Source organism: Haliotis asinina, chromosome 3 (assembly GCF_037392515.1).
Source record: "Haliotis asinina isolate JCU_RB_2024 chromosome 3, JCU_Hal_asi_v2, whole genome shotgun sequence".
NCBI lineage: Eukaryota > Metazoa > Mollusca > Gastropoda > Lepetellida > Haliotidae > Haliotis > Haliotis asinina.
Genome location: NC_090282.1, coordinates 65,636,775 through 65,698,022, shown reverse-complemented (window position 1 = coordinate 65,698,022; position 61,248 = coordinate 65,636,775). Strand labels below are relative to the sequence as shown.

The 61,248-nt window shown below is 40.8% G+C and overlaps 2 protein-coding genes across 2 annotated transcripts; both read right to left on the bottom strand.

Moving 5' to 3' along the window:
• Positions 1-3,025: 3,025 nt before the first annotated feature.
• LOC137276988 (uncharacterized) lies at positions 3,026-9,054 on the bottom strand. The gene is made up of 2 exons (XM_067808644.1): positions 8,517-9,054; positions 3,026-4,354 (listed from the first exon to the last, which is right to left on the bottom strand). The coding sequence occupies exons 1-2, from the start codon at positions 8,964-8,966 to the stop codon at positions 4,262-4,264; spliced, it is 543 nt and encodes a 180-aa protein (XP_067664745.1). The 5' UTR covers positions 8,967-9,054; the 3' UTR covers positions 3,026-4,261.
• Positions 9,055-10,712: 1,658 nt separating this feature from the next.
• On the bottom strand, positions 10,713-39,150 carry LOC137278310 (uncharacterized). The gene is made up of 11 exons (XM_067810573.1): positions 38,443-39,150; positions 20,721-20,839; positions 19,662-19,904; positions 18,776-18,987; positions 17,079-17,507; positions 16,230-16,430; positions 15,632-15,733; positions 14,552-14,695; positions 13,968-14,129; positions 13,537-13,677; positions 10,713-12,523 (listed from the first exon to the last, which is right to left on the bottom strand). Exons 1-11 carry the CDS (start codon positions 38,751-38,753, stop codon positions 12,470-12,472), a joined length of 2,118 nt encoding a protein of 705 aa, XP_067666674.1. The 5' UTR covers positions 38,754-39,150; the 3' UTR covers positions 10,713-12,469.
• Positions 39,151-61,248: the final 22,098 nt, after the last annotated feature.

The following is a 61,248-nucleotide window of genomic DNA, read 5'->3' as shown; positions in this document are numbered from 1 at the left end:
TCTGTGATGAGTCAAGTCAGTGAACCCTTGGGCTGTGCGCTTAGAGCACCTTGCGCAATATAAATGAACTATTATTGTTATTATATAGATTAATACTGATATGCAGCAAAGAGGCTTTGGGAGATCCTGGCACAGTCAGGCTGGTAAAGCTCATCATCAGCTCAGGGCCCTCACCCCCTCTACATGCAGCCCAGACAGTGAATGGGACTTCTCCCAGGAAACACTGCCTAGTCGAACCCACCAAGAACTTTCCGGAGGATGTGAAGGCTCCCCAACACTGCGGCCTTCTGCATTGCCCAAATTGTCAGAAGGGCTGTGCTCCCGGGGGAGAACCTGGGCACTCTCCTGATCTGCGCCAAGAAATAAGGAGGTACCAAACCAAGGGCACCGAGAACAATGGGGAGCCTGACAACAGTGTACTTGGGATGCAGGCAAGACATTTCAAAGGCGAGGTCCGCATATTTATCATGCTTTTCCTGAATCTTTTCAATCACATTGCGGTCAAAAGGGACAGAAAATTCAATTATATAAATAATTTCATTTGTTTTATCAAAAAGGGCAAGATCAGGGTTTGTGGACAGGAATTCGTCTTAGGCTGTATATTGGCCTATTCCAGAGAAGTTTGAAAGCATCATTTTCGAGGACACCCTGGACATGTTCAGGGTCATACCATGGATGGTCAAAGTCACAGGCATGGCGGAGATGGTAGTAAAAGCAGCGAGCCATGCCATCATGCCTTTTAAGATATGCTGTCTGTGCCAAGGGAGGGCATCCACTGACAAGGTGTTGGACAGTCTCTGTAAATTAATTGCAAAGACGACATTTCATATTGATATTTTCTTTAAGAATCACGTTCTAGTGATTGCGAGTGGGAAGTGACTGGTCCTGAGCAGCAAAATGGAAGCCCTCAGTTTCACATTTGATACCAGCCGACTTCATCCAGGCGAAGGAGTCAGTTGGATTGCTGTTCTGTTCCAAACACTGCATGTACACACGATGCAATGGCTTCTCAGAAAGCTTCTCCACAAAGGACAGACTCTGAGCAGACTTGGTAAAGGACTAAAGGGTGTACTCCCATTGCTGTACCGTCCAGCAGTACATCGCCATCAACAAAATCAACTTCAAATTTCAGATTGTGTCCAACAACCTTGGCATGCTTGAAAAGCTGTGGAATTCCTTGCTTTCATCATGAGTCTTGCATCACCAGAGGATCATCCGATAAATGAATATGTACAAAAGTACACAATAAAATTCTGAAGAGCTTTCAGAAGAGCTTTCATATTAATCAGGCCCCGACCTCCAGAATTGACTGGCATGTATAAACGATTAAGAGAGGAACGAGGGTGGTGCGCTCTGTTATCAGACATGATCCTTCTGGTCAGGAGGTCAAGACCCTGGGTGTCTTGTTTTGTCCAGTCAACTACAATCAAAGTATTGGTGGCTTTGACCTTGTTTCAAGCATTTAGCTCAGAGCTCCAGATTTTCTTCAAACGAGATTTATACTCGGCCCGAAGTTTATCTTGAATCTGGGCTTTCTGGAGCTTGTCTTGAACTTGCATTCCAAGATAGGTGTAGGCCTGATCTTCCACAAGATGCTCAATAACTCCTCCCCCTGGTAACCTGACCGATCCATCATTGGTTACTTTGCCACGTTTCAAATGAAGAGTATTACATTTGTCTAGTCCAAATGTCATGCCAATATCATTAGAGAAGGACTTGACAAGGAGAACCTGTTCTATCAAATTGGTCTCTCCTTTGGCAAGGAGCTTGATGTCATCCATGCAGAGGAGATGAGTAAGAGGTGTTGGGGATCTGTACTGAGGAGGTCCAGGATGGTAGCCCTCCTCCCTATTGAGCAGAAAACTCAAAGGATTTAGAGACAGACACAAAAGCAAAGGACCAAAGGAGTCCCTCTGGAAAATTCCCCTTCTGATTGGAATAGGTTCTGAAGTGTGCACCTGCCCTTGCGAGTACTTCTCAAGTTGAGTCGACCAGCAACTCATTAAAGACTTGAGTAAATCAAGTAGTCGCTCAGGGAGGTCAATGCACTGAAGAGACTTCAAAATCCATTCGTGAGGGACAGAGTCATATGCCTTTTTGTAGTCAATCCAGCACATGGAGAGGTTGCGGTGATATGTTTTAGCCTCTTCCAAAATCAATTTCTGTACAAGAAGTTCATCCTTGCACCCCCAACATCCCTTTCTCGCCTCCTTCTGCTCTCTGTAAATTATCTCATTGGAAGAGCAGTAAGATGACACGATGTTTGTCAAACACCCTGTGAATAATTTGTATTGAGTATTTAGTCATGTGATAGGGCGGAAGTTTTTGGGATCAGTCAAGTCTCCTTTTTTGGGAAGGAGTATCGTGCAACCTTTGCAGAAGCATGGAGGAACATCACCTGTGTCCACAAGAGAGTTAAAACTGAAGTAATGGTACATATGTCATATTTGGGATTTCACTTTCTCAGTGAAGTACAAATTCTAGTACTTTTTTGGTTGAGTCCCATCCGGGATTCGAACCCGCACCTTCAGAGTCGGGCACCTAATCACCAGCACACAAAGTCAGCTGCCTAACCCGCTCAGCCACTGCGACTTCCACAAAAAATGAAAGTCGGACAACTGGTAGTCTAGACTGCGTACTTTGTGTACCCCTCTGATAAGTGTGAATTGGCACGGATCCCGCATACGAAAGCTATGATTACACAATGCCATTTAGAAAGTGGTCAAATGCAACATAGCTTTCTGGGTGACTGAGTGATGTATGTTTGGTTAAGGGAATATGATATTCCCCTATCTAGGCCCACCACTAAGAGGCGTACATCACCATGATTATCCAGGGTAATTATAATAATGCGTTAGTCCATTCAGCATGACATGTTTGTGGAAACAGGCACATGATAAATACCCAGGAATATCCTCCACATTGCTATAGAATATGTCAGGTAGGTATGAAACAGCACTATACTGGTGAGTTCGGTACATACAATAATCATGATTTATACACATACATGACAAACAAATATACATAAGCTCCAGTTCAGAAATTTATTTTGACTAAATTTTACCAAACATGTAATCCATAAATATCCTAATAACAATACTGTTAAAGGGGTTTAGTTTCCTGTTAGGTGAATACTGATTAATATATATTTTAAGGGACATTTTCAAACATAGTCCAATCTTATTTCACATCAATTGCAAGAATTCATCTTAGTTGTTGATAAAGAGACGAGTCGTTATTTCCCCGACAGCTACCTTGCTCATGTCACGTTGATAGCTTGTACATGTTTATAATTTCAGCACTGTCATGATACTGCTGGAATATTGCTAAAAGTGGGGTAAAACTTAACTCCTTCACTCACTAAAATATCTTTTCAATAAGACATCTAAGCTGTATTCTACTTGTAGAATAATTATGGAACATAAAAGTCATTTAATATTATCTATTTCCAAAAATCGTTGTTGAACACACATACTATAAATCATAATACTGATATCAGTTAGACCATATTGTCATCATTTCTATGCCAAAATTTACATCATGTACAAGGTGAAAAATATTTACATATGTATAATAAATTCAACCTCATTAAAAACTCATATTTTCCTTAAACTCTCCTCTCTTCCAAGACAACCATCCATTTGCTCCATTCAAAACTGCTAGTCTGTTTTTATGTTGGTACACAGACATATGCTGCAGAGTTTTCTCAATCTTCTCACTCTCAGCTTTACCAAGAAGTTAACATTAGTAACATTGCTTGAAGTTTGCTAAAAGCGGCATAGAACCAACTCACTCACTCATGTAATGATATAGAACAAGATGAGTAAATTATGACATTCACATGCTTGTAGAGTCTGCAGTACTGAAGGCAGTGAGTTGGAACGAGTTACAAACAGTCTCGAACATCAGTTTTCAAAAAAAAAAAAAAACAGCATCATGAGACAATTCATAATATACTTAACATAAACAATGAATATGAAATTTTGAAATGAAATCAGGAATCATGCTAATGTCAGATCTATTGACCCGTCTTGCAAGAAGGAAACCTAGGTATCATTTTCACAGGGTTCAATGGCTTTATTTACCATCATACATAAAGACTTGTTTCAGTGCATGCCTAGAACATTGACAAGCACACAGCGAAGGTGGAAAATGTTATAATGCATACCCTTGATGCTTTACAATTCCACACTGACATCCTCCTTACAAGGACTGATGTTATTTTCTATCACAGATGTGCAAGTTCCACAATGTTGGCAATTCAACTGAAGGAGAACCGGTCATCCCAAGCTGGCTTTTCTTTGGCACTTCTACTTGTGGGATGTTTTGGTTTCTTTGATGAATCACCTCTCCTCTGAAAAATAAACCAGAGACATTGTTTTGTTTGTTGTTAAGAGACACACTTGGCAATATTGTAGAAAATTGGTACAAGGTTTTATCCTGCCCCACAGCATTAAGGGTCAAATAACCTCTAAATGCTAATATCTATTTATTTTCTTTTATGAGGGTCTTGTAAAGTCATGAAATAGTGTAGTCTACAGTTTTAATTTCATAACCGTAACGTTTTTTTGTCAAGAATTTTGTAAAACATCCTTTTTGCATGTTTTTGCAAACATGATGCAGATTTCTGTATTGTGAAATCCCGGGTAGCAGCCTTGCACTACACAGTCCAGTGCTCTGTATTATATGAAACAATCCATGTTCTTGGAATATGACACCAGTGAAGATCCACGTTAGATCTGGATTGGTTATTGCAAGAAGTGACACATGGGATTGGGTGGTCTTGCTCACTGACGTTGTTGACATGTCATGGCATCCCAATTACAATGATCAATGTTCATGCCATTGATCACTTATTGCCTGGTCCAGATTGTGTATATGTAATGTAGACTGCTGCCATATAGCTGGAATATTGCTGAGTGGGGAGTTAAACAACAAACCAATCTTTGAGTATGTGATTCCTATCAGTTAACTTCATGATATCAGGTGTTCCCAGCCAATCCATTTAGTCACTTCTGATCACAAGCACTGTTTGCTTGGGATATAATTGACTGTGAAAACCTATTAGAGATTCCTCTGACAGGCATCTGAGATGTAAGTGATGTAAGATGATTCGTATAATTTTCATTAGGAAAGAAATATCTCAAGTTATCAGCTCTTGGCCATTAGATGATGGTTAGGCCCTGAACTGGAAATGGTGAAAGCCATAGTGGTCTAACAGTGTAATGATGTGGTATTTTATCATGACCTAATACACCACAGAGGTTGCCTGAGACATGTTTTCAGAGTATGAAACTCGAAAACATTTCAGCCAGAACACAAGGCCGCTTAGGTGGAAAACATGACAGCCCTGACCAAAAATTTATCTGCAAACAAAAAATACTAATTTACTTAGTAAAAATAGATCAAAACTTGTAAAATGCTGAAAAAATAATGCCAGTGTAAAAAATAGAATTAACTGTTTATTTCAGAAATGTGAGTGAATTAAGAATGATTTATTGTCCTGAAATATGATGAATATTTTCGTATTCATGTCGAAATCCTAAAATGACTGTCAGGTAGGTGAACTTGAGAATCTGGCAGTCCATTTGGAAAATCACTCATCCCAGGCGGTTGAGCAGGTGGGTATTTCAAACACTGATATTTTAAGTCTTAATTTCAGTATTTTGACAACATTTTGAATAGATTTAACAAACACCAACGGTTTTCACTTGTAATATAAACACTTAAAGAGGCATTAAACCACTTTCACAGCATGAATGCATGTACAAAATAATGGTAAAATCAACTTAGAGAATATTAGATGAGTGCTCATGTCATAAACACAGTATGATATGTGCATGAACATAATATTCTATTTATTACTGAAGTTGTGAAATTGAGGAAATAAACCAAAATCTACTTTCAAGCAAGCATTGGCAGGCTACGTGACATCAGGGCAATGTCCATGACGTGATGTCACAATGACAAAGTGATATTTTGCCCTAGGGCATAGTACGAAAAATATGAACCATGATATTTTCACCATTGTAGGTAATAAAGTTCATAATGACTGCGATGAATGTATTGCAAGTTGTTGTGCAATGAAGTGTAGCTGATTAAAAGTAATGATGTGATATTTTTAATTATTACTCGCCCGTTGAAGATACTGCAGTTTAATATTTTCACTTCTGTATTACACTAGTGTAATACCGCTTGACCTATGACGTCAAAATGGTTCAAAATTGTGACGTCACAATGCTAATGTTAATGTCGCGATTTTACTAGACCTTGTTTGACTTGAAAGCTGAGTGTCCTCACACTATAGGCAATTTCGCCGCAGTTTCTGTCAATTTATGTTGGCGAGTAATAAACAGATTACTAAACTCGCTTCCGTGAAATACCATTTTCATATCCTCTATGTGAAACATTTTGGAAGATGCTTTTGACAAGACAACTAACACAATAAAAAAATTATATGACAAATTAATATGACAAACTTTCTGATTGACTTGGTAACAAGGCATTTTCATTTATATTTAATTCAGTAATGTAATGGGAATTTGAAAATGGAGGAATTGTGAATTTCTCACACACCGCCATTTCCTATTGGAACAGCGGGATATCTTAACAAACTCAGACAGACAGACAGACAGACAGACAGACAGACAGACAGACAGACAGAAAGACATTTTATTCAGTAATAGGCCAGTGGCCCAAAATACAAACATAGGTATAATTAGAATTTACATGCGTTTACCTAAATACATCAGAATCTCTTATTTTCCCAACATTATATAAAAATAGGCATACGTTTTTTATAACATCTATATTTTTTGAAGTCATAATGTTTATAAAGCTGTGTTGTGATATAGGGTGTTTCAAGTATTTATCCAGAAACTTTTTTCTTATGTCTAGGTAGGCTTTACAATAAAGTAAAACATGTATTTCATCTTCAATTACATACAAATTCTTTTGATAGCAAAAGTGACAGAATCTTGAATCATAAGGGATATTGTTGTATCTGCCAGTCTCAGAACAAAGTTTATATTTGCCGCATCTAAATTTTGTTAAAGAATTTCTCAAATATGGGGCAATATCTATAGAGAGATAAGATTCGACATTCAAGGTGGACTTAAAGAGTATATAATTAGAACACTTGGTTGTATTATGTAGCGATGAGAACCAGTCTTGTGAAAGATTATCAGATAGTCTTTGTTTAAAAACAGACATGAAGACATCAATATTACCAATATCCTGTGCAATCCAGACAAAGCCAAACCCAAGTCTATATAATATATTCTTGATATGAGATGCCCAAGTCGTTCGTCCAGATTCATCTAGTGACTTTAGCATTAAATAACACTGGTGGGGCAACCTACAACTTGGGAGAGTTAAAAGTCTACACCAATATTTAACTGCCCTTGACATATAAGTAAGCTGAAGAGGGAATCTGCCACATTCACCTAGTGCCATGTTGTTGCAAGTATTTTTACCAACTTTTAAGAAATATTTACATGTTTTTATCTGTATTTGTTCGATGATTTTACAGTGGGTAACACCCCAAATTTCAGAACCGTAGCAGAGAATCGGTTTTACCATAGCATCAAATATTCTAAAAAGATCTGCACATAAACTCAAAGTTTATAAATATGTAATTGGTTGATGAGCTGATTAAATCAATGTGAATGTTCAAATATATGTCAACAAATCTCACACTTCCTCACTAAAGTTTCGGCTTGTCTAGTGCAACTGATTGGCCTCCAAGGAGGCCCATAACTCAGTATATGATCTCTGTGTTTGTGTACATTGATACGCATGCCAGTCACTGGACTCTTGAGTCCCAGCTTGACTATTTAACTAACTGTAAAGTATTAGAATTTATATACATGCAAATGATCAGTTTTGCTATGGAGGTCTTCCACACCACTAGGAGGAGGTCTTCTTTGACAATGGAATCTAGTTACTCTAGTTACCAAACTTTCTGGTTTTACTGTGTGAGGATAAGCACACAGAGCAACTATCTTCACTATATGCAGAGACGATAATGCATCCAAGGAAATTCCAGTCCCATATCATACCACTGAAGCAGACAATTTAACTGAAATATTCGTAGACCCCACTTTTATGGGTCCCTAGAGGTTTACGCTACAGACATACACATTTTTACACTGAAACGATCATGCAGATGCCATTTTTTGTTTACTCTAGCGATTAGGGTTAGGTTGGCAGGGACTAACAAAGTGAAGAAGTCCCAGACCTTGTTCAAAGAATCATTATTAAATAATATTTGCTCAGGGAAAATTTAAATGAAGACACTGGAAATATTTTGTTTTAAATGTTACTAAGGAATAAATTCATTCATAGCCATTATCAAATCGCTATGTGGATGTTAAAATGCATTCTTATGTATGTTTATTTCCATAACCTTTAAATCGTGGATATGACATACTACTTAACATGACCATGCCTTAGGGCAAGCGATCAAATTTAGACAGTAGCTTATAGTGTTACTCACTTCATATGCAGTATCATACCTTAAAATCAGGGATATCATTTGATGAGCTTTTCTTGTGTATAGGTGGGAGGACAGATGGTCCTTGATGTTTTCTTGAGTTTGACGACGCATTACTGTATGCAGATTTCGCGCTTGACAGTCTTTCACGACGTTTTGATTCTTGTCTACGAAGCATCTCTTTCAATTTCATGTTTACTTTGTATGCCTCGTGCAATAGTTCCTCGGTGTCTTCCTCTGTCAAATCAACACTTTCTAACTGCTTTAGCAAGGCATCGGGATCAGTCAAATTAAATGTTGCTTCTTCTTTCCCGTCGTCTGTCGCGGCATCTGTGTGTGTTTGCTTTTTGTTGTCCCCTTCATCAACTCGTTGATTTGTATTTCTGTCGTGTTGTTCAGATTCTGAACAACTGTCACTGTCTCTGCCGTCCTCACCTCCGTTTCCATCGTATTTTGAAGTTCCCGACGCCATCGCTATTTTACGGTTTTCATACCACTTCACATCCGCAACCAAACAATTTGCTTCGAAGATCACTATCGGAATGTTTCACGTCAAGCGTCGTTCGAAACGGAAGTGTTACCTTCAAGAACTATAACTCTGGGATGTATTTCCGGTAGCTCCTTTCAAGTCTAAAAATAGATTCTGTTGTCTTTCCGAGCTGCCACCTAACAAACTCAGTGTTGCAGGGCCATGGCGTGACCAGCCCCTATTCCAGGCTTTACGGAAAAAGCCGAACGGCAGATTACAATACATCCATTGTAAATTGAATTGTGTTTTTATCTCTTTTTAACGTAAAATGAGTTATATGCAAGAGTCGAATCCATTGTTCATGGAAAAATGTTTGAAGACGACATGAATTCAGATATGTGTATTAGACATAATTTTTCGTACGCTTCAGTGACTTAAGAAATAGTGGATTATTATCATCCCTGAAATTTTGTTGAACAATTCATAGGGTATCGTTTTCAGAATTAATTTTAATATTTAATATATGTGTCATATGGTTATGTTCATAGACTCAGCGTCTATTATAGGCATTGTACTATTCTGGACTGTTTAAGGATTCTGTTTCTTTTGTTCCCGAGGATGTTCGAAGGAATGTGATCAAACGATTTCCTGTTAAACTGGCAGGCTGCTCCAAACTATAATGTGCAGCCTTGCCTGAAATGAACTGAACTTGCTGAACTACACAACTAAACTATTTACTCTTTCATAAAAAGACTTTTCGTTTCCAGGGCAAAACGCGGATCTAATTCAAATGTAAATAGATTTGCCTCACACACAACACATAAATGCTTAATCTTTTCCGAGAAAATACTTTGTACAGATGTATCACCCCAGCACATGCAGCAGCCAGTCAGCAGCACTCTTGTTTAAGTTCAAACGCCTAATCTGTCAGTATCTCTGCAACATATATGATCGTTTTAAACGATTAAGTGAGAACTGTGCTGTAATTATCTGTCGGTAGGTCTTATGTTAAAAGTACATGCAAGTTCATTTTGCATTGTCACAACTGCATTTGCACAGATATCAAACGTTCCTTTTCCGTGTACATCCAGCAGTTAAGGTCCCTAATTATAACTGCAAGCATAATTCTAACCTAATGACTTCAACTTATAAACACGAAATATATACACGGGATGGTATTAGAAGTCACTAGAGAGTAAAATTCAGCAAGGAAAGGAATGTATAGGTAACGTTTAATGTTTGCCAAGATGCGTCTAAAGTGATTCCAAGGACCATTATTTACTTGGAAAGTATCCCGCACTCTCTACCCCTTTGGAACCCAGGCTTTAGCTCATTTGAGTCACAATAAGTCCAGTTATATTTCTACATGTTTAAATCGGTCTCAGCAAACAAGAAGAAACTTTCTTGTGCACAGCTGGATTCAAAGGGGCTTTAAGAAAAATGCAGATATTAATCTGTTCTTTACAATTTACCTTACATTATGCACAAGGTTAATTATGCTGCGGAGTTGGAAATATGCATATGCATATATCCGTTAAAACACTATTTGGAGGACTTACGACATCCTCAATCCGGCAGTCAAAAACAGTAAAGTCGTTATGTTATCTTGTGTTGTCTTCTTCTTGACATGCATATACTGAGTAAAAAAAGAGACTTCATATTGTTTCATTGCTACCAACCATGTAGAGGATTCCGTGAGCAGTCTGCTTCCCATGTATCCTGGACCAAGGAACCGACAACAACACTTCATGATGATTTGTCTTTATTTACACGAGCCTCCCAATAAACAATGCCTGCACGGTTCAGTAGGTATGAAACATTCTTTTATATAATAGCCTTTTCAAATGTCAATGTTTTTCTACATAATGCTTGATGTTATAGTGAACATCACCAATAATAATAGGTCATGTACTGATTTGTATGGGTTTTTTTTCCAATTTATCTTGATTTAGAATGCTGGTCCACGCTGTCCTGCAGTGCATAAATTATGATGAAGACAAACAATCCAAATATCTGCAACAGACTTTCCTTGTACGTAGGTGGTCACGATGTCAATCACTTGACTGTTTGGTCCAGATTCGGTAATTTACAGATCGCCGTGTTACAGCCGGAAGAGTGCTGAGAGCGGCACAGTACAACAAACACAATGAGAGTTTTGAAACATGATTCACCCACCACATTAAATCATCAATACATAAGCGAGTGCGTGATTGAATATGGTATCATGGCGCTTGCAGAATTTCTCCATATTATGGCGGCGGACACCGGAAGTATACCCATGTGACATGACAAGCAAAACGTGTTAACAAGGGTACCCCTAGCCCATTCCCCGCTCACACTCACACTCACACTCCCACTCACACTCAAGCTCACATCTCCCACTCCAAGACCTCCACGCCGCCCCATCCCATCCCATCCCCAATCGATGTAATGCTCGAGCCCGCAAGTCCCATCGATTCGAGGTAGTTTAGAAACATTTGGTCCGGAACGAATTGAATTTTAAAGATCAGTGTTTTAGTTGTATGAAGACGTGCAGTAAGAAATCCAGAAGTGGGGTATGTCATGTTACCTTTTCATTCGGCGAATCCAAGACTTACATGGATCTAACAGGTCCGAAAACACGCGTATATAGTCCTGACAAACCAAGGATGTGCATGGTACTGGTAAACTCGGAACCACGCGGATGGCAACTTGGATTGACAAACCCAGAGCTCAGAAGCACGCGGGTGGTTCGTTTTGTAACGGGTCCACATTTTCTACCCGGGCACCCCACTCCTTTTTACCCTACCCTACCCGGGTAAGGATACCCGTTATGATAATTCGTGACATCAAGTTTGGAAAAAATGATAAATTATTTTTCAGTTCTGAGGCTAAAATTTCGAGTTTTGCAATATCTTAACCGTGTGTACATCATATCCAAAAGAAGTGACTGTAGATTAGGTCTGTATCTTCAAAGACGATACAAGCATTTAATTATGAAAGAATAACATGGTACATTGTTTAATCTTAGTCACATAATCATAATGGGTATTGAGACGGGTACCCGTCCCAGCCCTATATGGTACTAAAATACACAGTTGCACAGTATCTTGAAAAGTTATGTGTGATGGTAACAAACCAAGAAGAGCGTGACAGGTGCTGGCAAACACAGGAAAAAGCAAATGGAGCGAAAATGAGATTGAAACCTAACACCAGCTCAAGGTGCGCAACTCTGTACAGCGATGGAAATGGTAGAAGACGCGAAACATAAAGCACCTTGTCCAGTATACAACAAAATCAGAACGAAATGCCACGGCACGTTTCTGGACAGACAGTTTTCACTTAGGAAGCTACAAAAGCACTATACAGCCACGAAGAAAGAAGTCACAGAATGTCACTGTGTTTCAAACCATCCGTTGAAAAATACGTGATCACATGACTGTGCTGGATGGACATGCCGAAGTACTAGAGCTGCCCGCTTGCAGTGAACTAGGCACACGTCTAGCAGGTCGGAGACATGCCCCTGCTTACATTCGTTTTGGCATGTAGTTGAATGGCGGTGGAACTTTCACAAGTGGTGCCTGAAAATAAAAACACATGGATTGGAAGAGGTTCTCAGATAAACAGACTATAAAATTTTGTCTCTGGTATTTGCAAAGCCATATAAGATTAATGTTTATGTTCCTGTCTTGCTCGAAACTAGGAAGATACGGAAAGCCATAGTGCTGACGGCGAGGTCCGAGCTGTATATGCAGATATTACAATGTTTCGCGGTGACGCTAGGGAGGGAAAGCCCCAGAGTCAGTATCGTAATAAAACCGCACACATTCGTAAACTTACTTATACGCTTTTAACGATTCGAAAAAAATCAAAGAAGGTCATTCTGTTAGAAAATGTTTTACACCTTCTGTATTGTGTTAACTCTTTTTTTCTGTATTATCTATCGTTATGCCGTAAAGTATTTTCTTATTGTACGTGAGTGAGTGAGTGAGTTTTAGTTTTACGCCGCACTCAGCAATATTCCAGCTATATGGCGGCGGTCTGTAAATAATCGAGTCTGGACCAGACAATCCAGTGATCAACAACATGAGCATCGATCTGCGTACTTGGGAACCGATGACATGTGTCAACCAAGTCAGCTAGCCTGACCACTCGATCCCTTTAGTCGCCTCTTACGACAAGCTGAGTCGCCTTTAATAGCAAGCATGGGTTGCTGAAGGCCTATTCTACCCCGGAACCTTCACGGGTCTCTTATTGTACGTGTACCAACAGGCTGTAAAACTGAAATAAAGTGCCTCCGAACCGCTTTGTTAGCGTGTACCGAGAATTTAGTAGTCGCCATGCTGACAGCCAGCTCATCAAATCTGACGTGTATTGAAACAGATGTAAGATCTTCACTGAAAGACGAGTGAAAGGCCTGTTATGAACGAGACCAAAATACATATTATGTTTTGATTTATTTTCCAACCACTTTAGGCCATACAGAATTCCCTCTTGTTCTTCATAAGTTACATTACTACGTGCACTATTGAAAGTAGTTTATACCCAGAAGGACAGCGATTGACATCAGCTAGACAAGACTGGAACCACTCACAAGTCCGCCATTCATCATGTCAGTGACAGCTCGCTCCACTCTGCTGCACTGCTTGTCAATTGCACGTTGTTTGAGAGACGTCATAGAATGACTGCATTCCATCATTGCGCACATAGGGTCATTTGGGTTACACTGTTTGAACTGTAATGAAAGAAAATTCACGTCTGAAATGGAACTGATACCACCTCATATGACAATCACGCGATTATCTACCTTAAACGGCTAACATACGGGTTTCTGCAGCATTGCAAGTGGTATTTCCCACAGAAGCTTGTCTCGCTTAGAAACGGCGTTAGGACGACGTATAGGTATATGAAGTGTTCGCTCGTCACGCCGAAGACCCGGGTTCGATTCCCCGCATGGGTAAATGTGTAAAGCCCATTTCGGGTGTCTCTTTCCACTTTCACTCACTCACTCACTCACTCACTCACCTGTTTGTATATATCACCCTGGAAACCGCTCCTCAACAGGAAGATGGCGATGTCCTCGCGTCTCTGGTCCACGCAGTCAAACAACACCGAACTGAACCTCGTCACGTCCCCGTGTTCCTTGAGACCGGTCACCAGCCGTGTGACCATATCGAGGTCAGCTCTCTGTAACAGTAGAGTCAGTGATGGTTATCCATAAATGATCGCAACCCCCTCCCCATAGGAAAGAATACAGAAAAAAATCAAACAAAACAGTGAATGGAAAACAGTGACAATGGAAAAAAACTTGTCTTTATTGTCATTTATAGATGTTCTTTGTCAGATGCGGGCGGTAGGGTAGCCTAGTTGTTAAATCGTTTGCTCGTCACGCCGAAGACTCGGGTTTGTTTCACCACATGGGTACAATATGTGAAGCTCATTTCGATGCTCCCCGCCGTGATATCGCTGAAATATTTTTAAAGCGACGTAAAACTAAACTCACCCATTCTTTCTTTGTCAGATACAAACAAATACTTGACATACTCCGCATACTTGAAAATTACCGATGTGCTAGCATAGACAAATACATGTACTGCAAATATACTCACCGTAATAGCACCTTTTAAGCTTTCCTCAAAGCTAGTTTCGTATATGAAGATTTCCGCGTCGAAGTCCTGGACCTCTTTTTGCAGGATCAGGAACTCCTGGTTGCTGCACATCTTCCTGCTGTAGGCGACAGGACGCCTTCCTCTCTGTGAGATGTAGGGAGTGCATGTGAGCCATGGTTATATAGGTATTTCAGTTGAAAGAAACATGCCACCACACAATGCACAGTATGATCCGTTAGTTCGAAACAGGGACTCAATCCTCCCCTCAAAACAGTATAAAACTTGTGCTGAGCTAACACTGTGTAATCAGTAATACAGCGTATGTTACACGTCACAAGACAGTATGTACATAAGGCACAGGCTACTCGCGGCTGTTGGAGGAACATAATTAATACGTAATCTTTGATGCCAAAACGAAGAGTTTTGAAAAAACACATCGGTGAACAACATTATGTTTTTCAAATTCGTATTTATGTTCTGCTTGTCATATATTCTGGTAAAACCGTGAAAGGTTTAGTTCAAACTGGGATATTTTCTTGCTGCAGACTCTGGAATAGTTCGATTTATAGATGTCTGAAGCCCGTTTCTGGTGTCCCACGCGGCAATATTGCTTAAATATTGATAAAAGTGGCGTAAAATCATACTCACTCACTCCTAGGCAAATATCGGCCTCTGGTGGAAGTAGACGCTCGGTGTGCAACTGTGTCTGTTACACGTTGAATTCAATGTTCAACGCGTCTGTGAGTACGTATGTAATCCCCCCTGCTTGATTTTCAGGCGAGTAGCATATCAATATAAAGCCGGTAGGTTTATATTAAGCTTTATATTTAGATAACATTGAGGGTCCGCCTAACGTTCATAGCTAAAATGTGTAAACTGGGTTTTTCTATAATGGTAGCTACGCTTTTGACTTTTCAAGAGCAAGGATTGTACATGCCTGCGTGTTTCGTTGTCAGGCATGTTACCGGGTCCAAGGTTGTGAATCAGTAATTGTGAGACCGGAATGCAACCATAGAAACGTTCTTTCCCCTCACGTATAGCCTCCTACACATGGTGAGACCGGAAGTGACCTCTACATACCACATCACCTTGATCCGGGTTAGCACCTTGTCTCTCAAGGACATCGATCACCTCTGGGTCATCCATGAACAAGTACGCATAATGGAGCGGATATCGACCAAGCTGAAATTGCAAGACGTGTAAGTCATCCATAAAAATAGATGGAAAACTGAATACATCATGCATATGGTAACATTTGTGGGTCATGTTTTATGACGATTATAAAGATGTGTTTTAAAGCGGAATATATCATTAATACGATAAGGGGATATATGGCCAAAACATCTCCAAGAAGAAAAGACTTGAACGCCGATACGCCTTTTACGCGACACGGTTTACATCCTGAATAAATCTACAACATAATATGATTTGAAAGAAAATCATAGAGTACAATAGTGATTAGAACACAGGATTGCAGTATCCTGGGATGCCAAAGGGACGCAACTCCACAAAGTTAATTGTGGCATCTAGTGTCCACCTATGCCTCTAAACGTGTGAGATTCGTTTGCGCAAGTCACAGTCGTACAACATTATTCCTGTTGTATATCTGTTAAGTTTTTGCTCAATGGTAACTGCATTACGAGTATTGCATTGTGGATGGGCAAGCTGGTCTAGTTACGTTATCCGGTATGTTGACAGAGAAGCTGCAGTCCCGAGCAAGCATCAGAGTGGCGTCTCTGTGACGTAGCAGCATGGCCTTGAGTAATGGTGTCCTGCCGCACTTATCCCTCGCGTTAGCGTATTTCTGGCACGACAACAACTTCTTCAGGTCGTCGAGCGCATCGTCCTCGACGGCAGTAAACACGCGTCTGACATACGTCTGAAAAAACAGAAATTTCCATCCAGTGAGGTATTTCGTAAGAGGGAAAGCAGAACTCGCTAATGCCGATTGATTGTTTTTAAGTGGTTACATATACAATTCTCCATGTCTTCGAGTAACACAACTGTAGCGTTGAAATGCTAATAAAAGCGGTTTAAAATCTTCTCAACGTAACGTTCAAATGTTCATAGTGATGGTTTGGCTAGGTTTAAGGACCCTATCGGTTAAGATAATGTTATCAACTTACCTTCTCGCCTAATGTGTGTTAATAAATTTCCGAAATTAAAAAATAATTACTCCAAATATCAAAATCTCTATCTCTACCGACCACGTGTCACGTATCAATTCAAAGGAATATTTTCTCAAATTTCATAAACTACGTTTAGTACAACTTTAACACCAACGTATTTTCCATGCACACACCCTTCCCCTTCCTCCCCTACCCTCTTTCCTCCCCTCCTCCCCACACTCCAAACACCAATATACCAATAACGTCTTGCACTATTTTAATACAGTACTAAAGTACCCACGAACTTAAGAAAACTAATTAAATTAAAATTCTTTATCTTCAATTTGTTTTCTTTCAAAAATCCCTTACCAATACCTTTTAGTTACAACTTATTTTTGTGTCAGTAACACTTCCTTTACCTGTATTGCATCCACAAGCTTGACGACCTCAAATACCTGTCGCGAGGAATGTTTTTTTGCATATTCTGCTGCTGTCTTTCCAGAACTGTCCTTGATGTCAGTAAATGAGTAGTTCTCAAGAATCAGCTTCTCCACGGCATCAAACTGTTTGTTTTTTATGAGCTTCAGTACCTGTTCATCAATCAGTTTCACATACACAGTTAAGTTCAACGCTTGGGCATAGTCACGTGCTGTTCTCCCGAACTTGTCTCTGGCGGAGATGCTAACTCCAGCTGTCAGGACACTTTTAGCAATGTTCTCTGTCTCTTTGTGTTTGATGACTTCAAATAGGATGGTCTGGCCGTCGGGATTGCGGGCGTAGAGATCGGACCCCTGGAACAACCGCTCTATAACCTTGTCATCGCGTGGACGGAATTGACTCGTTAACACCTGTAATTTCAAATGGAGGTAAGTACAATGGAACTGACTCGTTAACATCTGTAATTTCAAATGGAGGTGCGTACAATGGAACTGACTCGTTAACACCTGTAATTTCAAATGGAGGTAAGTACAATGGAACTGACTATTTAACACCTGTAATTTCCCTTCCCACTCCCCGCCCATCCTCACCCCTTCCACGAAGCGGATGAATTTGGCATGAAATATTTGTAACCCTATTGTCCAGAACTGCTTTACTCCAGTTGTGATATCCATGGCGTGGATATTGTTTATTTTGTGGGTGTATCAACCATTGAAGGTTTGTGAGTAAGCTTTTTGTACTGTCTGTTGATATGTGTAACTTCTTCTCGCTGTCTCTGAATTCAGTATCGTCACATCACAGGTTACATTCTTGCCGCATATTTCAAACGTTCTCTTTTTGTACTTTATCTTATTTTCAACTTCGAGACGTATCAGTATTGACGCGTGTTCGTTTGGATGACTGTCAGTTACATGCCACACTCCATGTATTGGCCAAGGAAATGTTGATTTGCAGTACGCGCAGCGTATTTTCTTTTCCTGAGAGACAAGAAGGTCTTATATGAATTTTCCGTTACCATCATATTTCAATACAGAAATTATCCGTTACCGGTGACAAAGACTCTGTGACATTTATGAAGTATTATTTGACCCAGAAATACATTACGTGATACCATTATACCGGGGTATCTTGCAAGTTATTGAAAATACAAGTTTCATTTTTCTCTTGGTGTGTGCTATTATTTCTGCTGACAGACTCATAATTCTTATAAAAATGACTTTTGTGCTATATATGTTGGCGTGCCCCTGTGAATTACAATTGATTCAGATTACATTATGCGGTGATGTGGAAAATTATAGCCTAAAGTACCAGCAAGTAAAGCTATAGTTACTATTTCGCCTTGTCAAAACTCGTGTCAGTGCAAATACTATGTATCATAATACAAAGAGTCACAAAGACTCTGTCACATGACGCAAAGTTCCCGTCGCAAAAATCACAAAGACTCCACTCTCACTGTGACCAAGTTCCCTACCAGTGGGTATGCAAAGAGAGCTTTTTCACGTAAACGTGTGACACATTCTTCTATAGTGAAGTATTGGCTGTGATTAGATGATGCACTTTGTTTCACAGCATTCCAATCAACCGACTCAACATTTGCTTTTCGTATAACCAAATAACTGATCATCTTGTCGCAATTTGTAAATTTAAGAGGGGTGATCTTTTATGCAAATGCACGTACATGGAAAAACAGCGGTTTAGTTTGTGCAGGATCGGAATACTCATTGAAAAGAACACTTGTGTCAGGTTCTAGTTCCATGATCATTTCCATGGCGTCCAGGCTGTTAGTTTCCCACGTCGCCGCTAGGAGGGGCTGCGGAACTTCCGGGCATTCTGGGTAATGTCTCTGATAGGCGTGATCCCTTGTGTTGACATCATGATTGTTTAAAATACCTGCACGGTCAGGAAAAAACACATCATTCTGTGAGAAAAAAATGTTATGTAGAAGACAAATATTGTCTAAGGTAGAAAGCGGTAGTTTCATGCAAATTATTAATTTCAGAGAAATTATCTGCTTTTGCTTCATTGAATATGCTGTGAGATATGTCCGCTTTGGGTATACATGTATACAGGCATATATATACCAGATGGAATACGACTACAAAACGAAAACGTTTGCAAAACGTTGCAAAACGTTCGGACTGGAAGGACACACCAAATTTACGATACAGTGATGCTTTTCTTCACGGAACTGTCTTATTAACCCATGCACAGAAGACGGTACATGTTTTATTCAAGATTCAAGAATCTTGGTGCTGGTTTGTATATTTCTAATGTTGTCGTTATTCTGAAATAATTTCTATCTTCATGTTAGCGATAGGTTTTATATTACTATACTGTTTATTCAGTTTTGTAATTTAGAGCTACAGCAGCATCGCACGCCATTGATGTCATAGATTGTATCTATGGACCGGATTTTCAAGATCTATTTACACCAGTGAAGCTCTATGCGGTTTTCATCACCAGACCCATAAAGCCGTATATGCAGGTTTGGATGGGGTTGTTTGGTAGGAACAAAGACACGCCATTTCTTAACCCTTTCTATTTGTTATCAGTCACAGTCTCACCTTGTTTCTGCCACATCCGCACAATAAATCCCAAACCGCCAACAAATGCCAGAGCAAGTTCAATAGAGTTTTCATATTTTTCAATCAATTGTAAAAGGTCCGTTTTCTTAACGTCATTCTGAATCAAGGTCTTCATATTCACAATCTTCCCGTTTTTGACTGTTGTCAGACGAGACCACATCAGGAGCAGACGTTCAACTTGCTTCCGGTCTGGCTGGGGCTCCTGCAATATTACCCATAGGCCTGCGAAACATCGAAACATGTTCATTATAACAGCTGTATTATCTAAAAAACGCACTTATAACTTGTTGAATTAAGGAATGAGAATCTCAAAACCAAAACACAATTGACAATTGAAGCACTGGATTTGACGCTGAACCCCAGGTGCCAGACGGAGAGAGACATATACTGAACAGCAAAAGAAAAGCAGACTTCGAAAAAGTGAAATCTCATGAAAGTAAACGTTCATTTATTTTAAAACATGACAAAAAGCAAGAGTTTCTTTTGCTGGTCAGTAATATTCTTCAATTTTTCAATCGAATAAAATTCAAAACGCATGCACGTCATGCACATTGACACACTCCGCAGGCGTGAAATCTGCAGAAATAATTGGTTTTTGGTACTATCAACTGTCGTTTCAGGCAAAATTGTAGTCACGGAATTAGCAAGAACGACGTTGTTTCATGCAGGTTTTGAAATACAAAATCAGACATTTACTCTGAGTACTGAGGTTTAAAAATAACATATTAGTGACCGCTGATGATTGTATTTCACCAAATCACCAATGAGTTAATGAATAAGTTCCGTTTTACTCCGCTTTTAGCAATGTCCCAGTAATATCACAGCAGGGATACCAGCATCACACATTGCGCTAAAGTAGGGAATCAAACCCGGGTCATCTTCGTGCCAACCGAACGCTTCAACCACTTGGCCACCCAACTACAGAAACCCCTGCCTGTCTGTTCTCATGTTAAATGACTCACACTAAGACTACAGTATCGTGCACGGGGCTTGTAGTACCTATCCAGCATTGTATGGGGATCTGTGTCAATAGTGTACCTGGGTGATATTTCTTGTACCAATGCAGTGTCTCCTGCCAGCCGTCGGGCTTCTCGTCCATCAGGATGCCTAACGCCGTCTGATTCTTGTTGTTGGTTATCTGGGTGTCACACCCACACCTGCAAGTCCAGATGTAATACCGAATGTGATCAAGTCCGCTAGTAATCTAGAGCAAGTCCAGATTATCTGATGTGACATACAGTATTATCAAGCCCAGATGTAATAATGTGATCAAGTCTAGGCGTAATATAGAGTATGATAAGGTCCAGAACATATGTAGAATTTGATCAAGCCCAGATTTAACATAGAATATGATTAAGTCCAAAAGTAATACAGAATATGATTAAGTCCAAAAGTAATACAGAATATGATCAAGTCCAAAAGTAATACAGAATGTGAGTTACAAAGACGTTAAATACGTGGACAAACATGGCAGTGATACTGATGCCAGTGTACTGAACGTTTGGTGCGACTTCTCAAGTGCTACATCCCATCAAACAAGTAACCTTGTAACATGAATACAAATACTTTTAACCGAAAGTCCTCACACATATAACAAAAGATATATCCTTATGAACCATTTTTCTAAAAACATAAAGCAGCCCACGAGGAATTGCGGATTTTGCGTTTACATGTACCCATTGAATGAACTGTGTTACTCCCGAGCCTTTGGTGAGACGCTAATAGTGTGTGAATACGGTTTTATGTCGCTTTTAGCGATGTTCCATCAATATCACAACAGAAATATGCTTCACAAAGAGGAGGAATCGAACCTGGATGTTTGGTGTGACTAGCAAACGCTCTAACCACTAGGCTACCAGAATTGTACATTCTCGAGGGACAGATGGTTGGGAGAAAATGCATAAAAATGCATGAAGTGACAACCCTACACAGATACTGCCCCGTCCTGGTCCGTTCAAATGACCTGAAAGGCGGTAAGGATGGCATCATGCTTTCTCGCCAGTTAAACCCTGTGACATAAAATGGCGCCTTTGGACCAAATAGCCCTAAACAACACATGTGCAGACATTCTTACTATCATAATGGGTAACGTGTGATTCTTAGAAAAAATGTGTGCGTGTAATTATGGTCTGTCTGTTTGATTAATAGCGTAACACTTTGTACCTACCTTGTAATAAATGGGCTACACACATTGTACCCATGTAGGGAATCGAACCATGAACGTTTTAACCACTAGGCTACCCCACCGCCCCAATAGGGACAAGGGGCTAAACTGGCAGTCAAAAACATTGCAAACGTTATCAAATGTGACTAAACTGATTTGTTGTGAAATTCCGATATGGTGTAATCAATTTAACGACACCTATATAAAAAAACATTATCATTATTATCATAATCATCATAATCATCATCAAACAACTGTGTCCAGTGTGTTTCAGTTTTGGACACCATCAAACAGTACCGTTTATATGCCCCGACGTCTATTTTATTTACATGAATCGGATATATTTTAAATGCTGAATAAATAGCACGAGGGTTAGTATAATTTCAGTGACTATTCCTAGATAATTTCAAATTTCTAATCAGGATTGTGCCTGAAGAACTCTTCAACTTTTATTTGTCAAGACGTGAAATGAATCTTCACCAGGATCACGTGATCTTATCTCGCGTTTCACAAGCTGCAAGTCATGCAATGTAACGAGGAAGGCCTGACGCGTTTGTTCCCAAGATCCTTTGTATTTACGTATTCATTAAATCTGATTTGTCATTCTTTATATATTTACAGGCCTTCTAAATTCACTTCCACGACTGATTTCTTTACCATGACAACACTTGAGAAGCAATAAAGAGTTTGTTTGTGGCGTAACCCCCTATAAACCGCATACCAAGAGAACCCTGGACATCCAGTCCGTCATGACATCCGGCTGTAAGGTGCATGGGCATTCCGTTTGATACTGAACAACACTGGAATGAGGGTTGTGACTGTCACCAGATTGTGTTGTGTAATAACATACTCACGGGGTTTTTTTCCGTGTAACTCCTTACTTGAATTTTAACTGCATCTGAGAGTTCACAGACTAATGCTTAGTGTCTGAATATATGCTGAACAGCAAAACAAACGCAAGTTTCGAAAAATGAAATCTCATATAAGTAAGCGTTCGTGTTTATTTGATCTATTTCACAACCAGTGTGGCGTTTCTTTTGCTGTTCAGTATATATAATTTTGATCGTAAGAAATAAATTTAATTTGAAAAACGTGCCCCAGCGAGATGGGAGATTCCTGAAACTGAGGAAATCTAGACTTGCTTCATTTAGGGCTTTAGCACTGCAGAGAGAGCTAGACCATAGGAAAAACAAAGTAATTCAGGGACTGTGATACAGACTAAAATGCTCCCAGCGAACTACGATGATACCGTAAAAGGCAATGACTTCTTGGTGTTTGAATCTTTGTAGATACGTCATACACTTGTGTACATGCTTTCCTACTTGGTATTCAGGGTCCTTATTCTCGAAACGCTCGTAGCCCAAAGAATTCTTAACTTTGATCGTATCCAATGCGTTAAGAATGGGCTTAAGAGGTTCGTAGGGCTACCGACGTTTCGAATAGCTAGCGTGTATTTTAATGCTTAATGCTTCAGACGCAAAAGTTATTATGACAACATATTTGAAAATGCATCAAACTCTGTTCAAGTTCAAAAGAAATATTCCTGACCGCAACGTAAAGTAACATTTGATCAAAGCCATGAATAGCTTAAAGCCATGAACAGTTTAGAAGCCGTGAATAGCTTAGAAGCCATGAATGGTTTAGAAGCCATGAATAGCTTAGAAGCCATGAATGGTTTAGAAGCCATGAATAGCTTAGAAGCCATGTACCTGTAAATAAGAAAATAATGGACTGATTTCAAAAACATTAATATAACACCTCAACTCACACACAAAACCCTTCCCTGTGTCGCTCATGACGATCCTCTAGCTCAGTCGTGAGGATGTGTCGGATTTCTTTTTCACAAAGTTTGTTTTGCAATTTGCACCGCCATTGTAAATATTTCACGACGGCGGACATCAGAAATACGACTGAACCATTGTGACCATATGGGACATTGAACCCGAGTTTCCGGTATGACGAAGTAACGGATTAACCACCTAACTATCCACCTCCCCTTCAGCAAAGACTTAAACGAGTTTTCAGACTGTTTGTAAAGACAACTGCAAAACTTTCCACTGGGGTTACGAAATGAAATGTGGGACGCCCGTGTCCCCGTCTCTAACGCATTCTCTCTGATTTCAGTCAGCTGTATAGCTGCAGTCAGAGGCAGCTCATTGTAACTTGATATTAGTGGTGCTGGGTGCAAGACTGAATTCAAACAGGATCTCGTGGAATGAGATATCACGATATATGACAATACACATTGTTAGTGGCAGTCCTTGCCCGGCCTCCCGTGTGAGTGAGTGAGTGAGTGAGTGAGTGAGTGAGTGAGTGAGTGAGGTTTTAGATATTGTAGCCTCACCTGAAATCGAATCCGTCATACACGGATTTTGGCATCAATGCTAAGGAACGCAAGGCCATTGTGGTGCCTTTGACAAATGTGAAACCAGTAACTGGCCATTTTAAGTTTATGAGAAGTGAAAGCGTGGCGGTGTATTGCCACTTTGAATTCTTCTCCATTTAAAGTCCATCTTGCACATTATTGAGACGGAGAATTGCACACATTATTTTCACTCGTTGTCGCGACTTTTTCAGTGGTCATTTAATACACTTTCAGGAGAAGGAGGGGGCTGGGGTGGTTGGAGACCCCTTTTCCCCATCCTCCTCTGGGTCCGCCTATGGTGACCCGCAAAATAGGTCCGAAGTGGAAAACTGAATAATTATTGTTTGGCGTTCCAAGAGATACAGATTTCCGTATGGTTAATGATAACATTAACACGAAACATGCTTCATTAATATTATTGTACATGTTTCACTAAATTTGTTGGGTGGTAGGATCTCGTAAGTCTCCGTGTGTTACCAAAGAAACGAACAGAAGCAACACAAACTCTTGAAGGTGTTCCTCGTTATTGTCTGATGATCGTGTCACTGTATAAACCTACAGCCAGGAGATAACGATCTCTAGCGTTGACATGTTGCCTTTGTATCACACCACACATACAATAATGTGAGATCGACTACAGTGTTTTTCACTTCTTCATGAAAAGCAGCCCTTCTCTTACAAACCGAAACATAGCAATGATCGTCTTACGGTGGGGGCGGTGGGACCCAGTGGTTAAAGCGTTCGCTCGTCATGTCGAACACCCGGGTTCGATTCTCCACATGGATACGATGTGTTAAGCCCATTTCTTCTATCCCCAGCTGGGAACATGCTGGAATATTGCTAAAACCGACGTAAAGCGTAAACTCTCTCATTCAAAAATAAACATATCTCCATGAAAAAGCAACAGTCCTATTTTCCCTATTGAATAACACAATGGGGAGACAGCGGTTTATGTCCTTTGTCTGGATTGTACAGATATCTACAATCTACCATGGCCTCATTCAGGAAACAACCTTCACCTTGACAATATGGTAACAAACCAACAAAACACAGTTTCAAATTACACGATAACATCATGATTAAAGGGAGGTTACTCTTGTAACCTTGACATGGCAGTGGCCTGTGAAGTGATAGGTATCTCCCACAAAGTCAATGGGCATCGTTTTGGCTAGCCTGGTTCACTGGGTCTGTTGCGCATGCGCTACGTAACAACAGACCCAGCGAACCAGGCTGCGTTATGGCAACATTTAAAGCATATCTACCATTGGCAAACACACACAGAGGGGTGCCTGCACAATGAGGATACGGGGAGTGGGTTAGACTGACTGGGTGGGTCAGACTGACTGAAGTGAAAACCTAATATTATAACAGCTGCTGGCAATGACCTAAGGTTAAGTACACAGCCATGAGTGTTAAGCGGCATTGGGGTGTTTCATTGATACATTGCTGCATTGTGTCAGTGAGCCAGATAAAAGAAGCTCAATTTTAAGAGGAAACATTTGTTTCACGTGCCATGAGCTGTTGCTCGTCTCAATAACGCACAAGGAAATGGGGTCAGTGAGATATCCTAGTGGTTAAAGCGGTTACAATATCTGAAGCCTATTTCTGGTGTACCCAGCCGTGATATTGCTCCAGAAGTGGCGTAAAACTACATTCACTCACTCTGAACTGAGGACTATGCTCCTGCTAATAGGCAGCATAGTGAGATGGATTAACATTTTAAGCGCTACTCGTGGTTGATCAGACCGTTCTTCGCCTCCATTTCCCCTTCCAGCTTCCGGTTCAACGGAGTGAAGGAACAGGAGGGTGTTATTCCATATGGAATACTTACAGTTACCTCCCCTGCTTCATTCGCCCATTATGCCAGAAGCGAGGAAAGTACGTTGCCAACCTTTGCTCGCTTCGCTCGCATATATGAAGACTGATCATTTTCGCTATGCTGCACAACCCCATTTGCGCTAGAGTTTGCCTGTGGATGGATCCAAACTGTTCGCAGTCTTTTCTGGCTACTTGCCAAAAGAAGGGGCAGAACCCTTCACAGTAACGCTGTCTACGATCTGGTAAGCTGTATCATGGCCGTGAGATTCATGAGGATCCGGGTAAGAACTGATCTTCAGTAATCCATGCTAGTCGTAAGAGGCGACTAACGGGATCAGGCTGGTCAGGTGGTCAGGCTCGTTGACTTGGTTGACACATGTCATCGTATCCCAGCTGCGTAGATCGACTCTCAAGCTGGTGACCACTGGATTGTCTGGTCCAGACTAGATTCGATTATTTACAAACAACCCCCATATAGCTGGAATACTGGTGTGCAGCGTGAAACTAAATTCACTCACCAATGCCTTGAGTGTTGTCTCAAGCATCATTTAAGCAAGAATCGCACCGCAGTCTTTGTGTACCTCAAACTCATTTTTGTGTAAACGTTTTTCTTGAACTGACGATATGAATCATATTCAGACAGAGACACAGATGCGTCAAGATCTAGGTGCCAGGTCCCGGAGTGCATTCTCCAATTAGCAATAACGTGGGTGGATGATTCATAAGAATACAAACAATCGTACACTGTTATAAACAGACGAACAGGATGTACGAAGCACACAAAGGATAAACTAAAAAAGATTTCCTCATCTACCTTACTTCGATTTAATTTTTGGTCATCCGGTATTTCGAGAACTTCGTGGAGACAAGATTGGAATGTTCTTAAATAAACAACAAGACAGGAAGCTACACCACCACCACCATCATCATCATCATCATCATCATCATCATAATCATCATGAACTGGAGATTAACGTCAGTTTCAGACTGCTGCCTTTGTCGCCGACAGAAGCCAAAATCAGGACTTAGCATACATAATTAGCGGGACTGCTCAAATCAAAAGCAGTGAAATCCTATAACAAATATATTCCGTGATCCCGTGAAATGTAATTGGCTTGTAAAGCCGTATTTTAGGCCATCCCCACAACGAAACTGAAGCCTTCTAACTGGCTGATAATGGCTTAATGGGCGGGATTTGTGCGGCATTTTGGTACTCAATGTTGTTGCTGATTTCGGGGTCTTGTGCACCTGCTTTTGTATGTTTATCATTGCATGAGCAACCCGTGAAGATATTCTTGAAGTGCACGTATTGATGAGAAATGGCATAAATGTTCATTATTGTTTATAGAAGAATTTTCGGATCTGCACAGTCTATACTCCGGATATACTCCATGATCCCTTTCCGGGACATGTCTTTGTAATTATTCCATTGTTCCATACTTACTTTAAACCTAAAACTTACAAAAGGACGTGGTCTAATTTGTGTGCTACATCTGTGGATTTTCAAAAGGACAAATATAAGTTAACGGTACATCTAAGACTTTTATGAAACTAATACGTGCTCGTCATTGAGGAGTAAATCCTCTGTTTGAGACTCGATACCTCCATGTGAGAAATGTTAAAGATCAGTACATCATGCATCACGTGCCATGCACCATCATGAATGTGCTAGCTGACACATGGCACCAAGTGACCAGCGTGAATGAGCCTAGGTAAAACGGACAACGCTTTGATACTAACGCTCCGAACAAGGACGCCATTTCTTATGTAAAGCAACCACATGTACAGTATGGAGACCGACGTTGGCATTGTATCAACTATATCAGGTTGTCCGAACCATAGCGCTATGGTGGCTTTATGAAATGTAGGAAACTGGAAACATATTTTAACTCTGGTCCAGATAGTACTGAACGATTTGGGTTGTAACGTTCGTGTAGAACGTTTTATGGGGATAGGTTTGGGTGGAAAGGTTTAGCTAAAAAGCTTCGCGTAGAAAGGTTCAAGTTCGAAAGTTTTTTACAGAAATGTTTAGACAAAAAGGTTTGGGTAGAAAGGTTTAGCTAGAAAGCTTCGGGTGGGAAGGTTCAAGTCCGAAAGTTTTGACAGAAATGTTTAGACAAAAAGGTTTGGGTGGAAAGGTTTAGCTAGAAAGATCCGGGTGGAAAGGTTCAAGTTCAAAAGTTTTGACAGAAATGTTTAGACAAAAAGGTTTGGGTAGAAAGGTTTAGCTAGAAAGCTTCGGGTGGAAAGGTTCAAGTTCAAAAGTTTTGACAGACATGTTTAGACAAAAAGGTTTGGGTAGAAAGGTTTAGCTAGAAAGCTTCAGACAGAAAGGTTTAAAATCAAAAGTTTTGACAGAAATGTTTAGGCAAAAGGGTTTGGGTATAAAAGTTTAGCTAGAAAGCTTCAGGTAGGAAGGTGTAAGTTCAAAGATTGTGATTGAAAGGAGAAATATATGAGTAGAAGGGTTAAGGGAGAAAGGTGTGAGTAGAAAGCTTTAGGTGGAAAGATTTAAGTAGAAGGGCTACCATGATACGTGATGAGGATTACTGGTTTCCCAGTGATCTAAGGCACTAAGATGTGTGTAAAATCGTGCGCCTTATAAATACCACTGTCCGATTTGCTGGGTTCACATTGACGACAGGTTTTCAGTCTGCAGCAGTTTGGGATTTCCTTACACGCCGTGATACAACCGAAATGGTGTCATGCTCATTTACTTCATCAATGGCACGTCTTGACGCGGGGTGGTAGGGTTAGGCTAATGGCCATGCTTTGGGGCCTGACTCCGAAGAAGCGTGTCCGAATCGTTATTAAAATATGCCAGGATCACTCACTCACCACAACCCCCCAACCCCAACCCCCCCCCCCCCCCCCACCAACCAGAAACAACGACAACAACTTACTCACTCATTCACTCACTCACTAAAACCCTCTCACTCGCCCCCCCCCCCCCCCCCCCCCAAACACACACACCTCCACACACACACTCAATCAATCACTCACTCATTCCGCAATCACCAGGTCGGCCAGACAAGTGTTCTATGTGTGAAACTGCGTCTTTACAAGTAGTTCAAAATCCAGATTGACAAAATGTCTATTGTATATTTCCAAGCCATGAATGATACTTGTCTAGCTGAGACATACATGCAACTTAACAATAACGTGCTGTATTGGGACCCAGCAGGCAGACACCACAACAAATAAACAGGAAATTTTAAACAGTGAGTTAAATGTCTTGTAAAATGCCTGTCTCCTAAGGTCCTCCCTTCCTATCTAAGGCCATCTCTTCATTGTGTCGCCGTACACTGTGTCTTGATATAACAGGATATACTGCCGCGCCCCAAGACACGCATGAATACAACAGAGTTAATATCAACCAAGGCTTAACTTCGGGTGACACACGGTCAATCTTACGGAAATTATAAAACTTATATATAATACAGTGGATAAATAAGATTGCACCACCACCACCACCCCCCACCCCCAAACATTAGCATATCAATTTGTGTTTCATATAAAGAATCATTGTTTAAAGAGGAAATACGTAGGCTTTGTTGCTGTTCAAGGGGAAAAGGTGCGTCTTGAACGACACAAAACAATACACCCTTGCGTTATCACACGAACGAGATCACAGGACATACATGTATGTATTTTAAACAACAGTAGCTGTTTCTGATCAGAGATCTCTGTAAAACTACATTACTTTGTTAGAGGTATTAAAGATATTTTGAGTTTTCATTTAAAGCATGGCCTTGGGAGAGACATTCAGCTCATTGCTATAATTTCGATACTACTATGAAAGATCCTATAATGAGTGAGTGAGTGAGTTTAGCTTTACGCCGCTATTAGCAACATTCCAGCAATATCACGGCGGGGAAAACTAGAAAATGGGTTTCACATATTGTACCCACGTGGGGAATCGAAACCGGGTCTTCCGCGTGACGAGTGAACGTCTTAACCACAAGGTTATCCCTCCGCCCCAAAGATCCAAAAGCTAAATCGGTTTAATATAGTTATCACAGGTATTTTGTACAATCCATGACCTCTATCTGTCAACTTGATTCCTTGCGGGAATCCCGAGGAAAGTATGACCCTAATGCCAACTCTTTCATGAAAAGAAACTGACTTTGAGAGAGTGGATTTAGTTTTACGCAGCACTTAGCTATATTCTAGCTATTTGGCGGCGGTCTGTAAATAATCCAGTCTGGACCAGACAATGCAATGATCAACAGCATCAGCATCGACTTGCGCAATTGGGAACCGATGACATGTGTCAACCAAGTCAGCGAGTCTGACCACTAGATCCCCTTAGTCGCGTCTTACGACATGCATAGTCGCCTTTTGTGGCAAGCATGGGTTGCTGAAGATCTTTTCTACCCCGGATCTTCAAACTGATGTTGAAAGGACTTCCGAGCTTCCAATATGTACAAGGGATGGTGATGGGGTGAAGTCAAAAGGACCGCCTTTCAGTATGTACATGGTATGAAAATGAAATGAATTTATAAATTAAATATGGTACAATTTCTTTTAAAAATGCTTATATTTTCAAATTGCAGTATTCGAACCAACGCATGTCATATTACAAAACCTAGTTGCAGATACGATTAGGTTGATTAGTATTTACACAATTCGTCCCCTCATTCATGTCCCGTCTTCAATTCATCACAATTCATCATATTTTGAAGCTTGCTTGCCAACATGCATATGTTCCACTTAACAAAGACCTTTTCTTACATTTGATGATGAATGATCATATCTTCCAGTGTTTGTCTTCCTCGCTGCAGGCAGATGAGGTCGCCGAAAGGTATTTGAGTCTTCTTTAACAAAGGCTGTTTGTTCCAACAAGCTACACCCTCCCTGCACAAGTGACTCTTTGTTCTCGATATGCTCCAGCCAGATTCACAACTACCACAAACCTCTCGGGTAACTTTAACATTCAGCGTCCAGGACAGGTGACAGTATTTATCGTATACTACGTTACCTCTGTCCTAAAGTCATAAGATGAGCAAACAGACAAATAACATTCATTTTGGAACGTCGCTTACGAATACTGGGTGAACATGCATTATGTTGAGGGGTTTTCAACTGCTCCCTTGAAAAAGCAAAGTTGACAGTTTTTACACTGAGCCGCATGATCGCTGACCCCTTTCTTTCTACCCCGCTGCATAAGGCGATAGAACGTGGAGTCAACTGGGTTCATGTTTCACAATAGCAACTTTGATAAAACGTTTAGCTTCTTTTTGAAATAATTATCCACTGTCGTGCACACCATCTATACCGATATGACTTCACCGTCGACGGAGTTGACACCGTGGCTGCAAGTGGCTACTGAGTAAGTTGCTGTGGCGATGTTGTAACCTATATATGTTTAAACAATATTATCAAGCCACACACCACTGACGGAACCTCACTACAGGATGTGATTTCCCATGACTTAATCAATGAGGTATTGATATTCTGTGTAACTGCCCGTTTATGTAATACATAGAAGGAAATTGTGGTTATATTGAAAGCTTTCCTGTAAGCATTTCACGAAACTAACACTTACCTCTAGACCGAATGTAGAGATAGCATCAAAATCAGGTAATATGATACACCCAGCCTTAACCACCCATACTGCATATCTTGACCATGTTGAACACCAGTGATTGTCACCACCCATTAGACAATGTGATCAATTCTCAAGCAGTTTGTTTATGAACGTGTGGATACTGTTTCAACGGTGGACTGAACCCAGTTAGTTTTTAGAAACCTGATACCTCTTGTAGCTAGTTCCACATCAACAAGAATTTTTGGAGGGTGGGAGGTGTCATACTAATTACTGAATAACACGTCTACTGCTGCTGAGAGATCCTAAAAGATAGGGACTTTTCTAGCATTTGGCCTGGGACTATACTGAGAAGTGTCTGGATAAGTATCAGTTATTGAATCACTGTCATGTCGTTATGACACCGGGTGTTCACGAACCTGGAGCGTATATAGCCCAGGTGGCAGGCTGAACCATAGGGTAAAATAAATAAAGACGAACTCGAGTTTGTTGTTGCTCAAAGCGATTTTATCCCAAAGGTGACCGTAACTCTTAATATAGACTCTCGTACACCAGTCTTAACGCTAAGGGTGTTGTGTATCACCGCACCCGTGCTACCCGTTCCATAAGGTCGTCTCCGTCTGTCATTATCGAAAGTTACATGGTTACAGAGTTACAGTTACAGTTACAGAGTAAAATATGGAAGTTACAATTGTTTGACGGTGAGATCATTTTGTGTCCCTGCGCCCAGATATTTGAATTGTTATTTTTGTAAATGAGACTCGGGCTTTCAAAACAAAACTACTTCGGCCTTGACACTTTGAAACATATTTACAGAGCATTTCCTGACGTAATAAAGCATGTGCAGTTCGTTATTTCATAAATTATTTCGTTACGAATTGTGTTCACTTGGGTAGTTTTCGGGTTTTTTCATCTTTATTATGGCCGAAGTGCGTGTGCGTGTGCGTGTCCGTTTGCGATAATTCAATAAGGAAAGGGAGCAACGCAGTCATGTTTAAAACGTGACCACTAAGATTTGTCATCTGGCGAGCGAACTTTGCTCGTGGAGCTTGATGAGCTTAATCCCAAAATATTAGTTTCATCTTCCACTGAATTATACCGAATTATTCCCAGAATCTTACAACACTAACACAGAAATTTAGTCCCATAATGATGTTATCTTAAAAATAAATGCTAAGATTGTTTTCTACAAAACTAATCCAAATGGGTCAAAGAACTAAATCTTTCAAGACTTAAGTAAGACTCCTTTTTATCAATATATGATAATCTTCGGGGTATGTGGCAGACTATACAAAACTAACAAAGGGCGAAATTGATTTTCTAGCATTAAAAGATGTCAGGCCACTGTGCACGATAATATGTCAATACTTTAAGGGAACATAGGTGTTCATACATTTGTCCACTGTGCATGATATATCTATCAGTGATATATATGAAACTGGCGCATGTATACGTTTGTTTCCGATCCTGCATTTCCAGCGTAAAGTTCCTTTAACTCGCAGTCAAACTACGGACTATGGTTTATCAACCAAGAACGGGCGTTACGACAGGAGAAAGAATAGTTTATCCGCATATATTACAACGTGAAAAGTTCCCAATGTTTCTCATTACAAATGTTTATATGATAACATTCGTTGGAATACACACGACTACATGCAGAATTGCCTGTATTTGTAACGCTCTGTTTATACAGACACCATGGCTTGTTTTTACAGGGGGTAGAGAATTGTGTGGCGTAAGATCACCATTAAATGTCAAACAAAATGTTCTTATAATTCAGAGCACATACGCAACGTACAAAATAAGTACAGTCTCCACTGTAGCAGGTTAACTACTCCTTATATAAATAATTTCTTCACTGTAGCAGATTAACTACTCGCTATATAACTAATGTCTTCACTGTAGCAGGTTAATTACTCGCTATATAACTAATGTATTCACTGTAGCAGGTTAACTACTCGCTATATAAGTAATGTCTTCACTGTAGCAGGTTAACTACTCGCTATATAACTAATGTGTTCACTGTAGCAGGTTAACCACTCGTTATATAACTCATGTATTCGCTGTAGCAGGTTAACTACTCGCTATATAACTAATGTATTCACTGTAGCAGGTTAACTACTCGTTATATAAGTAATGTATTCACTGTAGCAGGTTAACTACTCGTTATATAAGTCATGTATTCACTGTAGCAGGTTAACTACTCGCTATATAAGTCATGTATTCACTGTAGCAGGTTAACTACTCGTTATATAAGTCATGTATTCACTGTAGCAGGTTAACTACTCGTTATATAACTAATGTCTTCACTTTAGCAGGTTAACTACTCGTTATATAAGTCATGTATTCACTGTAGAAGGTTAACTACTCGTTATATAACTAATGTCTTCACTTTAGCAGGTTAACTACTCGCTATATAAGTAATGTATTCATTGTAGCAGGTTAACTACTCGTTATATAACTCATGTATTCGCTGTAGCAGGTTAACTACTCGTTATTTAAATAATGTATTCACTGTAGCAGGTTAACTACTCGCTATATAAGTAATGTATTCACTGTAGCAAGTTAACTACTCGTTATATAACTAATGTATTCACTGTAGCAGGTTAACTACTCGTTATATAACTAATGTCTTCACTTTAGCAGGTTAACTACTCGCTATATAAGTAATGTCTTCACTGTAGCAGGTTAACTACTCGTTATATAACTAATGTATTCACTGTAGCAGGTTAACTACTCGTTATATAACTCATGTATTCACTGTAGCAGGTTAACTACTCGCTATATAAGTAATGTATTCACTGTAGCAGGTTAACTACTCGTTATATAACTAATGTCTTCACTTTAGCAGGTTAACTACTCGCTATATAAGTAATGTATTCACTGTAGCAGGTTGACTACTCGCTATATAAATAATGTATTCACTGTAGCAGGTTAACTACTCGTTATATAAGTAATGTATTCACTGTGGCAGGTTAATTACTCGCTATATAACTAATGTATTCACTGTAGCAGGTTAACTACTCGCTATATAAGTAATGTATTCACTGTAGCAGGTTAACTACTCGCTATATAAGTAATGTATTCACTGTAGCGGGTTAACTACTCGTTATATAAATAATGTCTTCACTGTATCAGGTTAACTACTCGCTATATAACTAATGTATTCACTTTAGCAGGTTGACTACTCGCTATATAAGTAATGTATTCACTGTAGCAGGTTAACTACTCGTTATATAAGTAATGTATTCACTGTAGCAGGTTAATTACTCGCTATATAAGTAATGTATTCACTGTGGCAGGTTAACTACTCGCTATATAAGTAATGTATTCACTGTAGCAGGTTAACTACTCGCTATATAAGTAATGTATTCACTGTAGCATGTTAACTACTCGTTATATAAGTAATGTATTCACTGTAGCAGGTTAACTACTCGTTATATAAATAATGTATTCACTGTATCAGGTTAACTACTCGCTATATAACTAATGTATTCACTGTAGCAGGTTAACTACTCGCTATATAACTAATGTCTTCACTGTAGCAGGTTAACTACTCGTTATTTAAGTCATGCATTCACTGTAGCAGGTTAACTACTCGCTAAATAACTAAATATATCACCACTGGAGTTCCACAGGTGCCGTTATCGTTTGTATATCTCAGATCTCACTGAGAGAAATATTGTAAATATCGAAATATGCGCTATCTTTCAGCGAATGCAAAGTTTTTAAAAATGTATCTTTTGCAATAGACCAATGCACAAAGTGTGGATCAAACTGGGCTAGTCACGAATATAAATACAAGAGGTAAGTAACCGAAATAACGTTAAGGAAGGTTCCTGGGTTCACTGGCTAAAACCAAGCAAATCTTTGTACCTAGATAGCTGGATGGTTGTTCAGAATATCAATCACTAGATTATCAGTTTAAGGGTATGTGTAGTTGTAGCGTCAGCGCGTGTTGTGATATCTCTACAGCGCCAGTGCAAGTGCCAATACCCAAACTAGATTCTCGCGTTGTAAGGTGCTCGAGCGAAGGGCGAAAGGGGTGTATTCGTAGCAGAATATCTCTTTGACAAATATTTATGCATGTGGGTTAGGACGCACAGAGGGGATCTGCGTTTGTTGCCTAGAGACTGAATATTTCATGGCGAAGAATGAATAAGGTGGCATATATTTAGAATGTGCATCACGCTCTACGTGACGCATTCAAGGCGATGGTTTTGATGCAGTAACAACAAGTGTCAACCTTTAAAGTCTCCAGGTTACATATTTGTGAAGTTCATCAGTGCGTGGAATCGGTTATGTTAAAACCACAATCTGCATGTGCATTTAGGTTGTTGACAAAGACTAGACCGTCAACAAGAGTTTTATCAACTTTGTGAAAGCTCATCACGACAGGAGCACAATGTTTGCTCCCCGTGTAGACAATAGAACATGTTTTATCTATACTGTGGACTAAATGAATCAAATTATATGATATGCATCATATAAATGATATAACTGTAGACAAACATGTATTTCCCTAGCACAAAGAAATAATGTTATTAGCTGGGCTAATGATGGACTCACATATACTTTCTAGATGTTTATAATTGTCTAAAAAAACGAATCTAAACAAAATTTAAGTTTTGTCTTGTAACTTAAGTGTTCCTCACACCAGTCATTGCGAAAAGCTTCGATATATAACGAAGTACCAAGTATTCTTTGTTTGCTCCACACATACTCATATTCGGGAGACAGTCCCGAACATAAATACAAGAGGTAAGTAACCGAAATAACGTTAAGGAAGGTTCCTGGGCTCACTGGCGCTGACAAAAGCCTAGCAAATCTTTGTTTCTTGGATAGCATGGACGGTTGTTTAGAATATCAATCACTAGATTATCTAGAAAGCAAATTTTGTTATCAAATTTGAACTCAACAAACATGAACACCACTGAATCCGTTATCTTGTACTTTAAACGTGTTTTCCTCATAGAGAATTCCTGTTAACCACGTTGCTTGGAGATTAAAAATGTTATTACAGTTGTACATTTGGTCCATAATACTGAAATATAGAATCTTGAATTACTACTATGTACAGCAGTTTCACAGGGAGACAAAAAATGGAGATGTGACTCTCCAAAATACCAATCCAGATTTCTTGTGTAATGTCTTATTTACCTGCGGGCACATAGTCCAAATTAACACAGTTAAATTTAATGTTCAGCTGTAAAAGTTTAAATCGCATCACAGTCACTTATTCATGTCGATTCGAATCACATAACCCCTTCCAAATTTGACAACAAAATTTAATCTATAGCGAAAATGCAAATGTATTGACTTTTAAGATGTCTAAAATAAATACCATGAAAGTGATGTACTTTACAATAAAATATGTTCTTATATTTTCAAAAGTTTGGAACAAAATGATATTCTAGAAAGATTCTTTATGTGCTGACTCAGCGTCGGTACAGTTAAGTCTCTTTCGCAACATTGCTTACTGGAAATATTTCAACTGAAAATCAAATATATGACAAACTAATTAAGACTACTTTCTCTTGCACTTCAGTGTATTTTGTAGCTGCACACATCGTGGTGATTCCATGTCAGATTTGTCAGCAACATCCCATGGAGATCGTGATCAGCTACTAATTCAACCGCCGACTCTATCGCCGGCTCTATCGCCGGCTCTATCGGGTTGATCGTAACATCCGATTGGGGTGCATAGATCTAAAAACTTTCAGTCACTGGATTTTCCAATCCATACTCGATTATTTACAGACATCCGTTAGCTAAAAGAATAGCAACATCATAAAAATAAACTAACAAAAGATGATGGTTTTTTTGTGCACATTAGTTAACAAAGTATAATACATCTCGACTGGTATTTGAAAGCTTTTCTTGGTGAATATGGTGACAACTATTCAATCACAAGCCTTTATCAATGTATTTTCATGTGTCAAAAATGACATAAATGTGCACTTGCTTCGAGCAAATATCAAATTCACGTTATTGTCCATCTGAATTGCTGCCTACGTTTCCATGACAACGTCCTTGATTTTCATGAGGTGCCCCGATCGCGACGAGGTCACGTGATACATGTTTTTTTATTGAGGTGTGAGATTTACCCTAAGGGTTGACAATCCATGTACAACATATTTTGGCGGTGACGAATTTCACAGTATCGTGCAAAGTAACCTCAATACTCGTGTATGAAGATAAGACTACATAAGCTTGACTTCAAGGCAGCAACAAGCTGAGACCGACATCTAAGTACTATTGTGAAAAAGATAAAGACAGTTTTCCATACATGTGTTGTTTATGAATAAATATTTGATCAATATTTTTCACACCTCTAAAGATAACTCCAGCTTATCATAACGAATTCCTTGGCGGGGTGGTTGAGCATTTGCCTATTAGAAAGAAAAGCCAGTGCCTTGATGCCGTTGCTCTAGTAAAAGACATCAAAAAGATGCTACTTGTTGCTGCCCTGCCTGGCCCTCGGCTCTGAGGAGACCGGTCAGCTTTAGTAAAGTGTGTCTGAGTGGAATATTGCATTCCTGTTAAACTTCGCATCGTATCTCAATGCTAGCACAATAAAATCGGCAAAAGTTTAAACCAATACACACGTACACGCACAGGCACACGCATACGCGCATGCACAGATGTACATGCAGCAATAAGTCCCAACAAGCTTCGTAAAACCTGTTACAGTCAGAGGTGACAGGTGTGACAGCTGTATAAGTTTCATCAAATGGACTAATGCAAGTCAGCAGGTCTTAGTAAACCTCCCTCCCTCACCCATCTTGCTGACTTCAAGAAAATATGCGTTTTTTAGTCTAACGTAGTTATACAAATGCACGACAGTTTCAGCCAAACTACATACCTGAGCAACATCTGCATGATCCTGTACGCGCCTTGTTTTCTAACGACTTTATGCAGGGCAGTTTCTCCAGCGTTGTCTTGAAGATCCACATCCACATCCTTGCATGCGAGCATGTACAAGACAACGCACACATCGGGGTCTGTGAAACGTTCCGCGTGACTAACGATATGGTGAAGCAGGCCACCACCCGTCTCACTATCCCGAGTATTCGGTGACTTGCCGCTCTTCAAGTAGTCGTACATCGCTTTAATAACTGCATCCTTATTTCCAGTGGCTATCAGTTTATATATCTTGGTCTTCTTCAAGTTCATTGTGGTCAACGCGAGATAAGGTACGTCGTCGTTGTCTCCCTGTGACGTCGTTTGTGGAGCTGCGCCCCAGTCAGCTGTCTGTTTATAGTACCTGAACAGCTAGCTTGTTTATTGACCTGGGGGATATAATGACCTAACTTCGACTCACAAACCTGTCACTCTTCGGATGCCTTCGGCACTTTCCGGAAAATGTTCATACGGTGTCACTTTTGTGGATAAAGTCACATCCCGGCTCCTGTTTGTTGCTATAATGTAAAACATATATCACGCTGTATGGAGGTACAGTGTATACAGGGACGCACCACTCGTGGCAAGCCATCAGACCAAGAAATAAAATCTGTTGCGGTCATTTCCGTAATCGTCATTGCGTGTAATTATGTAGTGTCTGTGGCGCGATGACGCACCACGCTATATTTTGACTGCAAGGTAAAAGAAAGTATGGAGACATGTTTTAGGATGTAAAAACAGAAACGAACTAGATATTTTTTATATAGGTAACAGTTGATATTCAAAAAAAATCAAATTCATAAATTTATACCCTAATAAGTGACGCGTACCTGACACCTCCAGGAACCGAGAGGTCGGAATTTTACCGAACATATTAATGATAAGAGTGAACTGTATAATTATCTGATTATATTTTCTTTTGCCCGGCAGTTCCCATACATATGTGTTCATGTTGAGGGTTTACAAATAGTCAATTGTTTGTTTACGGGACAGATTAATGTTTTGGAAACATAACTATTTCGTGTCGCGGAGCATTTGTTCAGGTTCATAGTTTGCGCCATTATTAGTGTCGAGTGTAGGGCTTTGAAATCAATAGATGGGTCATAAAAGCTATAAAACTCCAAACATTGTAGGGTTTCAAGATACTGTTACCCTATTGTAATATAGGGTTCGGGATATATGGTTGGTAAGCACTCTAATATTTACCTCAGCCATTTGCGAGTAAAGATAAAACAGTTAATATATAAACAAAAGAAAGACCTCTCCGCATATTTTGGCAAATGCTTGATTTTCAGTTGAAATCAACAGACAAAGCATGCTTAAAAATTGTTTCATTTTCACAAATTTATAATTTCATTTCAAATAATGTTGACATCGGACGATACACAACTAGGAATGGGTTTGTGGGACATCTTTGCAACAGAATAAGTTACAGTTACAGTTACAGTTACAGTACAAGTTACATTGTAAACGGGTGATGAGGTTACAGATTTAGTCTTACATCAATCTTCTTTCAACCAGTTGATTTTTATACACTATTAACCATATACATATTTCCTTTCACAAATAATAATTCTAAGCAGTAAAATCAAATTTAACTCAGTTCTTTCAAAATCTAATTATAAGAAGAATTGTAGGCATCCTTTCTTTGTCCCATAGCATATGTAGTGATTATATAAATATATTAAACATGTATTCCTGACACTATATATGTAGTGATTTTATGAATATATTAAATATATATCCCAGAATGAAGGCCCCGGACGAAGAAATGGCCTGACCAAGTCATAAGACCCATCTTGTACCACATTTTGAACGTCACAAAAATCACCAGCAAGACAACGCTCATGCCCCCGTATCCAGAGCAACACTCTGACACTATACAATCACCGCATCATCTGTACCACAAATGATGTCCATATACATTTGAGTAAAATGACATTTTGGCCTCATCGTGGCATTCGAGACAAAAACGCTGGCATGTTAATTTTCATCTGAACCCCGTTGAGAATGGAGGTATTGACGTCGTGAATTAACACATTGATTTGTGGATTCATTTCATATGTATCTAATCTCCATCGTGGAGTCACCTGGACACCGGTAATTAATGTGTGTTTACTTCTTTAGCACGGTCAATGTGGATTACCATGGACTCCGTTGATTAACCTTAAAACTCTGAATTAACAAGACCACCGTGGATTAACAAGGTTACTGTGGATTAACAAGACCACCGTAGATTAAGAAGGTCACGGTGGACTGACAAGATCACTGTAGATTAACACGGCTGTCGTGAATTCACAAGGCATTCGTGGATTAACAAGACCCCCGTGAATAACAAGGTCACCGTGGATTAACAACTCCATAGTGGATTTTCTGTAGATTAACAAGACCACCGTGAATAAAAAGGTCACCATGGATTAACAAGTTCATAGTGGATTAAAAAGGTTACTGTAGATTAACAAGACCACCATGAATAACAAGGTCACCGTGGATTAACAAGTTCATAGTGGATTAAAAAGGTTACTGTAGATGAACAAGAGCACCGTGAATAGCAAGGTCACCGTGGATTAACAAGTCCACAGTGGATTAACAAGGTTACTGTAGATGAACAAGACCACCGTGAATAGCAAGGTCACCGTGGATTAACAAGTCCATAGTGGATTAAAAAGGTTACAGGTTACTGTAGGTTAACAAGACCACCGTGAATAACAAGGTCACCGTGGATTAACAAGTTCGTAGTGGATTAAAAAGGTTACTGTAGATTAACAAGACCACCGTGAATAACAAGGTCACCGTGGATTAACAACTCCATAGTGGATTAAAAAGGTCACCGTGGATGGAGAGGTAGGGCTTTGGGTTCAAAGTGTACATGCCTCTACATGAAAAAGAGTGCATAAAATCACCAGTGTTTGATGGTGGCTAAGTATGAAACGAACATGGCATGTCAACGTAGTCAGCGAATTTCAACTCCCGATCCAGTTAGTTGTATCTTGATGCAAGCATGGGATGCTGGACATAAAATCTACCGTCGGTCGTCACGGGCGAGACAGGACCAAGACATTCAAAGAATATTCAAAAAGTAGGTATAACATTTTGAAGATGCTTTGAAATGTCGTCACGCCAACATGGTACAATGTGTGAAAATTTTTTCTGGCGCCCTCCACCGTGATATTGCTGAAATAATTCTAAAAGCGGAGTAAAACTAGACTAACGCTCTACCGTAAACAAACAAGAGTCTTTACAAAATTATTAGGACAACTATCAACTCTTAGTTTCTCATGTGTCATGCAGTCCACATATCACCGTGTTGACAGTCATCTGTCTTAAGGGGTATGCTTAAGTCCTGTCACATCACAGGAGACAATGCACCGGGCGTGACGTCATAACACCCACCCGGAAGTGAGATGATATGAATATTTGTGTCAACTGTCAGAATGGCGTCTCAACGTCGTTATGAGACGACCGCCTCAGGCTCTTCGCGCCTTGAACTCATGCGGTGATCTGTCTGTGTGGCAGATATCAGTATTTGTGACTTGTCAACACTTAAGAGAGTGAGAGAGGTGAGTTTGTCTGAAGATTTCATTCACATTATCTTTTATTTGGGATTTAACAGTGACAGCTTACATTGTGATATTGTAAGAAGGAATATTGTCACAGTTGTCTGTTTTGGGCGTTTTTGTTTGTTTGTTTTGTTCTGTTTTTTGGGGGGGTTTTTTGTTTGTTTGTTTTGGGGGGGGATGTTTGTTTGTTTTGTTTGTTTGTTCTGTTAATTAACTAATTAACTGACATTTTTAAAAAGAAACATTTTGACAATTAAGATTCCCGGCAGTTGTATTATAGTCACATAACAGCAGGAAATATGATATTTATCTGGCATCAAAAGAAATGCCCCCAAGCTCTTCGCCGGGGAACACGTGACCTGGCCTCCACTGATTCGCTGAGGGATCTGCAGGTGTGTGCGATCTGATTATATCCCAGACCTCGGAAGTCAGAACTGCATGTGGGATCAGATATGATGACCAGTCCTTTACAATCTTTCCATATCTGTATACACCTGGTAAACTTTAAAGGCCATTCCTAATGGATTTTCCCGCATAAAAAAATTTCCATATATATCGGAGGAATATTTACATATGACATTCTTCTCATGTTGATAGTTTAAGATATCTATGATGAAATGTCAGTACAAAACATTATGATAGTGAGGGAACTGCGCCAGTAACTATTTCATACGTTTGAACATGCGTCTGTATTATTTGAGACGTGTGAGCAGAGGACGCAAAAGCACTTAATACTGAACCGGTAAAGAAACGCCACTAAAGTTTGTTCTGACAACGTGGTGTTTTTATTATGATTGTATCCTTTTGTTAACATGTTTCTCAGTCCAAACTGACAGTTATTACCAACATCAGTGTGTTTACTGATGAAAAATACATATCAAACAAGCGTACCTAAAAGGACAGACGTGCTAAAAGGTTTCGTAGGATATTAGTGAAGATACACGTGCAGATCGTGACAGCTCTACCAGTGAAAGCGAGTCCCAAACAACCCTTGGGACGATTGCAGGTTGGAGGGAAGCCAGTCATTTTATCGTTCATGTTAGGACACTCTACCGACTGTATCAATGGTATCAGCCCAATATCAGCATCCAACACTGTCCATTCACTGGACGACATGCGGAAACATAACAAAGTCAAGACCGAAAGACTGTCAACGTCAAGGCCAACCACCTACAGAATCGCTTCACAAGAGACACGCAAACCCGCTCGCCAGACCATCGGAACACACAAGAGACATATTAGCGCCGATACAGCGCGTCGACATCTGCTCGAAAGAAACCCCTGCTGTCACAGACCTAGCGTGATCCTGTCCTCACCGCTCGTAACCGCCCAAAGCTACTGCAAATTGACGTTATCGACAATTTGCATTTTTCTGATGAAAGCCGATGCTGTGTTGCGACAGCCGATGACAGAGTGAAAGTATGGTGAAGGCAAGGGGAACGGTCGTCCAGTGCTTGTATTGTCGAAAGAGACTCGTGAGGTGGTCAAAGCAGCATGGTGTGGGCTGCAGTCGGTCAGAACCAAAGAGCTGACCCTATGATGTTCCAGAACCAGGACAGAGAAATGGCTCACGTATCCAGAGCAAAGCTGGACATCCTAAGACAACATGACATTAACACCTTACGGTGACTGCACTCAGTCCGGAAATGCAATAAAGAGGCCCAATAGAACACCTGTAGGACGAGACTGAATAACCACTAACCAAGGTCGACAACTTCGGCTGGACTCGATGGGGCATTTTGTAGAGTACGGACCCAAGTGTCTGTAGCCGGCTAATTCATTCCATGTACAGACGACGTAACGCCGTCATCGATGCCCACAGAGGTCAACACGATACTGACTTTGAGTTATCTTAGTGGTACCATTTTTTGGTGAATTTGATAAGTCTGAACGCAATCCTCCGTCTTGAGTATTAATTAGAGCGAATGAAAGTCTGTGGTTTAAGAAACCCCTATTAGTATGCGTGTCTTCTGTGGTTCAGGTGTTGCTCAAGATACGTCAAGTAAAATTTGATACCTGTCAAGTCTAGTAAAATGTAACACGATATGTTGCCTCGCAAACGTCTGTTTTATTTGATACCTACAAGGGAAGTCGTCAAAAAGTAGTTTATCTAGATGCGGTAGTATCATCTGGCACCTAAACAAAACAAAATGAAAACATTGTATGTTGCCCCATTTACGCCAGTAGTATCATCTGAAGCTTTTAAGCAAGGAAAGTAACATTTCTAATGTCATATAACAATTGTCTCTAAAGAGTTCCAAAACATGTAACGTGTCGATGTCCAGGTGATACAGTTACCTAAGAGACATTTTAACGAATCAAAATTAAATTATTACGGAGTAAGTACGATGGCCGCAACAGTAAGTTACCTCAAAAATGTGAACGTCGATAAGGGGATGGGTTGGTCAGACTCATTGACTTTCATGCATGTTCTTGCATCTCAAATGTGAAGATGCTCGTGATGCCAGTCACTGAGTGTCCAGACTCAACCGCGATCATAACCCTGATTGTGGCGTTAACCATCAATCAAGCAAAACTTACATCCAGGAGCAAGGTTGAATGTAGGTCTGGATTAATTGTTGCTTAATGCCGCACTACACAATATTCCAGTTATATGGCGGCGGTCTGTAAATAATCGTGTCGGGACCAGACAATCCGGTGATCAACAGTACCCTCATCGATGTACGTAGTTAGGATACGATGACATGTGGCAACTAAGTCAGCGAGCCTGACCGCCCAATGCCGTTAGTTGCCTCCATTTAAAAGACAAGCAAGGGCATCGTAATGACTCTTTAAACACATGGATTATCATACTGTTCCGCATATAGTTGGAACACTTTTTAGAAATTAGGTCTCATTTTTTCAACCTTAATTCACATTTTCCTGTTGTCAATGCATTGGGAATACTAGGCACTACTTTCAAAGCTTCATCTGTTCTAAATGCATTGCAATATCTGGACCAGTCATATTTCTCAATTCTTACCAAACGCACCTCAAAGCAACAGTAAAATATCCCTGTGGTGCCTTATAAGGGAGATAACTCCTGGTGGATTCATTTTCATCTTCTCCGTGTCAGTCAATACTAACTTCAACCACGATGTTCAGTCATGCACTATAAGTTAAACACATGTGCAATACATATCCATAGTATGGTTCTCCGCATATCTACGTATGAGGGAACACAATATATAAATGTTCTACCAAGTGAAAATGTCAAATGTCACACTTCAACCTTTGAAATATTGACATACTGTTATCAGTGTTCCTAATCATTTTAGTTTGTAGTTAAATTGACATTCGAAACTACTCGCCTCTTTCCGTGACATATATGAAGATTCGTACTTGTACAGTACGCCATTATGGCCAAGAATCATTGTTGGCAAACTAATGAAATTGCGCGTAGTGAAATGTGAAATGACTCAGTTAGTTTCTTTGCGATTATCGGTTTTCGTTATCATTTCCATGAATATAAAATTTTCTTGTTACTGATATTTGTTAATGACATAAGTAACTTACTTTAAGTGACTTTCGATGTATTTAAAATTTAATGTTTGGAAATTCAGAGTTACCTTTCCTTGGAAATAGTCCAAGACTATTTTCATCTACGCGCCCATTTGCTGTAAGACAGCGCCAACATGGCCACGAGAGGGATGCGACTTGCCATTCGGCTTGCCGGAATGCTACGAGTAGTTACGACTGATTAAAATGGGTGCAGGTGGCTGGAGTTTTAGTCCACAGGTGAGATTCTTGCATGCTTTGACGCGCATCTTGGCTGTCGCGGGCACGTTGAGTTCCTGCTCATTGCATAATCTAACCCATCCTTAATTTCAGATCCTCGATATCTCCAGGGTATACGTTCTGAAGAATCTCTACTATACCCTGAATGCATTTACGGGTCGTAATTTTATTACCTCCCTTTGCTGCCCCCGCATTCTCACAGTATCCAATCAGCTAAGTCGCCGTTACAGCCGAGCTTGGCAGAGAGAGCTAAGAGAACGGTTGCATCTGTGAAGGCTTGTGCACAGTGCGACTTGGGGAATCATACTTAGAAATTGGCAGGTCCGAAAAAAATACAAGAACTCCGCATACATCTTTCTTCTGCATCATTTGTGTTGGGTTTAATTGGTTAGATAATGAAAAAGCGAAAGTGAGTTATGAATGGTACGCTCAGCTTCCCAGCGTAGGCACCCGATTGGATAAAAAGCCAACAAAGAGAGGTAATAAATTCATCTGCCGAGCCGTAGATGCACCCAGGGTATAGTAGTGACTTACCGGCTCTGTGGTGAAATTAAAGTCGAACCTTTTCAACCGAGATCTGCTGTCGAGTTATTTGTTGTCTTACTGACAACAACGCCATTTATGTTATACGAGCGAGTTTTGAAATGGCAATGTCACCATGATGACATTTCTTTACATAAGAAAATGTTTGTGAGAATGGCATCTCACAGGTCACGTCTTGCAAACCATACTGATGTTGTTAAAGATCACTACACAATGCTTAACAAGTGTAATATGCATTTCTGTTGTGCACAAGCGTGTCACTGAGCGGCTCCGTCCTGAGCTGCAAGGGAAACGCACACTGATAGATATTTCTTAAACCACCAGGGAGACTATATACACACGAACCGCCTGTTTTCATATGCATTTTATAAGATTGGAAGTCTACTGTCGTGATATTTCCACCTCACATCCCCTCTCTTCTCCCCCAACCCCCCTTCCGCTCTTGACATTTAGAATTATCTGCCCAGTCTAGTTTTGCAAAGGGACATCAATCCAAATGAAGCTTACTTCGAGAAACTGGAAAATAGTTTATTGAGTCAAGAGAAGTGGACAAAACCATCGTTTTCGATATTTCGTTCCTGTAGCTTGTCATCAATGCCTTAGTACATGCTTGGTTACACTACCAAGCTACAGGGCAGTGAGACCATGCTTTTCTCTTTCATATACGAAAAGAAAGATTCGTGTCTATGTTTTTTAATATGATTTCTTTTCAAATACCACGCAAATAATCTATTAGAACAACAAGTAAAACTGATATGGAATAGAAGGCCCAGACTGATTGTGCACCGCTATTGATTTGCGGAACATTTGTTTTGTAATAGGTTGTAATTGAACAATACGTGGTTGCCTGGAACAGTGGCTTAGATTTGACATCAGGGGGTCTGTAATCGTTGTTTCAACAATATTCGTTTTGTGTGCATCATTGTCGATATGTCTGGGATAAGAACGGGATTGACCCCGGATGTCAAGCTTATTTATAGTTTACTATTTAATTGCATTACACAGAGTGGCAGATGTATCACCGACTATCAAGAGCTGAGACTTTCAACCAGAATCAGAGTTTTAAAACATACAGCACAACAGGTTTTAGTGAGCGAGTGTCGCTATACGTCTCTTTTAGCAAAGATCCAGCAATATCACGATGGGGGACACCAGAAATGGGCTTCATACATTTTAGCCATGTGGGGAATCAAGCCCCTATCTTCGGCACAATCTTCACCCAATATGTTGTAACTCAAGGACACCTGTTGTTCATGACAAAAACTGTTGCAGCACTGTTGCATATGTTAAGCTAGGGACACTAATCTTTTCTCAGAGACACAAGCGAGAACGCAAATGAATGGGACCAACATGTGTTTACCCGTATAGTGGTTAGTCACAAAGATCATTTGGTGATACGAAAGAACAGAATCAGTCGCGACATATGTTGGGAGACAGAGAAGAAGTGTGAAGATGCTAAGACGCGTTAACAGGCGAAAATAAGTTGAAAAGACATAGGGGATATAAAAAGCCAATGAAACTTGGTTGAATTAGACTTGGTGACGAGAGATTCCAGACAGGCTTCGAGAGATTCCAGACAGGCTTCGTGTTTTAAGGTGTTCTGCAATTGCCCACCATTTGTCATATCTTATTTTCTGTCTGGAGCACGAGAGGCCGAGACGTCTGGGGAATCTCATTTGGCTGTGCAGAGTTCAGTACCTCACATGTGTCCGACAATGCGAATTGCGTCCCTTACCCATATCCGACAAAGCAGACTTTCGTCATTTACGTGTGTCAGGCAATGTAGATTTGCGCCCCTGACCTATCTCCGACAACGTAGATTTGCGTCCCTTACGGGTGTTCGACTGCGTAGATTTGCGTCCCTTACTTATGTCCAACAACGTAGATTTGCATCCCTTACTTATGTCCAACAGCGTAGAATTGTGTCCCTTACTTATGTCCAACAACGTAGAATTGCATCCCTTACGGGTGTTCAACAGCATAGATTTGCGTCCCTCACCTATGTCCAACAACGTAGATTTACGTCCCTTACGGGTGTTCGACAGTGTAGATTTGCGTCCCTTACCTATGTCCAACAACGTAGAATTGCGTCCCTTACCCGTGTTCTACAGCGCAGATTTGCGTCCTTTATGTCCAACAACGTAGATTTGCGTCCCTTACGAGTGTTCGACAGCGTAGATTTGCGTCCCTTACCTATGTCCAACAACATAGAATTGCGTCCCTTACGGGTGTTCGACAGTGTAGATTTGCGTATCTTACCTATGTCCAACAACGTAGATTTCCGTCCCTTAAGGGTGTTCGACAGCGTAGATTTGCGTCCCTTACCTATGTCCAACAACGTAGAATTGCGTCCCTTACGGGTGTTCGACAGCTTACATTTGCATCCCTTACTTATGTCCAACAACGTAGAATTGCGTCCCTTACGGGTGTTCGACAGCGTAGATTTGCGTCCCCTACGGGTGTTCGACAGCGTAGATTTGCGTCCCTTACCTATGTCCAAGAACGTAGATTTGCATCCCTTACGGGTGTTCGACAGCGTAGATTTGCGCCCCTTACCTATGTCCAACAACGTAGAATTGCGTCCCTTACCCGTGTTCTACAGCGCAGATTTGCGTCCTTTATGTCCAACAACGTAGATTTGCGTCCCTTACGAGTGTTCGACAGCGTAGATTTGCGTCCCTTACCTATGTCCAACAACGTAGAATTGCGTCCCTTACGGGTGTTCGACAGTGTAGATTTGCGTATCTTACCTATGTCCAACAACGTAGATTTCCGTCCCTTAAGGGTGTTCGACAGCGTAGATTTGCGTCCCTTACCTATGTCCAACAACGACAAATTGCGTCCCTTACGGGTGTTCGACAGCTTACATTTCCATCCCCTAATTATGTCCAACAATGTAGATTTGCGTCCCTTACGGGTGTTCGACAACGTAGATTTGCGTCCCTTACGGGTGTTTGACAGCCTATGTCCTATGTCCAGCAACGTAGATTTGCGTCCCTTACGGGTGTTCGACAGCGTAGATTTGCGTCCCTTACTTATGTCCAACAACGTAGATTTGTGTCCCTTACGGGTGTTCGACAGCGTAGATTTGCGTCCCTTACTTACGTCCAACAACGTAGATTTGCGTCCCTTACTTATGTCCAACAACGTAGAATTGCGTCCCTTACTTATGTCCAGCAAAGTAGAATTGCGTCCCTTACTTATGTCCAACAACGTAGATTTGCGTCCCTTACTTATGTCCAACAACGTAGAATTGCGTCCCTTACAAATGTTCAACAGCATAGATTTGCATCCCTTACCTATGTCCAACAACGTAGATTTACGTTCCTTACGGGTGTTCGACAGTGTAGATTTCCGCCCCTTACCTATGTACTACAACGTAGATTTGCGTCCCTTACGGGTGTTCGACAACGTAGATTTGCGTCCCTTACGGGTGTTCGACAGCGTAGATTTGCGTCCCTTACTTATGTCCAACAACGTAGAATTGCGTCCCTTACGGGTGTTCGACAGCGTAGATTTGCGTCCCCTACGGGTGTTCGACAGCGTAGATTTGCGTCCCTTACCTATGTCCAAGAACGTAGATTTGCATCCCTTACGGGTGTTCGACAGCGTAGATTTGCGCCCCTTACCTATGTCCAACAACGTAGAATTGCGTCCCTTACGGGTGTTCGACAGTGTAGATTTCCGCCCCTTACCTATGTACGACAACGTAGATTTGCGTCCCTTACGGGTGTTCGACAACGTAGATTAGCGTCCCTTACGGGTGTTCGACAGCGTAGATTTGCGTCCCTTACCTATGTACGACAACGTAGATTTGCGTCCCTTACTTATGTCCAACAACGTAGATTTGCGTCCCTTACGGATGTTCGACAACGTAGATTTGCGTCGCTTTCGGGTGTTCGACAACGTAGAATTGCGTCCCTTATGGGTGTTCGACAGCGTAGATTTGCGTCCCTTACATATGTCCAACAACGTAGATTTGCGTCCCTTACGGGTGTTCGACTGCGTAGATTTGCGTCCCTTACTTATGTCCAACAACGTAGATTTGCGTCCCTTACGGGTGTTCGACAGCGTAGATTTGCGTCCCTTACTTATGTCCAACAACGTAGATTTGCGTCCCTTACTTATGTCCAACAACGTAGAATTGCGTCCCTTACTTATTTCCAGCAACGTAGAATTGCGTCCCTTACTTATGTCCAACAACGTAGATTTGCGTCCCTTCCTTATGTCCAACAACGTAGAATTGCGTCCCTTACGGGTGTTCAACAGCATAGATTTGCATCCCTTACCTATGTCCAACAACGTAGATTTACGTCCCTTACGGGTGTTCGACAGTGTAGATTTGCGTCCCTTACCTATGTCCAACAACGTAGATTTACGTCCCTTACGGGTGTTCGACAGTGTAGATTTGCGTCCCTTATCTATGTCCAACAACGTAGAATTGCGTCCCTTACCCGTGTTCAACAGCGTAGATTTGCGTCCTTTATGTCCAACAACGTAGATTTGCGTCCCTTACGGGTGTTCGACAGCGTAGATTTGCGTCGCTTTCGGGTGTTCGACAGCGTAGAATTGCGTCCCTTACGGGTGTTCGACAGCGTAGATTTGCCTCCCTTACGGGTGTTCGACAGCGTAGATTTGCGTCCCTTACCTATGTCCAAGAACGTAGATTAGCGTCCCTTTCGGGTGTTCGACAGCGTAGATTTGCGTCCTTTATGTCCAAGAACGTAGATTTACGTCCCTTACGGGTGTTCGACAGTGTAGATTTCCGCCCCTTACCTATGTCCAACAACGTAGATTTACGTCCCTTACGGGTGTTCGACAGTGTAGATTTGCGTCCCTTACCTATGTCCAACAACGTAGAATTGCGTCCCTTACCCGTGTTCAACAGCGTAGATTTGCGTCCTTTATGTCCAACAACGTAGATTTGCGTCCCTTACGGGTGTTCGACAGTGTAGATTTGCGTCCCTTACCTATGTCCAACAACGTAGAATTGCGTCCCCTACCCGTGTTCAACAGCGTAGATTTGCGTCCTTTATGTCCAACAACGTAGATTTGCGTCCCTTACGGGTGTTCGACAGTGTAGATTTCCGCCCCTTACCTATGTACGACAACGTAGATTTGCGTCCCTTACGGGTGTTCGACAACGTAGATTTGCGTCCCTTACGGGTGTTCGACAGCGTAGATTTGCGTCCCTTACCTATGTACGACAACGTAGATTTGCGTCCCTTACTTATGTCCAACAACGTAGATTTGCGTCCCTTACGGGTGTTCGACAGCGTAGATTTGCGTCTTTTTCATGTTTTCGACAACGTAGAATTGCGTCCCTTACGGGTGTTCGACAGCGTAGATTTGCGTCCCTTACCTATGTCCAGCAACGTAGATTTGCGTCCCTTAAGGGTGTTCGACAGCGTAGATTTGCGTCCCTTACCTATGTCCAACAACGTAGAATTGCGTCCCTTACGGGTGTTCGACAGTGTAGATTTGCGTCCCTTACCTATGTCCAACAACGTAAAATTGCGTCCCTTACGTGTGTTTGACAGAGTAGATATGCGTCCCTTACGGGTGTTCGACAACGTAGATTTGCGTCCCTTACCTATGTCCAACAACGTAGATTTGCGTCCCTTACGGGTGTTCGACAGCGTAGATTTGCGTCCCTTACGGGTGTTCGACAGCGTAGATTTGCTCCCCTTACCTATGTCCAACAACGTAGAATTGCGTCCCTTACGGGTGTTCGACAGTGTAGATTTCCGCCCCTTACCTATGTACGACAACGTAGATTAGCGTCCCTTACGGGTGTTCGACAGCGTAGATTTGCGTCCCTTACTTATGTCCAACAACGTAGATTTGCGTCCCTTGCGGGTGTTCGGCAGCGTAGATTTGCGTCCCTTACTTATGTCCAACAACGTAGATTTCCGTCCCTTACCTATGTCCAGCAACGTAGATTTGCATCCCTTACGGGTGTTTGACAGCGAAGATTTGCGCCCCTTACCTATGTCCAACAACGTAGAATTGTGTCCCTTACCTATGTCCAACAACGTAGAATTGCGTCCCTTACGTGTGTTCGACAGCGTAGATTTGCGTCCCTTACGGGTGTTCGACAGCGTAGATTTGCTTCCCTTACCTTTGTCCAACAACATAGAATTGCGTCCCTTACGGGTGTTCAACAGTGTAGATTTCCGCCCCTTACCTATGTACGACAACGTAGATTTGCGTCCCTTGCGGGTGTTCGACAGTGTAGATTTCCGCCCCTTACCTATGTACGACAACGTAGATTTGCGTCCCTTACGGATGTTCGACAGCGTAGATTTGCGTCCCTTACTTATGTCCAACAACGTAGATTTGCGTCCCTTACGGGTGTTCGACAGTGTAGATTTGCGTCCCTTACCTATGTCCAACAACGTAGAATTGCGTCCCTTACGGGTGTTCGACAGTGTAGATTTGCGTCCCTTACTTATGTCCAACAACGTAGATTTGCGTCCCTTACGGGTGTTCGACAGCGTAGATTTGCGTCCCTTACGAGTGTTCGACAGTGTAGATTTCCACCCCTTACCTATGTCCAACAACGTAGAATTGCGTCCCTTTCGGGTGTTCGACAACGTAGATTTACGTCCCTTACCTATGTCTAACAACGTAGATTTGCGTCCCTTACGAGTGTTCGACAACGTAGATTTGCGTCCCTTACCTATGTCCAACAACGTAGATTTGCGTCCCTTACGGGTGTTCGACAGCGTAGATTTGCGTCCCTTGCGAGTGTTCGACAGCGTAGATTTCCGTCCCTTACGGGTGTTCGACAGCGTAGATTTGCGTCCCTTACGTGTGTTCGACAGCGTAGATTTGCGTCCCTTACGTGTGTTCGACAGTGTAGATTTGCGTCCCTTACCTATGTCCGACAACGTAGATTTGCGTCCCTTACGGGTGTTCGACAGTGTAGATTTGCGTCCCTTTCGCATGTCCGTCAATGCAGGTCTTTGCTTTGACCACAAGGATAGTCCACAACCGTGAGCAATGAATGAATATGGGTTCAGTTGGCCTTCGTGAGTATATAGTCACTATAATTACGTGTTTGACTTGAACAATGTATTTTTTGTTCTCAGAAGAGAGATATGAAGCGATTTGCTGTGTACAGATTAGCATTTTCAAAACAACTTGGATATTGTTGCAAGATATACAGAAATACGAAAAACTATTAATATATTGGTATTGCGAACATTCTAGGAAAATTTTGTGATTCTGATGTGAGTTACGGGACATGAGCACAAGGTTTGGGTATGATCTGAAAGACAAAATATGGAGTTCAGAAAAACTGCGTCTTGGCGTAATTCAAACAGTTGGAAAAGGTTACGTAGGACATCTCAACAAATGGCGAATATTCAAGAGAGGGCGTGAATAGTTTTACATCTGTCATCGCGTGAGAAATAAATTATTACTTATTAACTGTGTTACTGTTAGCTGTCTGACTTCGGGAAGCAAACAAATACCGTTATGCAAAATCTGTAAATAATGGCGTTTCCGGTAAGGCAGGCCACTTACAACCAGTTAGTGAGCACCTGTCTTGTCACGGATTGCAGGATCCGTTTATATCATTTTCCCCGCAGTGTTTTATTGTACGCCCGAGGTCATCTGTTTCGTCGGAATATGGAGACTGGTTATTCTCTGGTATTGACGTCCTGTATTCACATATGTGCTGACAGGCCTTTTGCTCCCCTTTTCAGCTCTTTTTAGTGAACTGAATTTCAAAAATGTAATTTCTTTGTATTTTTTATTGAACATAATAACGTTTCTCTGACTAACTTGTTTAAGTCCTCCATACCATGCTAAATGGCGCATGTGCACTCAGTGTCTCGAAGTGTGATTTGATAAAGTTATGTATTCAAGATATAGTAATCGTAGTGTCGATACATGTATTTTTTTCACGTTCGCTGCAACTGGATTAAGAGATTCTATATAAAGGTTCCTTCTTTCTCGGACGAATATTATCAATGGAAATAAAATGTGTTGTACTCACAAATAAAACCCTTTTCTGTCACTTTTTGGAAAATAGCTTCTTTGTGTTTATATCTAATTTGATTCTATGTTAGTTTCGTTGTTACAACCAATGGCGCCGAAGGCAGTCTTTTCCTCTTGTGTAAGATCTTTCCCAGCACTTCTAACGCCTAGTGTCATATTCAATTTTGCAATTTTACCCCTCCGGGCGTTCTGGTGAGCAACAGTGGAGGCAACACCCTTCACACCGGCTCAGGGTGCGAACACCCATTTTCATATTTACTAATCGGCAGTGTGCCATACGCTCCACTGGCTTCAGGGAATTGAATTAACTGAACTGGGCAAAACCCACTGCTTTCAGAAATATTGTTTTTGTTCTCGTGTTGTTCATCATCTTAGTACACGCCTTGTTAAGTCACTAAGATACAGCGTAGTGAATAATTGATCAACAACAATAATATATTTCATCAACAATGGACACGAGAAGAAGTGATTCATGTCGACTTTGTTGGAGATCTTTTTCTCATCTGCCATGCAAGGCCTTCACATATAACAAGCATGACTGATACGGACTAAACGGCCCAGTAGATGTTCTGTTATTGATTAGTACATAGTATGTATTTTGTAATCACGCCGATATATCTAAACAGAGCTTTCATCTTTGCAATACATGAGGCCTGTCTGGAAAGAATCGTGCGTCTATCAAAATCAATAATACCATGATAAGTTGCGGTGCCTTATCTGGTTTACACTAGAACATAACACCTAGGTGAAAGTTCTGTAAGTATGATTCGATTTACAGAAAGAAGACAGAATATTGACTATGAAGAGTTGGCACTTTCCAACAGAACGAGACTAACTGGCAGTTAGCAGTTCAATTAACGTACGTTTTGAAAGCATCAGATTGTGTTCCCGTGACGAATGTCCCCTTTTACGACCGCTTCAACCAAAGAACATGACGTGCTGGGTAATTTGAGTTCGGGAGGATTTCTGCTGAGGGAGACGATTATTATTCGTTAGCTTTCGGTGTACCAGTGCGGGAGATAAGCCTTTTCGTTGACAGTTTTGAAGTTTTAAAAAATGAAAAACAAATAATTTTGGTATGGTTTTCTCATTCTTAATAATATATGCATCTTCGCTTCCTTTGTCCGCTGTTGACTCCTCTATTCTTTTTGGTTAATGAAGAGAGCACTGCAGAGCTGTATTAGAAATTGCATTGGTAAGTTATAAAAGAAACGTCCTTCACGAGCAGTGTTACAGACGTAAAGGGTATTAACACATAAAAAAGAACTCACATTTTAGACACCATACTACACACATAACATTTGTATCCCTTGCTGTTTCTCTGTGCCTGTCTCTCCATCAAAGAAACTCGCATCCTTGCCGCAAACCAGATATATTGATGTTAACCACATATACCAACCTTTAATACTGATAATACTTGAAAAAGAAAAATACATACAAACCTTTGACTTGACATTAATGTGCATGTTCATATGTCTACTCAGTGAGCGAAATAGTTTTCAAATTTTGCTTGCGAGTTGAGCTGACTATGCCTAAAAGTTACATGCCCACAAAAAATCACTTGACCGAAATTTGAATGAAGAAAATAAGCAAACTATGAATAAAATGAAAACATGAGAATAATTAAGGGCTTGTCGGCATGGCACAGGTTTCACCATTGAGCTGCTAATATGACTGATCTTTCATTAAGCTATAATCTTGCATGATCAAGCCAGTGACATTGGGGATTTACTGGCCCGATTGAATTTTTAGTAGCCACTGGCTAGAGGACCAGTGGCTATTTCGCACACCGTGTCTACTCCATACACCCACAACTGCCAATTAGTATACGTGTATTACAACATATTCTAGACATATACAATGCAGATAGGTTTGGGGTATTGAAGTTAAGTACATGCTAGAGCATGATCCTGGAATTTTAATTATAGGATGTATGTGGTAGGAACATGTACATATATCAAAGGTTCATTATATGACAGCCAGATTGCGCGTCAGAATATTGCTGCCCAAACGCCGCATCATAAGATTCTATGTGAGATACTCGTTGAGCAACAAGCTCTTGGGCCCGAGGGCAACAGCTTACTCCGAGAAGAGATTAGTCAGAACGATGGTAGAAGGAAGTCTGCTGTACGCTGCCGCTCAGGAAATGGGGGCAACTGCTGAAAGTGCATGTCCGGAAGGTTCTAAATTTGTCTGCACGACGTCATCCATAAGGAATCGAGGTCTAATCTCGATTTACATGACCGAAGGAATTAAGTTTGGAGACGTTCTTATGAGTGTTTAATGGACGTCGTGTTGTTAAAAGCCGTCCTCAGCAGTGTTCTAGACAGATGGAGGCGGGCTGTAACTAACTGAATCAGGACCAGAGAATCTAGTGATCAACATATTGAGTATCGGTTTGCGTAACTGAGATGTCCTGACGTGTCAATCAGTTTGTTTGCAGTAACCCGTGCTTGTCGTATGAGGCAACTAACGGGATCGGGTGGCCAGGCTCACTGACTTGGTTGTCATGAATATTCCAGTTGCGCAGATCGGTGCTCATGATGTTGTTCACTGGACTGTCTGATCCAGACGCGATTATTTAGAGCTGGACTACACTATCTCAACAGAAACAACCCAACATCATAGTAACAATGTTCAACAATTCACTGCCATGGGGATATTCATGTTTCTGTAATTATTTAATGTATGTATTTCAGATTTATCAACTGAATTAACATATTTCGGCAAGAAATAATCATTCAGATGTCAAAACAGTGCGGCGTCAAACCTTTTCTTTTGCGGATTCGTCACATACCCGACTGAGTGAACTATATAGAACATGTTGAGGACTGCGAGGTATATAACGGGTGCCTTATGGTAAATGACAAGAAGTTACTGTAATTTGATGGCCGTGCATTAATACCTTACCTTATAAGACATCACACAGCATTGAGCTCGATTCGGTTTCTTTGCTGAACAGGAGCGTGTTTAGTACATAAGTCATGCGTCTCTAATAACAGTGATCGATGGCAAGCCAGCATCAGTCACAAAGAACGTGTGACGCCGGTGGAGACCACCCACCATGTCAAGTATTAACGTAAATGGTCAGTAAGACCAATGGAGCCTAGCTGATATATTCGAAGAACAAGCTATTACAACAAGGAAACCTTGTCCATAAGGTTATACTCAAGGGCCTATAGTACGATTTTGGCTATATCATAAGTATTTGTTTGTGAGTCAATATCAAATAGTAATAACGCAGGGTGTTCGCTCAAAGATCACATGTACACGGTCTCGTCATTACGTTGTTGTTTAACGCCGCACTCAGCCACATTCCAGGTATATGGTCTGCAGATGATCGAGTCTGGACCAGACAATCGACTGATCAACAGTATGAGCAGTGATCTACGCAACTGGGACACGATGATATGTGTCAACCAAGTCACACAGCCTGACCACCCGATACCGTTAGTCGCCTCCTACGACAAGCATGGCTTGCTGAAGACCAGTTCTAACCCGGATCTTCATAGGTTCTCTTGACAATCTCGTGGAATGTTGTTTAATCACTCTCGTTAGGCATATATCGGCATATGAAACGGTCTGACTAGTCTCATATATTTCGTGTTCTGGGTTTTTAACCATTGTTGAAAGACAGCGGCTACTCAATGTGGATAAAGTTTAAGACAACCTTTTTTGGTCAGATCCCCATACTGATTATATCATGGGTATCAGCCGAAGTGGTTTAGCTAGACAAATACTATCTCAATCGACCCATGAAGGCCGGTTTAGAGAGTTTCAGAAACCCATGCTTGTCGTAAGAGGCGATTAACAGAATCGCACAGATCGATGTTCATGCTGTTGATCACTGCATTGACTCGATTAATTACAGACCGCCTCCATATGGCTAGAATATTGCTGTGTGCGGCGTAAAACTAAACTCACTCCCTCACTCTAAACTCAATCATTTACTAACTCGTGTATATGAAATAGAGATTGAAAGGGGTAAGATGTTACGCCATAGCAACTATAGTTCAGCTATATTGCAGATATATCACGTCGTTGCCATAAATGGCGACTATGTTTGTCGTAAGAGGTGAATAACGGGATCGGGTGATCAGACTCGCTGACTTGGTTGTCATCGGTTCCCAACTGCGCAGATCGATGCTCATGTTGTTGGTCACTGGATTGTCTGGCCCAGACTCGATTATTTACAGACCGCTGGAATATTGCTGGAATCATATTGCTGGAATATTGCTGAGTGTGGCGTAAAACTAAACTCACTCACTCACTATATCACGTCGAGGGAGAATGATCTCATATATTGCATCTACATCTATGTGAGGATTCGAACGCGGGTCGAACGCCAGACTTCCCCACTGATCCAAATACATAAATGAGAAATGTACGTTATATCATAGTTACGGACACAGCAATCTACGTTTGTAAAGAAAATGATTGATTGAAAGGAACCAGTGGATATAACAAAATGTTTTTCGATACCGACCACTTTCCCAGTAACTGGAATCCTAGATGGGACTAAGCCCCATCAAATGTAATAGAATCTGTACTTTAGTGAGAAAATGCAAAATATTGCATATGTTACATTTTACCACTTTGTAAATGTCTTTTTGTTTTCATATGGTATGCTCGACGGTGAAAGGACAGAAACAAATAAAAAGTTGAAATACGTGCAAAAGAAGTTTGATAGAAAGTTAGATATGTGCGATGACATAAATATTGTTTGTTTGTAAAATGTCGCGCTGAACAATATTGTAGTTATAGGGCGATATGATCAAAAAATAAGTTACACGCTTGGACGAAAGAAATAAGCAAGGGCTTAACACAACAAGCAAGAACAGAAGTAATGATTAAAGACATAAGCAACAGATGAGGACATAAGTAATACACGGGGCCTCAGGTATGTCGGCTTCTTCCTGAAGTGGCATGTAGAAGCTGGTATTATGAGAAGGAATACCTCTTATGGACAAAGAACTTCTTTACTACAATGGATGCATCCGCTTCAGTAAAGAAGGTGTCTCTCGGTGAGAAGTGTTGCTCCTCGTCAACTTCTTTATTATGAGGAACATGTCTTTTCAGGGTATATTTTTACTCCTTTATCAGGTGAAATGTCCTGATGAAGATGTAAGAATATATTCCGAAATATCGTTTTCCCCATAATGACGATGTCATGCAGAAATTTTCACATTTTATGTGCATCGCTTCTATATTCAAAAATTTTATAAGAACATTAGTAATAAGCAGAAAGACTATGGATACTTTTAGCAATACTCCCTCAAAATCACGGTAGGGGAACACCAGAAATGAACTCCACACATAGTACCCGTGTAGGGAATCGAAGCCTGACCATAGGTGTGACGTAATAAGCAGCGGTGTTAGTAACAGAAGAACAACTTAGGTCTAAGTATCGACTCGGGTAATTGGTTAGACAAACCGAGGGCAGGAAAGTAGCATGTCTATTGGTATTATCAAAGTGAGCGTTACGAAATGTGTGTTTGTATATTAAAATGATATTTTACGGATACGAAGAAATAAGCAGGGGCGTTATAGAGGACAAACAGACCATGTTCCTTTCGGAAGGGTAGCCGAGTGGCTAAAACGTTCGCTCTTTACGTCGAAGAATCGGGTTGTATTCCAAACATGGGTACAATGCGTGAAGCCCATGGCTGGTGTCCTTCGCCATGGTATTGCTGGAATGTTCATAAAAGCGGGGAAAAACTTAACTCACTCACTCACTGGTTCCTTCAGTCAATGTGTTCTCTTTGCATATGAAGTGGCGTCATTCCATTACGTCCCCGGTTCGATTCCCCACATGGGTGCAATGTGTGAACATTTCTGGTGTCACCCGCTGAGATATGGCTGGAATAGTATTAAAAGCGGCGTAAAACTAAACTCTCTCATTGAGAAAACGTAAAACACATGGTGTTGACTGTATTAGATTTATGTCTACCTCGACTTATAATACTGTAGTGTGTAGTTTCGTACAAGCAAACTGAACATCTGAAGATTTATGGCAGATTGGCGGGAGTCAGCACGCCTAATTAGCGCCGTAAATTGCTAATGCATATCACACAATGTGCGGGCTCAACCTGCAGTTACGCATGTAAATATCACAGTGATTTCTTAGGCTGCTTGTTAATCAGCTTCCATGGAAGGGAACTCAAATTATCCGAAATCAATGTCTGGAGTTTCATAACTGGCACTCTGCGCATGCGCTGTGATCCCCGTTGACCTCAAGGGCAGCTAATCCTTCACATAGCTCATAAAACCTAAATCAGCGAACTATGGAGCGATTAAGAAGCTTTTATGTTTCATAGTTTTAATTTTACCAACTCGTCATAAAGTCATCGATTTCGCTGCAACACGCTAGATTCCAGCACCGAACACAATCTCACCCAGAAACACTTGTGTTAGTCACGTGGCCTCCTATTTGACATGCGCGATGGGAAAGAACAGAGAGAAGTCTTGGTTAGCGATCATTAACTTTCTGATTCTGTAATAACATCAGTAAACACGCAGCCATGCGGTGAATGGCAAATAAGGCAGCCTCCAACATTTGGCACCATTTTCGTGTGGACTTGAAAGGACTTCCTTCGATAGAACTGCTTTAGTAGCCTGATAGGCTTGAATGACGAACCTAAGTACACTTCTATGGCCGCCATTTTGGATCTCAGGCGTGCGCAAGACACGGGGTCGCCGCAACAGATACGGAACGATCCAGTTGACAAAAAACTGATGCTTATAAGTATTAGGTTCAGTATGACTGGTCCCTGAGTCACGGAGGTCAGTACTGTGGTTCAAAGCTCGCAGGTCAAATATACACAAGGCAGTATTCAGTCCTTAAACCTTAGATATAGCACGGTGAGGTTTCTTTATTCTTCATGGTAAACTTAAAGAAACACAGTCGTGTTCTACAAGCC

What these genes read in the sequence shown, in the direction of transcription:
- LOC137278310 (XM_067810573.1), bottom strand. Translation starts at nt 38,753, where the DNA reads ATGAACTTGAAGAAGACCAAGATATATAAACTGATAGCCACTGGAAAT. An exon ending in GTACAAGAAATATCACCCAG is followed by an intron (nt 19,905 to 20,720) that starts GTACACTATTGA and finishes GATGTTTCGCAG; the next exon opens with GCCTATGGGTAATATTGCAG. An exon ending in AGGGTGATATATACAAACAG is followed by an intron (nt 13,678 to 13,967) that starts GTGAGTGAGTGA and finishes CTTTCATTACAG; the next exon opens with TTCAAACAGTGTAACCCAAA.
- LOC137276988 (XM_067808644.1), bottom strand. Translation starts at nt 8,966, where the DNA reads ATGGCGTCGGGAACTTCAAAATACGATGGAAACGGAGGTGAGGACGGC. An exon ending in ATGATATCCCTGATTTTAAG is followed by an intron (nt 4,355 to 8,516) that starts GTATGATACTGC and finishes TTTATTTTTCAG; the next exon opens with AGGAGAGGTGATTCATCAAA.